The following is a 61,284-nucleotide window of genomic DNA, read 5'->3' on the forward strand; positions in this document are numbered from 1 at the left end:
GCCATGAGGAAAATGGCGAAGGAGCTCCGTACCGATCAAATTGGAACCTGGGTGTAGAAGGAGAAGGTGGATCTGAGGGTATAGGCCAAACACTGGACAGTGTTGGTGGGTAACCTCACATTAACACATTAACACTTGTTCCATCATGATGTGAGGGATTTCTATTTCAGTTAAGTTCTTCATTACCAGTTAGGGGTTCTTTTTCATCCCATCACATCACAAGTGAAACTTTACTTTACACTATAACATTTTCTGCCATTACTGCCTTTTGCACTGAACTTGATGTACATGATGTGGCGAGCTGCACACAAACAATCATGTCATGCATGTTTGAATTTAGTTTTTTTTCTTTTTCAATGTACTTTAAATTTCTTTAAAAGGCAACACTAAACATGCCAAAATGTATGATCAATGACGTCAGTGCGCACTGAAGAGATCTTGGGTTTTGTGACTCTTGTAATAATTGCTCAAACAATTTGGTACTTGATCTTTAATTCGATGTTTAAGAGGTTTGGATGTTTATCTTTCCTGTTGAAATAGTCTGCCTAATTCACTATTCTATTCAAAAGGGCATCATAAAGGTATTATGTTTATGATGGATGTGGCAATATTGCATTTTATGTCTACTTCAACCTGTGATTTTCCAGTCCCTATTAAAATATAAAAACAATCTAAGCTCTTGGATCCATCCTATTTTAATGTTTCATTGTGATCGGTGTATGAAATAAAGTTGATATGCTTCAGTAGGCCTACACCCATGAAACTGGCTGGGGATTTACATTGTGTAAGCAGGTTCCCTGGCTTTATGCTTTAACTAAATTGTGATTTGTGAAGACCTTGTAGTTCCCAGGATACAATTCCCTTGGTGTCATAGAGTTGACTATTTATTTACCCATACATATCCGTATATTACCCAAAGACCGATCTGTCTTTCTCTGTCCATCTGTACATCCATGCAACCGGTGTGTCGTGTGTCCCAAGCATAACTTACGGTGTGTCCTATAATGTGTGCACATTATTGATTGTTGATTTGTTTTTCCAGTGGTAATAGCGAGGTGTTTCAGCTGTTTGTGCTCGGACACAGGGAAGTATAGGGACACATGGCTGCGTATAGGGCTTCGTACACACATAAAGAACAACTGTGCTTTGCTCTGCCTGTGTTTCATGGCCGCCCCAATGCTTTTCCAATGGAAGTCACATGGTTTGACCAAACACTTGTGTTTGATTGCCCCCCCCCTCCCCCCCATCACACACAACTGTTTGGTCAAACCACGTGACTTCCATTGGAAAAGCATTGAGGCGGCCATGAAACACGGACAGCACAGAGCATGTTCGTCTGATATGTCTGTACGAAGCCTAGGAGTGGCTAGCACCATTCAAAAACTCATCTGTTTGCGGAGGACGCATCAAATGTGGGAGAGTGTATGCCAGGCACGTGCAGAAAGGGGGGGGGGGGGGGGGCTCGGGGGACTTCAGCCCCTGCCCTTTTGCATCAAAGTGCCCTTTCCCTCAAAGAAAACAAGATTTATTTTTCAGTCGACATAAGGGTATGTGGGGGGGGGACGTGTGGCCAACAAGGGCTTATATGGGGGGCCAATAAGGGCTTGTGTGGGGGGCCAATGAGAGCTTATGTGGGGGGCCAATAAGGGCTTATGTGGGGGGCCAATAAGGGCTTGTGTGGGGGGCCAATATATAAGAGCTTATGTGGGGGACCAATAAGGGCTTATGTGGGGGGGCAATATATAAGAGCTTATGTGGGGGACCAATAAGGGCTTATGTGGGGGGCCAAGAGCGTATGTGGGGGGCCAATAAGGGCCATTGGTCCTTCAAGTAATGATAATCTTATTCCACTATCATAATTATACTTTTAATGTGCTGGCTGCCATCAGTCAGTTTTAGTTTCAGACTAATGAGATTAGTACGTATTGCTTATTTTACTGTCCAAGGACATGAAATGGAAGTTATGGCACAAGGGACGGACCCCACAAAAAGACCACCCGCAAAACCGGCGCGCGCCCACACATCTGGGGTTGCACTGGACAGATGATAGTGTTTATGAAATTAAAAATTATATACTGTATATTCTTCCTCGCAGATGGCCTACAGTGGTGGGGTCTCTAAGTCCCTTATTTTTTTCTTTTTTTTTACCCAGGGAAGTAGCTGAGCACAGGTGCTCATTTTCAGCAACGCCCTGCACATAGAAACACACAAATTAAAACCTGGGAGCTGACCAGTACAACCACAGTCTTATACTGTTGGCCACTAAGCAGCTCCAGGAGGAGCAGTTGGGGGTTCAGTGCCTTGCTCAAGGGCACTTCAGCGGTGTTGGGTGAGTGATGACAATCACTTCCCCACCCAGATTTTTCCTGCCCGTCCGGGGAATCGAACCGGCAACCTTCCGGCAACAAGGGCGCTCCTCTAACCCTTAGGCCACCGCTGCCCTTCTCTCAACACAGTTTCATTGTCCTGGAATACTTGCAGCCAGCTGGACTCAATGATTGTCCTAATGAATGATAACTGTATAAAATAGCCTATAGCAAGACAGCTTAAGCTATGATTTTATTAAATTAATTAATGAAATACATTTCTTAGATAATAATAATCTTACATATTCATGGTAGCCTGCTGCCTTGATCCCGCCTCTAGCTGCTGCTGATTGGCCAGGCGTTTTGTGGCCGGGCATCAAGTCTGCCTGAGAGTTCCCAGATGGGAGCAGGAGGGGGGAACCCAGTGTACTCTCTGCTGCCCCATCTGGCGGAGTCAGGTTAGGTAATCTGGTAATGGACCCTGCAGTGAAGAAATGAACACATTTGTATGGGGAGGAGTTTGTTAATTGACTTAATTTGCTGCTGCAGCCATGATCCTTTTAAGTCCTTTTTGCACTTTGCCACATTCCATCCCCCTCCCAGAATCTTGTGTAATATTAAATTGTAAGGCTATTATTCCATAATTGACTACAATTTAGGACTTCTACAGATGACAATGAATCGATGTGACCATTTACTTCCAAAATGTTCCTGAAATGCACATGATCCCCCCCCCCCCCCAGTAAGCCACGCCCCTTTACCTAAAAAGTTGGAGGCAGAAAGTGAACTGTAATCCGATGTGATTGTGAGCAAATTGCAGGTCGTGGTCTGTATGGTGTTGGTGGTGCATGGTAGCCGTGCAAGGTTAGTTACATTTCTTGATCACAGTTGCATTCATTCATGGGCATTTCTGTAACACGTACTGTATCATTAAAGTTGATAAAGGTTATTATACGCAAGCCTTCACTGCATGGCGGCGGGGCTTAGGGGCTACACTGCAAGGACTCGGGTAACATAATTGTTTACCTTTTCTTCAGATGGCTACCAGGTCCATAATGTACAACGTACTAGAAAGTCACAGACTGGAGTCTTACTACAACCAATTCATTCAGTTCGGTGTGAAAGATGAACGAGATTTCATTGATGGTGTATCTGATGAAGATTTAGACAACATGGGTAAGATTATTGGATAATTATGTACAAAATGCATGTGAATTTGTAGCCTTGGATCAACAAGACTGATTGAAAACTTGAACAGTTTGTAGAATAAGCACAGTAGATTACACTTCAATACAAGCTCTGATATTAAAGGAGGATTAAAGAAAGAAAGCACTAGCGTGTTTCCATTGTGTCCTCCATTTTCAATTTTTAAAATAAATCTAGAAAACTTTCTTGATCCAAGGCTAGTGAATTTGTACAGTACATAGGCCTACACTAAATTATTTTTTAAAATAAATCTAGAAAACATTCTTGATCCAAGGCTAGTGAATTTGTACAGTACATAGGCCTACACTAAATTCATTTTTAAAATAAATCTAGAAAACATTCTTGATCCAAGGCTAGTGAATTTGTACAGTACATAGGCCTACACTAAATTAAAAATGTCAATATGACTTTTGTGACAAAATAACCAACATCTCTTATTATGATTTTCAGAAATTACAGCTTGTGTACTTTACTGCAGTAAACAGAAATCTAAGTTGTAAATGTGGTAGCTTTTGATTGATTGATTGATTTATTAACAGTTTGCAGAATTACAGTACATTTCAAGTACAACTCAATACAAAAACTGTTAACAGTGAGTGGACGACACCATAAAGCATTACACTTGTTTACAATAGGGCCCACCATTTTCAATTCATCAAAACATTTAGAGACGTACGAATATACACAACTATATAGTCAAAAGGAAATCATCATAGGAGGTAAAAAGGGAAAAGAAACATATACAGTGAGGGGGAACAGGTGTGGGTGGGGGATTCAGATTTTACGGGGGCCGGTTTCGAATTGCAGCCGTCCGTAGGTGCCCTTTGAGAGCAGTTTTGAAGGAGTCAAGGGATTTGCATGTCTTAATGACTGTTGCAGGCCCGGTTCTTCCTACAGGCTGACGAAGCAGCGCCATGGGGGGGGGGCGGGGTGCTCTGTCCCAACTCTGTCTGCCCAGTGTCCCCCCAGTGCCCCCCCAGTGCCTCCCCAGTGTCTCCCCAGTGCCAGTGTCCCGCCAGTGCCTCAGAGCCTCCCCAGTGTCCCCACAGTGCCTCCCCAATGGACCCCCAGTGCCTCCACAGTGTCCCCACTGTCCCCCCCAGTGCCTCCACAGTGTCTCCTAAATTTTTGGGACAGAGTAAAAAAAAAAAAAAAGATTGCTCAGGACCGGCCCTGGACTGTTGGTAGGGCGTTCCACATTTTGTTGGCATAGGAGCGAAATCTGGGTTGCACATGGCTTGTTGAACTCCCTCTGGTGTTGTGGGTGTGGACTTTGTTGACATTAAGGAAGTATTTAGACAGGTACATGGGTATCTTGGTGGTGTAGCGAATCTTGTGGACCAGACCCATTGCAAGGTGCTGTACTCTGTCGTCAACCCTAAGCCATTCCAGCCTGTCAAAGTGGGCAGGGGTGAGGTGGGTTCGGGGAGTGAGGCCAAGTAGTAGCCTGACCAGTTTGTTTTGGGAAGTCTGGAGCCTTGTTTTAAGGGCCTTAGAGGTGCTGTCACTGCTGTGGTACCAGGAGGTGCAAGCGTAGTCGAAGAAACCTTGTACGATGGCTCCTGTTAGGGTCTTCAAGGTGTTTTTGTTAACCAGTGAGTCTTGGAATCTTGTTCTTTGGTTGACCTTTTTGATTACGTTGCAGATGTGCAATACTGAACATTTTGGCCAACACATGAAGGCTTTCTACATTGTCTCATTAACAGTGTTAGCCATGTGTAAGAGTTGCATTTACCTTGGATTCTCTGGACAACAAATGCTCTTTCAAAGACATCTGCTACTCCAGGTACTCTGACGGGGTCAATGAAACGTACGCCTTCATGTGATCTCAGACGTATTGGTGCATAGTTCTCACGTTCCGAGGTTTCTTTCTGCCGGAACAAGAGAGTAAAGATTTGACTTGGATTAAATTCACTGCTATAGGAGTGTGTTCAAAATAAATCATCTATATTCCCAGACATACCCGTTATTGTATACAGTATATAAAACAAGAAAGGGGTTCTAAAGTGGAAGAATGCGGCTGCTTAAGAAGCATGTCCCAATAATACTATTTACTGTGCATGCAGTAAATAGTATTACATGCGTTTGCATCATAGGGAGTGTGTATTCTGTGATAGATGACTTGTCGCATATCCTTTGAGACGAACCATAACGGAATCAACTGTGTGCTGTGTGCATGCATAAGGGTGGTCATAGTGCATGTTGTCATGTTTTTGGTATCAGTATCAGTAGTTTGAGATCAGCTGTGCGCAGAGGGGTGCATACTTAGTTTAGACTAGTCATTGGTTAGACATAAGGGTTGGGAGAGGGTTAAGGTTAGGTTCAGGTGTGCTGCCCCGTGGGAGGTTAGGGTTAGGATGAGGGTTTTAGATGGCTTGTAGTTGTAAGACTAATGACTGGTCTAACCAATGACTAGTCTAAACTAAGTACTGTCTAAACTAAGTACTGCACCCCCGGGCAAACAGAAAAGACTCAAAAACATAACTCTGTCATGGTAAAGTAAATGAACCAAACAGGATCAAATCTGACTTTCCAGTCAAAGCAATACATTTAAATAAACAAAACAGCACTTCCACTAGTTACCGTTAAGTGCAAGAGATTGGTTAAACAAATATTACTCAGGGCTGTGATGAAACAAATACATTGTGATTCACGAGGCGGACTACTTTATTTTGTGGTTTTAATAATGCATGGAAGAATATATATTATATTTATCTATTTATCAGACTCAGCAGCACTCTCAGATATGTCAACCACGACAGCAGCTTAACACAAGTGAAATCTCTGCTTTGCAGTTGCCCTGTAACAGCTCCAACGTGCTACATTGTAAATGTTTCAATATTCAACATGCAGCTGTCTGATTTACACAATAGAAATACTGCTAAACATCAACATACCTGTGCTTCAGAGATAAGATAGGCCCAGCAGAGCGTTGAATTCTCAAAGACGTCAAGGTCCTCAATGGTCTTTGCACCTCTATTTTCCCCCAGTCTTGGCAAAAGTTCTCTAAAGAGTGTGTACAAGGCTTCAACGATGGCTATCTGAAAAGGGGGAAAAATAAATATCATAAGACTTCTACCAACAAAATAATGAATCATTTAACATTGCAAGATTATACCATCTCTTACGGTTTACCTCCTGAGTCCTGGAGACACCCTCATTCCTGCAGAGCAACTGGTACAGACTTTGAGCCAGAGGGTTGCATCCTGTGAGTCTTCGTATGTATGCAACCACTTTCTCGAATCGTTCTCCCGAGTCTCTGCTTTTCTAAAATTAAAAACACAGGCTTTATTTTGTATAGTATACAAACTTAAAACAGACTGTGACAACATATAGAATGTGCGCCTATATATCCCTCTGACAAACATCTGATCAACTATCTAAATTAGTGATGCACCGAATATTTGGCCGCAGAAAATATTCGGCAGAAAATGGCTCGAAGAATAGGCAGAAAATATATCACCGAATAGTGTATGCCAGGGGTGCCCACACATTTATGACGTGAGATCTACTTTCAAAATGACCAGCTCAACAAGATCTACCCACTGAAAAAATAAGTGTACCATTGCTGAAAATAGTTTAAATATATAATGTACCTGGGGGGGCTTTGGAATAGGGAGGGGGGAGACATAATTGTGATTATTATTTAAGTTAAGTTTTGCCATAACCTTTTATTTTGCTTTAAGGTACGGCCATGAAAGCAATGGTAGGAAAAAAGATATATAATATTAATCATATTCGGATATTCGTTTTCGGCCAACTGTTTCCTATATTCAGCATTCGGTTTCGGCCAAGAATTTCCCTTTCGGGGCATCCCTAATCTAAATATCTAATATTAAACTGAAAGGACCTTGCCGAGCCATGAGGCCCATAGGGCAGGAGCCTATCTCCTGTTTCTGTAGCGTGAGGCAGCTTGATGTACAAGTACACCCCCTGGACATGACGCTAGTATGTCGCAGGGACTCACCCCCAATCTAACCCTTGATGCTGAGTGTCAAGCAGGGAGGCACTGGGTCCCATTTTTTTTTAGAGTCTTTGGTATGACCCGGCCGGGGATCGAACCCCGACCTCCCAGTCTCAGGGCGGACACTCTAACCACAAGGCCACTGAGCTGGTAAACTAAAAGGACAGTACAAGTCTTTACTTCCAACTAGGGTTGTCCCGATCCGATCACGTGATTGGAAATCGGGGCCGATGATGTAATTTTCAAATGATCGAAATCGGATCGGGAGCAAAGAAACGTGATCGGGACATCCCTAGTATCAATATTATATCCATATCATGACATTCTACTGGATATTGTCTGTGATTTTGGATATTGTACTATTGTGATATGGTTCTATAAATATATAAATATCGGATCGGGAAGAATCGGTATCGGCAGATACTCAAAATCAAATGATCGGAATCGGATGAGGAGCAATAAAACGTGATCGGGACATCCCTACTTCCAACCCAATGTTAACAAACGATACAGTATATGACGCAAAATATAATAAGAAAGGTGTCCTTACAATCGCATAAAGTGAGGAGAAGAACACACTCAGCCCTTTCTGCGTTTGCTGGACTGATGGTACAACACCATTCGTGAAGACTTCGTTGGCGCCTGGAGTCGCTTTACAAAATGTGGACAAAGAAAAGTACACCGTCGACTCCTCAGAGACACCACAGCTTTGCAGGGTCTCTCCACCAGCATGATCACCACTGAAAAGAAATAAGGGAAAAAAGGTATATAGTAATGAGATGTATAAATCATTACAATCCCCTTTCTGTACAGTATGTATATATAAATATCTAATTTAATTTGTCTATAAAAAACATTTACACAAAAAAAAAATACTTTTAATGAGTCATAGGATTTGGTTAGTGTTATTTTAATAAGCTGAATTTCCAATAGGTAATGTGCCTATGTATTTAACTGACAGTGTGTGTGATCATTTCCATGCTTTACACAGTAATGATTTTAAATTACCTGTAATGGAGAACATGAGCTGGAATTCCACTTTCATTTGCAAGCTTGAGTTTCAAGTAGCTGATTGTGTCAGTTGCCAAGTCCACTTTGATCTCAAACTTTCCCTAAGAAGAAATGGTGGATTAAGAGCTGTTCACACCAAACACGATAACTATAGCAATGTTTTGTGGGCGTCCACACAGACGAATAAATGGCATCACCCATGCACACATATACAGAGGCAGGGTGGGAGAGAGAGAGAGATCTCCGCCTGACGCTGGTGCTGAAAAACACATCCAATAGGGTTCATCATCATCATCTAAATCACCAAACAGTGAGCGAAATAAGAACAAATATTTAAGAAGTAGTGAAAATAGCCGATCTGCTATTTTCACTAGTTTTGGTACCGGGCGAATATCAAATTGGGTCACAGGCTGAGTGAAAAGTTTGGGAACCACCACCGGTCTAAATCATTCAGCTCACCCTCAGCATCACGTGGCATCGAACAGTATCTTCTCCTCCCAAGACTTCAGGAGTTTCTTGCCTTTGCATTGCAGGGGATTGCTTTAGGTTATGCTTTGGTGTAAATATCGCATACAACTCTGCTCCATTTTCAATGTGTCTGTCTTTTAAGGTCCCTGTAAATTAGAAACGTTGATTGACAGAAATTAGCACATGATGTTTGCTGTGAATACAAATACTCATCACATCACTACATAATCATTTGTCTGCTGTATTCCAGCCACATATCATAACATGGACCAGTTTTCACTTTGCTTTTGATAAAATGTTGTCCAAAGTTGTAATGTTGGTCAAACAAGATGTTGAATTGCGTTCGTAAATCAAGCTTTGATCATAAAAAAAGCAATCAAAGTTGAGGCAAGGAAGCAACCAGGTGCTCGAAGGAGACGTGCAGGTATACGAAATATAATAGTAAAAAGGCGCTCCTGGGATCAATCGGGATAAAACATCTATAGAAAAAAGCGGAGATCCAGGCACACTTAAAGGACCACTTCACCACTTTTCAACATCTCTTCATACAATTGGTCCTCACTAATGTTCATGATAAAACACCACCATTCTTTCCTACTCATTCTGTGTCTCATAGGAGGGCTTTGGGCAGTTCGGATACCCGTCCACCAGTGACATCATCATTAGGCAGATCTTTTTTTAAACAAGATTTGTTTTAAAATATATTTAGATTTTTATTATCGTGAGAACGATGGCTTCAACTTTTGCATTGCAACTTTTCAGGAAAAGAAAGCCTGCCGTTTCTATTAGCTTGGATTCACCATCGATGATGTCACTGGTGGACGGGTTTCTGAACTGCCCACAGCCTTCCTATGAGACACAGACTGAGTAGAAAAAAATTGTGGTATTTTATCATGAACATTAGTTAGGACCAATTATAGGAAGAGAAGTTGAAAAGTGGTGAAGTGGTCCTTTAATAGTTCAAAAGGAGGAAAACTTTATTAAACCAAACATGTTTCGACCTATACCGGTCTTCATCAGGGCTAACAAAACACAGCAAACCACTTAGAAACAGATCACGTGGTTCAGCTGCAATATCAAAGTTATTCAATGGCAGGTCATGCATGTCTTACATGTGTTGAAGAAAGGGTCATCAGTCAATGGCATTCCATCAACTGTGTATAGGCAGACATCTTTTGAATTCCCAACGTGTTCATGGTGGCAGATCCTTAACATCAGATCTTCAACTGTGTTTTGTGCAGGGTCCATATCTGAGTAGAAATTAACCTCAGTATAACCACAACTGACTTGAGGGCATTTTCCACAGCAAATGTACTAGTAACTCAACTGTAACATCAATCACTCACAAACATACAGTAATGATATTCTATAAAGACTCTAAGCCAAAACACAAGAGAAAATACAGACTAGGTGGTGAAAAATATGAACATTACGGTGACTGCACTGCCGTCATAGGATTAGGAACACACACACACACACACACACACACACACACACACACACACACACACACACACACACACACACACACACACACAATGCAGCAGGCATTAGACAACCTGACAGCCACCAACCTGGCAACCCTGAATGAGCCAATCAGCTGCCAGTCTCTGGTGTGTGTGTGTGTGTGTGAGTGTCACAAGTACTGTGTGGTATCAAATCCCTTTGATGTGTGTGTGTCGTCTCGGACGAGGAGCAGGAGAAAAGAACAAACTCTACCCTAACGTCACTAAAAAGTACATTAAAACCCTTTTTCCTTTCCAAAACAAACACAACGTACATTATGACAATATTTCACCCTTTGCATTGGTAAAATAGACTTTATTTTTTTTTGTCTTCCCTTCCAAAAAAACAAAAAGATAAAATGACCCAAAATCCATGGTTAAGAGTATTCCACGATGGCTCAGTGGTTCTGGCAGTTGCTGATGGTGTGAGAGGACTCTGGTTCGCGACAAGTCAAGATTCGTGACCTCGGACCAAGGACTAAGGATCCAGAATAAATAAATCAAAATAAATCACTCTTTACCTTTTAGTCAACAAGTCAAAAGTCAAGACAAGGAATAAGGACCAAGGATAAATCAATCCCGGCCCCTCCATAGGGCCGGGGGTCCGCCGGGGGTCCGCGGAGGGGGTCCGCGGGGGTCCGCGGAGGGGGTCCGCGGGGGTCCCCGGCCCTATCTCGGCCGTCCCTTGTCCGTTTCGGACGGGGGGAATCTCGTTCGAACCGGAGGATTGAGGATAAATCAAAAATAAATCACACTTTACCTTTTGAATAAAGCACTCTTTACTTTTAGTCAACAAGTCAAAAGTCAAGACAAGACAATTTATAATTTACAATTTAGGCATTTAGCAGACGCTCTTAATCCAGAGCGACTTACATTAGGCAGGAACAAAAGTATGGGAATACATCACATATATAAAATGCATTTATCAAGAAACATGCGTAAGCTAAGAACGTAACTAGAACATATCTATATAATGACACTATACATATTAACTATACATATATACTATACTATGCTATACATATGTAGGCTACTATGATGTGCTATGACTATATACAATGCAATTATTGTGCTGTCTACAATACAAGGACTAATACAAGGACTAAAGACTAAGGACTAAGGACTAAGGATGAATCAAAATAAATCACACTTTACCTTTTTGTCAACTAAATGTACAATTGAAATGTATTTAAGACGCGCCGTCCGAGTTACGTTCCGATAGGCAGAGAATAGTATATATTACTAGCCCTTAGTTTTCCATGCGCTGACAATAGTTGGAAATGACACGTCCACCAGGGGGAAACCTTGACCAGGCTATGGTGAGTATGCCAGTATGGCCACTATATGCGTGTACTATGTTGGCAGCAGTGCTCCGTTCACGTTTGTTTATTATATTAGTGCTGTCTGCCCCCCCCCCCACACCTCTTGCTATAGACAGACATGACTTGACATGACATGACATGATGTGTGTCAAACAATTGTCACACATGGATGGATGATTATCCTTGTTTAATTATTTATTTCCGGGGGGAATGAATGAATGAATGAATGAATGAATGAATGAATGAATGAATGAATGAATGAATAAATGAATGAATAAATAAATAAATAAATAAATAAATAAATAAATAAATAAATAAATGGATGGATGGATGGATGGATGGATGGATGGATGGATGGATCATACTTCCGGGGGCATTTCTCTCCAGGTGAGGACAACGCCATCCAGTCAACCAACTATGGATGTCAGAAGATCAGGCATCATCTCGTATGTTGTACTACTACTACTACTACTACTACTACTACTACTACTACTACTACTACTACTACACACACACACACACACACACACACACACACACCTCACATTTTGCTTATGCAAATTAGTGGGCTGCGTCCCACCTGCTTTGTGGGTGTGGTTTCGACTACTTTGCGGGAGTGGCTTATGCAAATGAAGGGCGTGTTTCGGCTACTTTGTGGGATTGGCTTATGCAAATGAAGGGCGTGGTATGCAAATGAAGGGCGTGGTATGTAAATGAAGGGGAGTGGTATGCAAATGAAGGGCATGTTTCGACTACTTTGTGGGATTGGCGTATGCAAATGAAGGGCGTGTTTCGGCTACTTTGTGTGATAGGCTTATGCAAATGAAGGGCGTGGTATGCAAATGAAAGGCGTGGTATGTAAATGAAGGGGAGTGGTATGCAAATGAAGGGCATGTTTCGGCTACTTTGTTGGATTGGCGTATGCAAATGAAGGGCGTGTTTCGGCTACTTTGTGTGATAGGTTTATGCAAATGAAGGGCGTGGTATGCAAATGAAGGGCGTGGTATGTAAATGAAGGGGAGTGGTATGCAAATGAAGGGGAGTGGTATGCAAATGAAGGGGAGTGGTATGCAAATGAAGGGCATGTTTCTGCTACTTTGTGGGATTGGCTTATGCAAATGAAGGTGCGTGGCATGCAAATGAAGGGCATGGTATGCAAATGAAGGGGAGTGGTATGCAAATGAAGGGGCATGGTATGCAAATGAAGGAGCATGGTATGCAAATGAAGGGGAGTGGTATGCAAATGAAGGGGAGTGGTATGCAAATGAAGGGCATGTTTCTGCTACTTTGTGGGACTGGCTTATGCAAATGAAGGTGCGTGGCATGCAAATGAAGGTACGTGGTATGCAAATGAAGGTGCGTGGTATGCAAATGAAGGTGCGTGGTATGCAAATGAAGGGGCGTGGTATGCAAATGAAGGTGCGTGGTATGCAAATGAAGGGGAGTGGTATGCAAATAAAGGGGCATGGTTCCGGCTACTTTGTGGGATTAGTTTATGCAAATGAAGGTGCGTGGCATGCAAATGAAGGGGAGTGGTATGCAAATTAAGGTGCGTGGTATGCAAATGAAGGGGAGTGGTATGCAAATGGGGTGCGTGGTATGCAAATGAGGGGGCGTGGTATGCAAATGAAGGGGAGTGGTATGCAAATAAAGGGGCATGGTTCCGGCTACTTTGTGGGATTAGTTTATGCAAATGAAGGTGCGTGGCATGCAAATGAAGGTACGTGGTATGCAAATGAAGGTGCGTGGCATGCAAATGAAGGTATGTGGTATGCAAATGAAGGTGCGTGATATGCAAATGAAGGGGCATGGTATGCAAATGAAGGAGCATGGTATGCAAATGAAGGGGAGTGGTATGCAAATGAAGGTGCGTGGTATGCAAATGAAGGTGCGTGGTATGCAAATGAAGGGGCATGGTATGCAAATGAAGGGGAGTGGTATGCAAATGAAGGGGCATGGTTCCGGCTACTTTGTGGGATTAGTTTATGCAAATTAAGGGGAGTGGTATGCAAATGAAGGGCATGTTTGTGCTACTTTGTGGGATTGGCTTATGCAAATGAAGGTGCGTGGTATGCAAATGAAGGGGAGTGGTATGCAAATGAAGGGGCATGGTATGCAAATGAAGGGGCATGGTATGCAAATGAAGGGGAGTGGTATGCAAATGAAGGGGAGTGGTTCCGGCTACTTTGTGGGATTAGTTTATGCAAATGAAGGTGCGTGGCATGCAAATGAAGGTACGTGGTATGCAAATGAAGGTGCGTGGCATGCAAATGAAGGTATGTGGTATGCAAATGAAGGTGCGTGATATGCAAATGAAGGGGCATGGTATGCAAATGAAGGAGCATGGTATGCAAATGAAGGGGAGTGGTATGCAAATGAAGGGGCATGGTTCCGGCTACTTTGTGGGATTAGTTTATGCAAATTAAGGTGCGTGGTATGCAAATGAAGGGGAGTGGTATGCAAATGAAGGGGCATAATATGCAAATGAAGGGGCGTGGTATGCAAATGAAGGGGAGTGGTATGCAAATGAAGGTGCGTGGTATGCAAATGAAGGGGCATGGTTCCGGCTACTTTGTGGGATTAGTTTATGCAAATGAAGGTGCGTGGTATGCAAATGAAGGGGAGTGGTATGCAAATTAAGGTGCGTGGTATGCAAATGAAGGGGCGTGGTATGCAAATGAAGGGGAGTGGTATGCAAATGAAGGGCATGTTTCTGCTACTTTGTGGGATTGGCTTATGCAAATGAAGGTGCGTGGCATGCAAATGAAGGTGCGTGATATGCAAATGAAGGGGCATGGTATGCAAATGAAGGGGCATGGTATGCAAATGAAGGGGCATGGTATGCAAATGAAGGGGAGTGGTATGCAAATTAAGGTGCGTGGTATGCAAATGAAGGGGCGTGGTATGCAAATGAAGGGGAGTGGTATGCAAATGAAGGGCATGTTTCTGCTACTTTGTGGGATTTGCTTATGCAAATGAAGGTGCGTGGCATGCAAATGAAGGTGCGTGATATGCAAATGAAGGGGCATGGTATGCAAATGAAGGGGCATGGTATGCAAATGAAGGGGCATGGTATGCAAATGAAGGGGCATGGTATGCAAATGAAGGGGAGTGGTATGCAAATGAAGGGGCATGGTATGCAAATGAAGGGGAGTGGTATGCAAATGAAGGGGAGTGGTATGCAAATGAAGGGGCATGGTTCCGGCTACTTTGTGGGATTAGTTTATGCAAATGAAGGTGCGTGGTATGCAAATGAAGGGGAGTGGTATGCAAATGAAGGGGCATGGTATGCAAATGAAGGAGCATGGTATGCAAATGAAGGGGAGTGGTATGCAAATGAAGGGGCATGGTATGCAAATGAAGGAGCATGGTATGCAAATGAAGGGGAGTGGTATGCAAATGAAGGGGCATGGTATGCAAATGAAGGAGCATGGTATGCAAATGAAGGGGAGTGGTATGCAAATGAAGGGGCATAATATGCAAATGAAGGGGCGTGGTATGCAAATGAAGGGGAGTGGTATGCAAATGAAGGGGAGTGGTATGCACATGAAGGGGCATGTTATGCAAATGAAGGTGCGTGGTATGCAAATGAAGGGGAGTGGTATGCAAACGAAGGCCGTGGCGACACCCACTAATTTGCATAAGCGACACCCACTAATTTGCATAGCCCTCACCCACAAAGTAGCCGAAACAACGCCCTTCACATTTTCATAACCCACTCCCACCAAGTAGCGGGAACATACGTACATGTCCCCCACATGATGACGTACATGTTCCATTCGCGACGACGTACATGGTCCCTCCACGATGACGTACATGTTCCCTCCACGATGACGTACATGTTCCCGCCACGATGGCGTACATGTCCCCTTCACGATGACGTACATGTTCCCTACATGATGATGTGCATGTTGCCTTCACGATGACGTACATGTTTCCTCCACGATGACGTACATGCTCCCGCCACGATGACGTACATGCTCCCTCCACGATGACGTACATGTTCCCTCCACGATGACGTACATGTTCCCTCCACGATGACGTACATGTTCCCTCCACGATGACGTACATGTTCCCTCCACGATGACGTACATGTTCCCGCCACGATGACGTACATGTTCCCTACATGATGATGTACATGTTCCATTCACGATGACGTACATGTTTCCTCCACGATGACGTACATGTTTCCTCCACGATGACGTACATGTTCCCTCCACGATGACGTGCATGTTCCCTACACGATGACGTACATGCTCCCTACACGATGGCGTTCATGTTTCCTCCACGATGGCGTTCATGTTTCCTCCACGATGACGTACATGCTCCCTCCACGATGACGTACATGTCCCCTCCACGGTGACGTACATGTTCCCGCCACGATGGCGTACATGTCCCCTTCACGATAACGTACATGTCCCCTTCACGATAACGTACATGTTCCCTACATGATGATGTACATGTTCCATTCACGATGACGTACATGTTTCCTCCACGATGACGTACATGTTTCCTCCACGATGACGTACATGTTCCCTCCACGATGACGTGCATGTTCCCTACACGATGACGTACATGCTCCCTACACGATGGCGTTCATGTTTCCTCCACGATGGCGTTCATGTTTCCTCCACGATGACGTACATGCTCCCTCCACGATGACGTACATGTCCCCTCCACGGTGACGTACATGTTCCCGCCACGATGGCGTACATGTCCCCTTCACGATAACGTACATGTCCCCTTCACGATAACGTACATGTTCCCTACATGATGATGTACATGTTCCATTCACGATGACGTACATGTTTCCTCCACGATGACGTACATGCTCCCTCCACGATGACGTACATGTTTCCTCCACGATGACGTACATGTTACCTACACAATGGCGTACATGTTCAATTCACGACGACGCGCATGTTCCCTCCACGATGACGTACATGTTCCCTCCACGATGACGTACATGTCCCCTCCACGATGACGTGCATGTTCCCTTCACGACGACGTGCATGTTCCCTCCACGATGACGTACATGTTCCCGTCACGATGACGTACATGTTCCCTACATGATGACGTAAATGCTCCATCTACGACGACGTGCATGTTCCCTCCACGATGACGTGCATGTTCCCTCCACGATGACGTACACGTTCCCTCCACGATGACGTACATGTTCCCTCCACGATGACATACATGTTTCCTCCACGATGACGTACATGTCCCCTTCACGATGACGTACATGTCCACGTCACGATGACGTACATGTTCCCTACATGATGGCGTACATGTTCAATTTACGACGACGCGCATGTTCCCTACACGATGGCGTTCATGTTTCCTCCACGATGGCGTTCATGTTTCCTCCACGATGACGTACATGCTCCCTCCACGATGACGTACATGTCCCCTCCACGGTGACGTACATGTTCCCGCCACGATGACGTACATGTCCCCTTCACGATAACGTACATGTCCCCTTCACGATAACGTACATGTTCCCTACATGATGATGTACATGTTCCATTCACGATGACGTACATGTTTCCTCCACGATGACGTACATGTTTCCTCCACGATGACGTACATGTTCCCTCCACGATGACGTGCATGTTCCCTACACGATGACGTACATGCTCCCTACACGATGGCGTTCATGTTTCCTCCACGATGGCGTTCATGTTTCCTCCACGATGACGTACATGCTCCCTCCACGATGACGTACATGTCCCCTCCACGGTGACGTACATGTTCCCGCCACGATGGCGTACATGTCCCCTTCACGATAACGTACATGTCCCCTTCACGATAACGTACATGTTCCCTACATGATGATGTACATGTTCCATTCACGATGACGTACATGTTTCCTCCACGATGACGTACATGCTCCCTCCACGATGACGTACATGTTTCCTCCACGATGACGTACATGTTACCTACACAATGGCGTACATGTTCAATTCACGACGACGCGCATGTTCCCTCCACGATGACGTACATGTTCCCTCCACGATGACGTACATGTCCCCTCCACGATGACGTGCATGTTCCCTTCACGACGACGTGCATGTTCCCTCCACGATGACGTACATGTTCCCGTCACGATGACGTACATGTTCCCTACATGATGACGTAAATGCTCCATCTACGACGACGTGCATGTTCCCTCCACGATGACGTGCATGTTCCCTCCACGATGACGTACACGTTCCCTCCACGATGACGTACATGTTCCCTCCACGATGACATACATGTTTCCTCCACGATGACGTACATGTCCCCTTCACGATGACGTACATGTCCACGTCACGATGACGTACATGTTCCCTACATGATGGCGTACATGTTCAATTTACGACGACGCGCATGTTCCCTCCACGATGACGTACATGTTCCCTCCACGATGACGTACATGTTCCCTTCACGATGACGTGCATGTTCCCTCCACGATGACGTGCATGTTCCCTTCACGACGACGTACATGTTCCCTACACGATGGCGTACATGTTCCCTACACGATGACGTACATGTTCCCTCCACGATGACATACATGTTCCCTCCACAATGACGTACATGTTCCCTACACGATGGCGTACATGTTCCCTCCACGATGACGTACATGTTTCCTCCACGATGACGTACATGCTCCCTCCACGATGGCGTACATGTTTCCTCCACGATGACGTACATGTTCCCTCCACGATGACGTGCATGTTCCCTACACGATGACGTACATGCTCCCTTCACGATGACGTACATGCTCCCTTCACGATGACGTACATGTTCCCTCCACGATGACGTACATGTCCCCTTCACGATGACGTACATGTCCACGTCATGATGACGTACATGTGCCCTACATGATGGCGTACATGTTCAATTTACGACGACGTGCATGTTCCCTCCACGATGACATACATGTTTCCTCCACGATGACGTACATGTTCCCTACACGATGGCGTACATGTTCCCTCCACGATGACGTACATGTTTCCGCCACGATGACGTACATGATCCCTCCACGATGACGTACATGTTTCCTCCACGATGACGTACATGTCCCCTCCACGATAACGTGCATGTTTCCCACACGATGACGTACATGCTCCCTTCACGATGACGTACATGTTCCCTCCACGATGACGTGCATGTCCCCTTCACGATGACGTACATGTCCACGTCACGATGACGTACATGTTCCCTACATGATGGCGTACATGTTCAATTTACGACGACGTGCATGTTCCCTCCACGATGACGTACATGTTCCCTCCGCGATGACGTACATGTTCCCTCCACGATGACGTACATGTTGCCTCCATGATAACGTACATGTCCCCTTCACGATGACGTACATGTTCCCTTCACGATGACATAAATGTTCCATCTACGATGACGTGCATGTTCCCTTCACGACGACGTGCATGTTCCCTCCACGATGACGTACATGTTCCCGTCACGATGACGTACATGTTCCCTCCACGATGACGTACATGTTTCCTCCACGATGACGTACATGTCCCCTTAACGATGACGTGCATGTTCCCTTCACGATGACGTGCATGTTCCCTTCACGATGACGTACATGTTCCCTACACGATGACGTGCATGTTCCCTACACGACGACGTACATGTTCCCTACACGACGACGTACATGTTCCCTACACGACGACGTACATGTTCCCTACACGACGACGTACATACCACTCCCCTTCATTTGCATACCACGCCCCTTCATTTGCATACCAATCCCCTTCATTTGCATGTCACGCCCCTTCATTTGCATAAACCAATCCCGCAAAGTAGCCGAAACATGCCCTTCATTTGCATACCACTCCCCTTCATTTGCATACCACGCACCTTAATTTGCATACCACTCCCCTTCATTTGCATGCCACGCCCCTTCATTTGCATAAACCAATCCCACAAAGTAGCCGAAACATGCCCTTCATGTGCGTGGTATGCAAATGAAGGGGAGTGGCCCCTTCATTTGCATACCACGCACCTTCATTTGCATGCCACGCCCCTTCATTTGCATAAACCAATCCCCTTAATTTGCATGCCACGCCCCTTCATTTGCATATCACGCACCTTCATTTGCATGCCACGCACCTTCATTTGCATAAGCCAATCCCACAAAGTAGCAGAAACATGCCCTTCATTTGCATACCACTCCCCTTCATTTGCATACCACTCCCCTTCATTTGCATGCCACGCCCCTTCATTTGCATAAACCAATCCCACAAAGTAGCCGAAACATGCCCTTCATGTGCGTGGTATGCAAATGAAGGGGAGTGGCCCCTTCATTTGCATACCACGCACCTTCATTTGCATGCCACGCCCCTTCATTTGCATAAACAAATCCCCTTCATTTGCATACCATGCCCCTTCATTTGCATATCACGCACCTTCATTTGCATGCCACGCACCTTCATTTGCATAAGCCAATCCCACAAAGTAGCAGAAACATGCCCTTCATTTGCATACCACTCCCCTTCATTTGCATACCACGCCCCTTCATTTGCATACCACGCACCTTATTTGCATACCACTCCCCTTCATTTGCATACCACGCACCTTAATTTGCATACCACTCCCCTTCATTTGCATGCCACGCCCCTTCATTTGCATAAACCATTCCCACAAAGTAGCCGAAACATGCCCTTCATGTGCGTGGTATGCAAATGAAGGGGAGTGGCCCCTTCATTTGCATACCACGTACCTTCATTTGCATGCCACGCCCCTTCATTTGCATGCCACGCCCCTTCATTTGCATACCACGCACCCCATTTGCATACCACTCCCCTTCATTTGCATACCACGCACCTTCATTTGCATACCACTCCCCTTCATTTGCATACCACGCACCTTCATTTGCATAAACTAATCCCACAAAGTAGCCGGAGCCATGCCCCTTCATTTGCATACCACTCCCCTTCATTTGCATACCACGCCCCTTCATTTGCATACCACGCACCTCATTTGCATACCACTCCCCTTCATTTGCATACCACGCCCCTTCAGTTGCATAAACCAATCCCGCAAAGTAGCGGAAACATGCCCTTCATTTGCATACCACGCCCCCTCATTTGCATACCACGCACCCCATTTGCATACCACTCCCCTTCATTTGCATACCACGCACCTTAATTTGCATACCACTCCCCTTCATTTGCATGCCACGCCCCTTCATTTGCATAAACCAATCCCACAAAGTAGCCGGAGCCATGCCCCTTCATTTGCATACCACTCCCCTTCATTTGCATACCACGCCCCTTCATTTGCATACCACGCACCTCATTTGCATACCACTCCCCTTCATTTGCATACCACGCCCCTTCAGTTGCATAAACCAATCCCGCAAAGTAGCGGAAACATGCCCTTCATTTGCATACCACGCCCCCTCATTTGCATACCACGCACCCCATTTGCATACCACTCCCCTTCATTTGCATACCACGCACCTTAATTTGCATACCACTCCCCTTCATTTGCATGCCACGCCCCTTCATTTGCATAAACCAATCCCACAAAGTAGCCGAAACATGCCCTTCATGTGCGTGGTATGCAAATGAAGGGGAGTGGCCCCTTCATTTGCATACCACGTACCTTCATTTGCATGCCACGCCCCTTCATTTGCATAAACCAATCCCCTTCATTTGCATGCCAGCCCCTTCATTTGCATACCACGCACCCCATTTGCATACCACTCCCCTTCATTTGCATACCACGCACCTTCATTTGCATACCACGCACCTTAATTTGCATGCCACGCCCCTTCATTTGCATAAACCAACCCAACAAAGTAGCCGGAACCATGCCCCTTCATTTGCATACCACTCCCCTTCATTTTCATACCACGCACCTTCATTTGCATACCACTCCCATTCATTTGCATGCCACGCCCCTTCATTTGCATAAACCAATCCCACAAAGTAGCCGAAACATGCCCTTCATTTGCATACCACTCCCCTTCATTTGCATACCACGCACCTTTATGTGCATGCCACGCCCCTTCATTTGCATAAACAAATCCCCTTCATTTGCATGCCACGCCCCTTCATTTGCATACCACGCACCTCATTTGCATACCACTCCCCTTCATTTGCATGCCACGCCCCTTCATTTGCATAACCCAATCCCGCAAAGTAGCGGAAACATGCCCTTCATTTGCATACCACCCCCTTCATTTGCATACCACTCCCCTTCATTTGCATACCACGCACCTTAATTTGCATGCCACGCCCCTTCATTTGCATAAACCAATCCCCTTCATTTGCATGCCACGCCCCTTCATTTGCATACCATGCACCTCATTTGCATACCACTCCCCTTCATTTGCATGCCACGCCCCTTCATTTGCATAAACCAATCCCGCAAAGTAGCGGAAACATGCCCTTCATTTGCATACCACTCCCCTTCATTTGCATACCACTCCCCTTCATTTGCATACCACGCACCTTCATTTGCATGCCACGTCCCTTCATTTGCATAAACCAATCCCCTTCATTTGCATGTCACGCCCCTTCATTTGCATAAACCAATCCCGCAAAGTAGCCGAAACATGCCCTTCATTTGCATACCACTCCCCTTCATTTGCATACCACACACCTTAATTTGCATAAGCAAATCCCACAAAGTAGCCGAAACATGCCCTTAATTTGCATACCACGCACCTTCATTTGCATGCCACGCCCCTTCATTTGCATAAACCACTCCCACAAAGTAGGCGGGGTGACACCCACTAATTTACATAAGCGACACCCACTAATTTGCATATACCACACCCACAAAGTAGCCGAAACCACGCCCATCAAATTTGCATAACCCACACCCACAAAGTAGCCGGAACCACGCCCTTCATTAGCATAAACTGCTAACACAAAGTAAGTTAGCGAGAAAAGTCGCGAAATTCGACAGAACAAATCCGAGACCATTACCGCAACCGGGTCGCGGCCCCGATCGCAGCCGTATAGGGTTTGGGCCAAACGGACATACGGTCGCGACAGTAGCCCTGCACGAAAGCCTCGAAATTTGCGACTTTGACGCGAAAGTCGCAGAACAAATCCGAGACCATCACCGCGGCCGGGTCGCGGCCCCGATCGCAGCCGTATAGGTTCCGGGCCAAACGGACATACGGCCGCGGCGGTAGCCTTGAACGAACGCCTACAAATTGCCGACTTTGACGCGCGACAACGCGCCAACGATAAAACATCACGGTCCGACGTTCGGATATGTCGGAGAGCCAGCCGAGACGAACGGTTAGGTGTCTCGGACGTACGCCTCCGACAGTCGTACAAAACGTCCTTCACTTTGGCTCTGTGCATGCAGACACGTCATAGACCCATAGACTCTAACAGCGTCCTGGCTGAAAAAGTGAAACGAGACCGTGCCTCTTAGAAAGGTCGCCCGAGGACGTTCTATAGATCCATGCGTGCGTCTCCGGGAGCTCTATAACATATCCGAAAATCATCCCGGAAGGCCTCACCGTCGTGGCGTTCCAGTGAAGCAAAGTTTGACGTTCACGCGCGCCTACGCCGACGATCGTAAGTCTGTTCGGGATGGGCCAAACACCTCTGCGATCGCGGCGACGAGCCGATCTTCGTGATGGTCTGAGTTTTTTTCTGCGACCTCGGGAACCTCAAATCTGACCCGAGGCCTAGCATTGCAGTGTAGTTCCCTTTATCGGACGCTTGTAAGAGTCCCACAAAATCGAGACCAACGCCATTTTATTCGCCATGGCCTGAATATGGATATTCGGGGGTGTTACATATTTAAAAAAATATCTATCAATTAATTGTTAAGGCATTTGGCCCAAAGGTCACGTGGCAGTCTTTCGGCTGACCTTTGACCTTTGCAAACGTCGTGGAAATTCGAGACCGGTTCCATTGGATTCGACATGTCCTGAATATGGATATTGGAGGTTCTTACATATTTTTAAAAATATATATCACCCCGTTTTTTTAAGAATTTGGCCCAAAGGGTCACCGTTGCAGTCTTTTTGCTGACCATTGACCTTTGCAAACGGTGTGGAGAGCCCAGACCGACGCCATTGGATTCTGCATTTTCTAAATATGAATAAAATGTCTAGTTTGTGAAGAATAACATTAATGAACATGTTGTGTTTTGTGTTTTGTCTGTTCATTCAAAAAGAGAGGAGAGGAGAGGAGGGGAGAGGCATATGCCTTCATACATGTGGATGGGCTGTGGCGCTGTTCTGAATTCCACTGGCAGATGACGGTCTTTTCTTTGATTCGTTTCTCTGACTTCCTATGTAAGTGCTGCTATTAAAATGCTTACTTTAAAAAGACTAAAATAGCTAAAATACAACAATTCATGGTCATAAGTTCATAAAGCATAATTCATAATAATGTCATGATACAATAATACATATGTGGTTCATAATTGATTTCATATGAGGTTAAAAATGTAAACATGATGTGATGATAACTTTCTGAGGCAGAACCAAGTTCCCTGTCTGTCAGTAGCAACACTGGACCATGATTGATTGACTGATTGATGCATGATTGCCTGGCATTGCACACAGGTGGTACAAACATTTCTCTCACTCATTCAGACTCTGGTCTGCACAAGGAAGCACACTCGCAGCAGAGTAGTGTGTTTGAACTGTTTAAAGTTATTAAACACGGTCAAAAGGACATTCAAATGACTGTATGAAACTCAAGAAGCATCAAGAACCTCTTTACACAACAAGCGGCCAACGAGGTATTATTATTTGAGAGTTATCTTTGTTGTGTTGTATTGTGGTGTTTTGACGTTCACGTTCACCTGCGCATCGCGCATTTCTACATGTTTTGTATTTCTTTGTTTGATCAATATTATGTATTGCGACGTAATTTGTTGATTGTTTATGTGTTTATTATTTTGTGTGAACATAGTTCTCACGGCATGGAACAGCAGAGGGATGAGAAGAATGCCCAATAAATGCCCGTTTATAAAGAACCGACCTGTGTCGTCAATGTTGTGAGAAGAGCTACATCCTACGTGTGTGTGTTTCGTGTCGTGTCATTCATCATCACTTTGTTTACTTTATCACAGCTAACAGTCACATCAAGGTCTGTGAAATAGTTAGTAATGAATGAATAGCTGACTCTGTCGCGATTTTGGCTTTTATGGTGAATGAACATGTATTATTCAACTTTGGCCAGTAGTTGTACAAAGCCATGGGTCTGAATGTAAACAAAGTATATGACAACGTTTTATTTTTATATTGAGTGGTGGTGTGATTTGCATGTTATGTAATGAGTCCGAGTTTGTATTGTGCTAAACCAGTCACCAGAATACAGTAATGTTTATTATTGATCTAAAAACGGACTAAATGAGTGATATGGTATAAGTACTGTAGCATGGATAAGAAGCTAACTATGTGTGACGGGTGGGACATTAGGACCTGGAGCTGCCTGCCCAGAGCAGAGCGGTAGCTTGAGACCCGTGAGATCAATGAAGCTCACGTTTGTTCTCGTTCTGTCGTGTGCATGTAGCGTCAGTGCCCAGCAGCACCCGTCGCGTCCGTGTAAATCAATTTACCAAGGTATGTTACAACAAAGGCTTACACATTGTAGTCTGTTGCATTTAGTATGATTTAGAGTTGTAGAAACTGTTGGTGCTGTTCTAGAAACTGTTGGTGCTGTTGTGGGGCTAGGCTGTACAGGGCAGACTACACTTGGACCCAGTGTCCACACATACTATTTAACAGAACACGGGTATGAGTCTCACACTTCAATGTGGATTATGGTGGCATGCAACCACCTTATGTCATACTTTTAATTCACATATTTATTATGATGGGGAATTAATATTGTTTCTGTTTTGATTGATTGATTGAAGAATTTATTAACAGTTTGCAGAATTACAGTACATTTCAAGCACAAACTCAATACAAAGGCTGTTAACTGTGAGTGGACGACCCAATTAAGCATTACACTTGTTTCCAATAGGGTCCACCATGTTCAAATCATCAAAACATTTAGAGACGTACAAATAGACACTTCTATAGACAGAACAGGAATTCATCATAGAAGGAGGTATTTCATGGTAGAACAATGTCAGAACGGATCCAGACCTGGCTAGCCTGAATCCTGCCTGCTGGGTATAAGTGCCTTGGGCCTAGGAGGTAGGAAGATAGGCTTGCCAGTATATGTTTATATTATAATGAGTACTTATGATGGGTGCTCGGTGTCTAATTGCTCTGTTGTATATTGCAGGCTGAACTGGTGACACAGAGTGGTCAGCAGACAGCCATTGCTCTTTTCCTCAGTTTTACTTTGTTTTTAATTGTTTCCATGCTCTTCAGTGCCTCCAGTATTTTATATAACCTTATTGAAAGAAACCCCCTGTACTGTATATTTTACTGAATGACCGTTGTTACCCCCCTTCCCCACTTCTAGTGTGCTTTTACCTTTTGACTAACAGTCAGCAAGTGTTTTGTGTGCGCAACATAAGCCGCAGTGCCATGATGGTTGCAGTGATGTATATCTTATTCTCGTAACAGTTTGCAGTGATTTATATCTTATTATCTTAACAGTTTGCTGTGTTTATGAGAAGTGCTATATTGTCCCTCCGGTCAAGTAATTTAAATACAACATTTATGAAGGTTTTGCTATCTGTATTATGTGAAATTGTGAATAAAGTTGATCTAGTGATTGTACACAGAAAAGCCTCTGTCCGTCTATAAAGTACTTTGCACGGGGATTTTGGTTACAAGAGTAAATACTGAATACGGGTCTCTCACCCATTGAGAGTGGCGTAGTCTTAGTCTATGAACTTGGTTCTTATTCCAAAAGTATCATCAGTGTCCATCTGGTCACATTTGCTAATCGGAATTAGCATTAAGCTAACTGCATCCACTATAATGTTACACATTATATTAATGTGCTCTGTGTGTTCAGCCATGGCCAGGACGTCGAGGCACGACCGAGAGATGGCGCTGGACGCCAAGAGACGTCTGTGTGTGAGTTCAGATCCCGTGGAGAGGCTGAGGCTGCAGTGCCTGGCCCGAGGGTCGTCTGGCATCAATGGCCTGGGCAGGTGAGTGTGTGCGCGTGCGTGTGTGTGCGCGTGCGTGTGTGTGTGCGCGCGTGCCTCCCTCAGGCACAGCAGAGGCGTACATACAGACAGTTGGACTGTGAGGTGACGTGGCAGCCCTCCTCCTCGCCATCACCCAGGAAGCCTTGGAGGTGTCGGCCGGTGTTGCTGGGCTCTATAACATATGAAAATCAGACCGGAAGGCCTTACCGTTGTGGCGTTCTACAGAAGCAAAGGTTTTAAATAGCACATCTACAAGCTCGTAGCGCGCCACTCTGTGTAGTGGAACGTTCGCGCGCGCCATGTCGACTAGAAAGGTCGCCCGAGGACGTACTACAGTTCCACGCGTGCGTCTCGTGGAGCTCTATAACATATCCGTAAATCAGACCGGAAGGCCTTACCGTTGTGGCGTTCTACAGAAGCAAAGGTTTTAAATAGCAGATCTACAAGCTCGTAGCGCGCCACTCGGTGTAGTGGAACGTTCGCGCGCGCCATGTCGACTAGAAAGGTCGCCCGAGGACGTACTACAGTTCCACGCGTGCGTCTCGTGGAGCTCTATAACATATCCGTAAATCAGACCGGAAGGCCTTACCGTTGTGGCGTTCTACAGAAGCAAAGGTTTTAAATAGCAGATCTACAAGCTCGTAGCGCGCCACTCGGTGTAGTGGAACGTTCGCGCACGCCATGTCGACTAGAAAGGTCGCCCGAGGACGTACTACAGTTCCACGCGTGCGTCTCGTGGAGCTCTATAACATATCCGTAAATCAGACCGGAAGGCCTTACCGTTGTGGCGTTCTACAGAAGCAAAGGTTTTAAATAGCAGATCTACAAGCTCGTAGCGCGCCACTCGGTGTAGTGGAACGTTCGCGCGCGCCATGTCGACTAGAAAGGTCGCCCGAGGACGTACTACAGTTCCACGCGTGCGTCTCGTGGAGCTCTATAACATATCCGTAAATCAGACCGGAAGGCCTTACCGTTGTGGCGTTCTACAGAAGCAAAGGTTTTAAATAGCAGATCTACAAGCTCGTAGCGCGCCACTCGGTGTAGTGGAACGTTCGCGCACGCCATGTCGACTAGAAAGGTCGCCCGAGGACGTACTACAGTTCCACGCGTGCGTCTCGTGGAGCTCTATAACATATCCGTAAATCAGACCGGAAGGCCTTACCGTTGTGGCGTTCTACAGAAGCAAAGGTTTTAAATAGCACATCTACAAGCTCGTAGCGCGCCACTCGGTGTAGTGGAACGTTCGCACGCGCCATGTCGACTAGAAAGGTCGCCCGAGGACGTACTACAGTTCCACGCGTGCGTCTCGTGGAGCTCTATAACATATCCGTAAATCAGACCGGAAGGCCTTACCGTTGTGGCGTTCTACAGAAGCAAAGGTTTTAAATAGCAGATCTACAAGCTCGTAGCGCGCCACTCGGTGTAGTGGAACGTTCGCGCGCGCCATGCCGACTAGAAAGGTCGCCCGAGGACGTACTACAGTCCCACGCGTGCGTCTCGTGGAGCTCTATAACATATCCGTAAATCAGACCGGAAGGCCTTACCGTTGTGGCGTTCTACAGAAGCAAAGGTTTTAAATAGCAGATCTACAAGCTCGTAGCGCGCCACTCGGTGTAGTGGAACGTTCGCGCGCGCCATGTCGACTAGAAAGGTCGCCCGAGGACGTACTACAGTTCCACGCGTGCGTCTCGTGGAGCTCTATAACATATCCGTAAATCAGACCGGAAGGCCTTACCGTTGTGGCGTTCTACAGAAGCAAAGGTTTTAAATAGCACATCTACAAGCTCGTAGCGCGCCACTCGGTGTAGTGGAACGTTCGCACGCGCCATGTCGACTAGAAAGGTCGCCCGAGGACGTACTACAGTTCCACGCGTGCGTCTCGTGGAGCTCTATAACATATCCGTAAATCAGACCGGAAGGCCTTACCGTTGTGGCGTTCTACAGAAGCAAAGGTTTTAAATAGCAGATCTACAAGCTCGTAGCGCGCCACTCGGTGTAGTGGAACGTTCGCGCGCGCCATGCCGACTAGAAAGGTCGCCCGAGGACGTACTACAGTCCCACGCGTGCGTCTCGTGGAGCTCTATAACATATCCGTAAATCAGACCGGAAGGCCTTACCGTTGTGGCGTTCTACAGAAGCAAAGGTTTTAAATAGCAGATCTACAAGCTCGTAGCGCGCCACTCGGTGTAGTGGAACGTTCGCGCGCGCCATGTCGACTAGAAAGGTCGCCCGAGGACGTACTACAGTTCCACGCGTGCGTCTCGTGGAGCTCTATAACATATCCGTAAATCAGACCGGAAGGCCTTACCGTTGTGGCGTTCTACAGAAGCAAAGGTTTTAAATAGCAGATCTACAAGCTCGTAGCGCGCCACTCGGTGTAGTGGAACGTTCGCGCGCGCCATGCCGACTAGAAAGGTCGCCCGAGGACGTACTACAGTCCCACGCGTGCGTCTCGTGGAGCTCTATAACATATCCGTAAATCAGACCGGAAGGCCTTACCGTTGTGGCGTTCTACAGAAGCAAAGGTTTTAAATAGCAGATCTACAAGCTCGTAGCGCGCCACTCGGTGTAGTGGAACGTTCGCGCGCGCCATGTCGACTAGAAAGGTCGCCCGAGGACGTACTACAGTTCCACGCGTGCGTCTCGTGGAGCTCTATAACATATCCGTAAATCAGACCGGAAGGCCTTACCGTTGTGGCGTTCTACAGAAGCAAAGGTTTTAAATAGCACATCTACAAGCTCGTAGCGCGCCACTCGGTGTAGTGGAACGTTCGCACGCGCCATGTCGACTAGAAAGGTCGCCCGAGGACGTACTACAGTTCCACGCGTGCGTCTCGTGGAGCTCTATAACATATCCGTAAATCAGACCGGAAGGCCTTACCGTTGTGGCGTTCTACAGAAGCAAAGGTTTTAAATAGCAGATCTACAAGCTCGTAGCGCGCCACTCGGTGTAGTGGAACGTTCGCGCGCGCCATGCCGACTAGAAAGGTCGCCCGAGGACGTACTACAGTCCCACGCGTGCGTCTCGTGGAGCTCTATAACATATCCGTAAATCAGACCGGAAGGCCTTACCGTTGTGGCGTTCTACAGAAGCAAAGGTTTTAAATAGCAGATCTACAAGCTCGTAGCGCGCCACTCGGTGTAGTGGAACGTTCGCGCGCGCCATGTCGACTAGAAAGGTCGCCCGAGGACGTACTACAGTTCCACGCGTGCGTCTCGTGGAGCTCTATAACATATCCGTAAATCAGACCGGAAGGCCTTACCGTTGTGGCGTTCTACAGAAGCAAAGGTTTTAAATAGCACATCTACAAGCTCGTAGCGCGCCACTCGGTGTAGTGGAGAAATCATGCTCAGCATATAGTGTATCTGCCATGTATAAGTGTTGGTATAAGTAATGGTAAAAAACACATTTAAATCTGCTACAAAAAAAACTAAACAGTTTAGCACTTTTACTTTGGTTAAAGGTATATTCAGTGATTTCACTTCATTCAAAAACAAAAACATGTTAATGTGCTTTAACATGTATCATATTGTTTTCTTTTCTGTGTGTGTGTGTGTGTGTGTGTGTGTGTGTGTGTGTGTGTGTGTGTGTGTGTGTGTGTGTGTGTGTGTGTGTGTGTGTGTGTGTGTGTGTGTGTGTGTGTGTGTGTGTGTGTGTGTGTGTGTGTGTGTGTGTGTGCACGCGTGCATACGGAGCTAGTCTTGCAAGATGTAAGGAACTAAGCTTTCCGACCTACACCTGTGATTTTGAGGTCAAGGTATTTTCTTTTTTTTAAGATATCTTTTTTTGCCTTTTATTTGATAATTTGGCAAGGGCTGGCGTGAAGAGCCAGGGTTTTTATCAGCTGGGCTTGATGAGGAGATGACCCCAAGGTGTGCAGTTCCACAGGAAGTAGATAGCACGTCACAGCCCAGGAAGCCAGTCACACGCCCATGCCAGACCATATAGGGAAAAGGAAAAAAAACAGAAACGCAGCCAGCCCATAACAGTATTGACCAAAAGTATATCATTGCCAATACGAGTGGCAGTGGTCAAGCTCACCCTCTGTCAAAGGATGAGGAACTTGGTTATCCAGGAGGAGGATAGAGTTATTAATATGCCCCTCCTCCTCCATTATTACAGAGAAATCTGCTTGGTTTGAACACCTGGTAAGGATTCCCCCAAGTCCCAAGTGGCATGTAGGTGCAGTCAAGTTGGAAGGATCCCAGCACAAACGATGCATGCCTACGGTATCCGGAGAACTCGCCAGTTTACCAACTCGCCACGATTTAGTGCATTTTAGTTTTACTTCACCTTCATTTAAATTGCATTGAATTGAGAGAGAGAGAGAGGATAGTTGTTTAGAGAGAAAGTAGGAATGCTAAAAGTTTAAACACCAAAGTACCGAAACAATGTAATTCATTAGTAAACAATTCCTGAAATGGTAGGCCTACTTATCATTGGTATTCACATACTCACCTTTTTATCATCATCTAGCTGACCATTTAATTGCACAAAATAATTTGATCACTTTCGAAATGAACTATAACATCTGTGAATTTGACATACTACACTGATGAAGACAGCATGTTAGCATAACGATGAAGACATTGATGAAGAATTTTCGCCGTGGCGACTTGGTAAACTGGCGAGTTCTCCGGTATCCATGCCTACTACTTGTAGTCTGCTCTGAAGAAGGCTCTGCCGAAACACGTCAGCGTTCGCAAATAAATATGAGAAATTGCATCTGAGCCAGTCTTGCATTTTCCATCTTTTATTTTGGAGTGTCGCATTTTCCATTTAGTTGGTTTATGAGTTGACACATGCCTACTTATTTGACTAACCCTTGAATAATCTATGCAGGACTTTATCAGTTTTCCAATCAATATTGGTAGTTGTTTGTGCTCTAGTCAATAGTCTATATAGTCCTAGCACTCCATAGGGATATTCAAAAGTGATTTGAAACTAAAATTAAGTATTCAGCATGCAATCCTGCTCCTTTTAAACCTTTCAGCCTTCTGGAAGCTGGCCATGGAAGGTCCTCCTGACACGCCGTATGAGAAAGGAGTCTTTGAGCTCTACTGCCAGTTTGGTCCTGACTATCCTGTGAAACCTCCTCTGGTCCGCTTCGTCACACGTGTATCCTCATTATTACACACCACTTACAGACATGAATGACCATTAATATTGATATACTGTGATGCATACATTTGTTTGATCCTAAGTTTATACTATTGAAAACAATGTATCAGAACTCATAGCAATTCAAAAAATGTTTTCTTAACATAAGCAAAGATACATCACTGCAACATCAACAGCGTGGGCCGAATCTGCCACAATATATTTGACCGTAACTACAACGCCCAAATCACCATGAGAGAAATCCTGGATGCCATGTATGGACTGCTCATCATCCCTGAGCCTGAAGACCCCCTGGACAGGTTGTTTTTAAGACTTTGATTTCCAAATGTAATCATGGCCAATGTATGTTTATTTAGCACCTTTCATACACAAAGTCAATTGACAGACAGTGCTTTTCATAAGGCATAAATAGGCAATTTAAATGTGTCAAGGAAATGCATGCTTTTTTTTAAAGATATTTTTTCGGTTTTTGCCTTTATTGAGAGATTTTACAGTATTTTGACTTAAAGGGGGAGAGAGATGGGGGAAGACATGTGGCAACGGTCGTCGGGATCGGGACTCGAACCCGCGACATGCCGTCAATCCAGCCTAGGTGCCTGGACTGCTCGACCGACGACCGCGGCCCAGGCCAATGCATGCTTTTTATACGTTATGTTGGTAACTGTATATTGATTTAATCATGTGTTTAAAATGAATACCGTATGTATCTTTCCCTTTGGAAGCATTTTGGCGGAGGACTTCTTGACCAGCCCTGATAGATACAATCAAGCAGCCAAGGAGAATACAGAAAAAAATGCCGGGACCTCAATTGATGATGTGGAGAAGGTGATGAGTTATTCCTTTTAGTGAAAAGAAGAGAGTCCGCACACATGACCGCAGGCGGCCTTCATCAGGTCATCACCTGATGAAGGCCGCCTGCGGTCGAAACGTTGTGTCTTAACTATGGTGTTTCAATAAAAGAACACAATTGGAGCAATCCTGTGTGCGGACTCTCTTCTTTTCATTGTACTTGCCTTGGTCCGGCACCAGCCAGGAACTGGATGTGTGCAAGCCACCTGCCTTTTAAACTTATTCCTTTTAGTGAAATTATGATATGGACTTGTTGTAGATCATTGGACAACTTACCTACTAAACTTAACTAAATTATTTTCATTCTGTCCTATAGAAACTGGTGGGTCCAACTCTGGATGCTCCACCCCAACATCTGATCTGTCCACTGACCAAGAAGATGTTTAGGGACCCTGTGAAAACAAAATTTGGAGATGTATACGAACGAAAGGCCATTGAGGAATACCTCAAAACGTAAGGTCTCCCCCCCCACCCCCAAGAAATGTCTCGCTGGCGGAATTGTCTTGTATTCTAATTTATTGAACATTGTTTTTCCAGGCATGTAAATCAGGATCCCAAAGGCCGTCCTCTCACAAAATCTGACCTTAAAACAAACCACGCCATGAGGAAAATGGCGAAGGAGCTCCGTACCGATCAAATTGGAACCTGGGTGTAGAAGGAGAAGGTGGATCTGAGGGTATAGGCCAAACACTGGACAGTGTTGGTGGGTAACCTCACATTAACACATTAACACTTGTTCCATCATGATGTGAGGGATTTCTATTTCAGTTAAGTTCTTCATTACCAGTTAGGGGTTCTTTTTCATCCCATCACATCACAAGTGAAACTTTACTTTACACTATAACATTTTCTGCCATTACTGCCTTTTGCACTGAACTTGATGTACATGATGTGGCGAGCTGCACACAAACAATCATGTCATGCATGTTTGAATTTAGTTTTTTTTCTTTTTCAATGTACTTTAAATTTCTTTAAAAGGCAACACTAAACATGCCAAAATGTATGATCAATGACGTCAGTGCGCACTGAAGAGATCTTGGGTTTTGTGACTCTTGTAATAATTGCTCAAACAATTTGGTACTTGATCTTTAATTCGATGTTTAAGAGGTTTGGATGTTTATCTTTCCTGTTGAAATAGTCTGCCTAATTCACTATTCTATTCAAAAGGGCATCATAAAGGTATTATGTTTATGATGGATGTGGCAATATTGCATTTTATGTCTACTTCAACCTGTGATTTTCCAGTCCCTATTAAAATATAAAAACAATCTAAGCTCTTGGATCCATCCTATTTTAATGTTTCATTGTGATCGGTGTATGAAATAAAGTTGATATGCTTCAGTAGGCCTACACCCATGAAACTGGCTGGGGATTTACATTGTGTAAGCAGGTTCCCTGGCTTTATGCTTTAACTAAATTGTGATTTGTGAAGACCTTGTAGTTCCCAGGATACAATTCCCTTGGTGTCATAGAGTTGACTATTTATTTACCCATACATATCCGTATATTACCCAAAGACCGATCTGTCTTTCTCTGTCCATCTGTACATCCATGCAACCGGTGTGTCGTGTGTCCCAAGCATAACTTACGGTGTGTCCTATAATGTGTGCACATTATTGATTGTTGATTTGTTTTTCCAGTGGTAATAGCGAGGTGTTTCAGCTGTTTGTGCTCGGACACAGGGAAGTATAGGGACACATGGCTCAAAACACATGGCATCCAGTTCAAAACCCTGGTGTTAGCCTATAGGGCAGTGAAAGGAACAGCTCCTTCCTATCTCCGGGCTATGGTCGATGCCTACACCCCTGCCCGACCACTTCGGTCTGCCACCTCGGGGCGACTGATTGCCTCGTCACTCAAGGGTCCTTCTGGCCGATCCACACGGTCACGACTCTTTTCTGTTCTGGCCCCACAGTGGTGGAATGAACTCCCCACTGATGTTAGGACAGCAGAGTCACTGCCCATATTTCGCCGCAGGTTGAAAACCCACCTCTTCAGGAAACACTACCCTTCCTCTCTGCCTGACCTACTTGTTGTTAACTAGTTGTACGAACGCTTGTTTTCTATTGTTGTATTGTTTATTGGATCTTGTTTAGTCGATACACTTAATTGTTTTAGCTCATGCTCATTTGATTTAGCTATTTTGTCTCATCTGGTTAAGGAAATAGGTAGCTGATATATTGCACTTTTACCTTAGCGCTAGGTATACTCTTGGTTGCTTGTTTTTGCAGAAAATGCACTAAAAACTTCTGGTGATTAGTAGTTTTTGTTCCCTACCTATGTTGAATACACTTATTGTAAGTCGCTTTGGATAAAAGCGTCTGCTAAATGACTGTAATGTAATGTAATGGCTGCGTATAGGGCTTCGTACACACATAAAGAACAACTGTGCTTTGCTCTGCCTGTGTTTCATGGCCGCCCCAATGCTTTTCCAATGGAAGTCACATGGTTTGACCAAACACTTGTGTTTGATTGCCCCCCCCCTCCCCCCCATCACACACAACTGTTTGGTCAAACCACGTGACTTCCATTGGAAAAGCATTGAGGCGGCCATGAAACACGGACAGCACAGAGCATGTTCGTCTGATATGTCTGTACGAAGCCTAGGAGTGGCTAGCACCATTCAAAAACTCATCTGTTTGCGGAGGACGCATCAAATGTGGGAGAGTGTATGCCAGGCACGTGCAGAAAGGGGGGGGGGGGGGGGGCTCGGGGGACTTCAGCCCCTGCCCTTTTGCATCAAAGTGCCCTTTCCCTCAAAGAAAACAAGATTTATTTTTCAGTCGACATAAGGGTATGTGGGGGGGGGACGTGTGGCCAACAAGGGCTTATATGGGGGGCCAATAAGGGCTTGTGTGGGGGGCCAATGAGAGCTTATGTGGGGGGCCAATAAGGGCTTATGTGGGGGGCCAATAAGGGCTTGTGTGGGGGGCCAATATATAAGAGCTTATGTGGGGGACCAATAAGGGCTTATGTGGGGGGGCAATATATAAGAGCTTATGTGGGGGACCAATAAGGGCTTATGTGGGGGGCCAAGAGCGTATGTGGGGGGCCAATAAGGGCCATTGGTCCTTCAAGTAATGATAATCTTATTCCACTATCATAATTATACTTTTAATGTGCTGGCTGCCATCAGTCAGTTTTAGTTTCAGACTAATGAGATTAGTACGTATTGCTTATTTTACTGTCCAAGGACATGAAATGGAAGTTATGGCACAAGGGACGGACCCCACAAAAAGACCACCCGCAAAACCGGCGCGCGCCCACACATCTGGGGTTGCACTGGACAGATGATAGTGTTTATGAAATTAAAAATTATATACTGTATATTCTTCCTCGCAGATGGCCTACAGTGGTGGGGTCTCTAAGTCCCTTATTTTTTTCTTTTTTTTTACCCAGGGAAGTAGCTGAGCACAGGTGCTCATTTTCAGCAACGCCCTGCACATAGAAACACACAAATTAAAACCTGGGAGCTGACCAGTACAACCACAGTCTTATACTGTTGGCCACTAAGCAGCTCCAGGAGGAGCAGTTGGGGGTTCAGTGCCTTGCTCAAGGGCACTTCAGCGGTGTTGGGTGAGTGATGACAATCACTTCCCCACCCAGATTTTTCCTGCCCGTCCGGGGAATCGAACCGGCAACCTTCCGGCAACAAGGGCGCTCCTCTAACCCTTAGGCCACCGCTGCCCTTCTCTCAACACAGTTTCATTGTCCTGGAATACTTGCAGCCAGCTGGACTCAATGATTGTCCTAATGAATGATAACTGTATAAAATAGCCTATAGCAAGACAGCTTAAGCTATGATTTTATTAAATTAATTAATGAAATACATTTCTTAGATAATAATAATCTTACATATTCATGGTAGCCTGCTGCCTTGATCCCGCCTCTAGCTGCTGCTGATTGGCCAGGCGTTTTGTGGCCGGGCATCAAGTCTGCCTGAGAGTTCCCAGATGGGAGCAGGAGGGGGGAACCCAGTGTACTCTCTGCTGCCCCATCTGGCGGAGTCAGGTTAGGTAATCTGGTAATGGACCCTGCAGTGAAGAAATGAACACATTTGTATGGGGAGGAGTTTGTTAATTGACTTAATTTGCTGCTGCAGCCATGATCCTTTTAAGTCCTTTTTGCACTTTGCCACATTCCATCCCCCTCCCAGAATCTTGTGTAATATTAAATTGTAAGGCTATTATTCCATAATTGACTACAATTTAGGACTTCTACAGATGACAATGAATCGATGTGACCATTTACTTCCAAAATGTTCCTGAAATGCACATGATCCCCCCCCCCCCCCCAGTAAGCCACGCCCCTTTACCTAAAAAGTTGGAGGCAGAAAGTGAACTGTAATCCGATGTGATTGTGAGCAAATTGCAGGTCGTGGTCTGTATGGTGTTGGTGGTGCATGGTAGCCGTGCAAGGTTAGTTACATTTCTTGATCACAGTTGCATTCATTCATGGGCATTTCTGTAACACGTACTGTATCATTAAAGTTGATAAAGGTTATTATACGCAAGCCTTCACTGCATGGCGGCGGGGCTTAGGGGCTACACTGCAAGGACTCGGGTAACATAATTGTTTACCTTTTCTTCAGATGGCTACCAGGTCCAGGTCCATAATGTACAACGTACTAGAAAGTCACAGACTGGAGTCTTACTACAACCAATTCATTCAGTTCGGTGTGAAAGATGAACGAGATTTCATTGATGGTGTATCTGATGAAGATTTAGACAACATGGGTAAGATTATTGGATAATTATGTACAAAATGCATGTGAATTTGTAGCCTTGGATCAACAAGACTGATTGAAAACTTGAACAGTTTGTAGAATAAGCACAGTAGATTACACTTCAATACAAGCTCTGATATTAAAGGAGGATTAAAGAAAGAAAGCACTAGCGTGTTTCCATTGTGTCCTCCATTTTCAATTTTTAAAATAAATTTAGAAAACATTCTTGATCCAAGGCTAGTGAATTTGTACAGTACATAGGCCTACACTAAATTAATTTTTAAAATAAATCTAGAAAACATTCTTGATCCAAGGCTAGTGAATTTGTACAGTACATAGGCCTACACTAAATTCATTTTTAAAATAAATCTAGAAAACATTCTTGATCCAAGGCTAGTGAATTTGTACAGTACATAGGCCTACACTAAATTAAAAATGTCAATATGACTTTTGTGACAAAATAACCAACATCTCTTATTATGATTTTCAGAAATTACAGCTTGTGTACTTTACTGCAGTAAACAGAAATCTAAGTTGTAAATGTGGTAGCTTTTGATTGATTGATTGATTTATTAACAGTTTGCAGAATTACAGTACATTTCAAGTACAACTCAATACAAAAACTGTTAACAGTGAGTGGACGACACCATAAAGCATTACACTTGTTTACAATAGGGCCCACCATTTTCAATTCATCAAAACATTTAGAGACGTACGAATATACACAACTATAGTCAAAAGGAAATCATCATAGGAGGTAAAAAGGGAAAAGAAACATATACAGTGAGGGGGAACAGGTGTGGGTGGGGGATTCAGATTTTACGGGGGCCGGTTTCGAATTGCAGCCGTCCGTAGGTGCCCTTTGAGAGCAGTTTTGAAGGAGTCAAGGGATTTGCATGTCTTAATGACTGTTGCAGGCCCGGTTCTTCCTACAGGCTGACGAAGCAGCGCCATGGGGGGGGGGGGGCGGGGTGCTCTGTCCCAACTCTGTCTGCCCAGTGTCCCCCCAGTGCCCCCCCAGTGCCTCCCCAGTGTCTCCCCAGTGCCAGTGTCCCGCCAGTGCCTCAGAGCCTCCCCAGTGTCCCCATAGTGCCTCCCCAATGGACCCCCAGTGCCTCCACAGTGTCCCCACTGTCCCCCCCAGTGCCTCCACAAAAAAAAAAGATTGCTCAGGACCGGCCCTGGACTGTTGGTAGGGCGTTCCACATTTTGTTGGCATAGGAGCGAAATCTGGGTTGCACATGGCTTGTTGAACTCCCTCTGGTGTTGTGGGTGTGGACTTTGTTGACATTAAGGAAGTATTTAGACAGGTACATGGGTATCTTGGTGGTGTAGCGAATCTTGTGGACCAGACCCATTGCAAGGTGCTGTACTCTGTCGTCAACCCTAAGCCATTCCAGTCTGTCAAAGTGGGCAGGGGTGAGGTGGGTTCGGGGAGTGAGGCCAAGTAGTAGCCTGACCAGTTTGTTTTGGGAAGTCTGGAGCCTTGTTTTAAGGGCCTTAGAGGTGCTGTCACTGCTGTGGTACCAGGAGGTGCAAGCGTAGTCGAAGAAACCTTGTACGATGGCTCCTGTTAGGGTCTTCAAGGTGTTTTTGTTAACCAGTGAGTCTTGGAATCTTGTTCTTTGGTTGACCTTTTTGATTACGTTGCAGATGTGCAATACTGAACATTTTGGCCAACACATGAAGGCTTTCTACATTGTCTCATTAACAGTGTTAGCCATGTGTAAGAGTTGCATTTACCTTGGATTCTCTGGACAACAAATGCTCTTTCAAAGACATCTGCTACTCCAGGTACTCTGACGGGGTCAATGAAACGTACGCCTTCATGTGATCTCAGACGTATTGGTGCATAGTTCTCACGTTCCGAGGTTTCTTTCTGCCGGAACAAGAGAGTAAAGATTTGACTTGGATTAAATTCACTGCTATAGGAGTGTGTTCAAAATAAATCATCTATATTCCCAGACATACCCGTTATTGTATACAGTATATAAAACAAGAAAGGGGTTCTAAAGTGGAAGAATGCGGCTGCTTAAGAAGCATGTCCCAATAATACTATTTACTGTGCATGCAGTAAATAGTATTACATGCGTTTGCATCATAGGGAGTGTGTATTCTGTGATAGATGACTTGTCGCATATCCTTTGAGACGAACCATAACGGAATCAACTGTGTGCTGTGTGCATGCATAAGGGTGGTCATAGTGTATGTTGTCATGTTTTTGGTATCAGTATCAGTAGTTTGAGATCAGCTGTGCGCAGAGGGGTGCATACTTAGTTTAGACTAGTCATTGGTTAGACATAAGGGTTGGGAGAGGGTTAAGGTTAGGTTCAGGTGTGCTGCCCCGTGGGAGGTTAGGGTTAGGATGAGGGTTTTAGATGGCTTGTAGTTGTAAGACTAATGACTGGTCTAACCAATGACTAGTCTAAACTAAGTACTGTCTAAACTAAGTACTGCACCCCCGGGCAAACAGAAAAGACTCAAAAACATAACTCTGTCATGGTAAAGTAAATGAACCAAACAGGATCAAATCTGACTTTCCAGTCAAAGCAATACATTTAAATAAACAAAACAGCACTTCCACTAGTTACCGTTAAGTGCAAGAGATTGGTTAAACAAATATTACTCAGGGCTGTGATGAAACAAATACATTGTGATTCACGAGGCGGACTACTTTATTTTGTGGTTTTAATAATGCATGGAAGAATATATATTATATTTATCTATTTATCAGACTCAGCAGCACTCTCAGATATGTCAACCACGACAGCAGCTTAACACAAGTGAAATCTCTGCTTTGCAGTTGCCCTGTAACAGCTCCAACGTGCTACATTGTAAATGTTTCAATATTCAACATGCAGCTGTCTGATTTACACAATAGAAATACTGCTAAACATCAACATACCTGTGCTTCAGAGATAAGATAGGCCCAGCAGAGCGTTGAATTCTCAAAGACGTCAAGGTCCTCAATGGTCTTTGCACCTCTATTTTCCCCCAGTCTTGGCAAAAGTTCTCTAAAGAGTGTGTACAAGGCTTCAACGATGGCTATCTGAAAAGGGGGAAAAATAAATATCATAAGACTTCTACCAACAAAATAATGAATCATTTAACATTGCAAGATTATACCATCTCTTACGGTTTACCTCCTGAGTCCTGGAGACACCCTCATTCCTGCAGAGCAACTGGTACAGACTTTGAGCCAGAGGGTTGCATCCTGTGAGTCTTCGTATGTATGCAACCACTTTCTCGAATCGTTCTCCCGAGTCTCTGCTTTTCTAAAATTAAAAACACAGGCTTTATTTTGTATAGTATACAAACTTAAAACAGACTGTGACAACATATAGAATGTGCGCCTATATATCCCTCTGACAAACATCTGATCAACTATCTAAATTAGTGATGCACCGAATATTTGGCCGCAGAAAATATTCGGCAGAAAATGGCTCGAAGAATAGGCAGAAAATATATCACCGAATAGTGTATGCCAGGGGTGCCCACACATTTATGACGTGAGATCTACTTTCAAAATGACCAGCTCAACAAGATCTACCCACTGAAAAAATAAGTGTACCATTGCTGAAAATAGTTTAAATATATAATGTACCTGGGGGGGCTTTGGAATAGGGAGGGGGGAGACATAATTGTGATTATTATTTAAGTTAAGTTTTGCCATAACCTTTTATTTTGCTTTAAGGTACGGCCATGAAAGCAATGGTAGGAAAAAAGATATATAATATTAATCATATTCGGATATTCGTTTTCGGCCAACTGTTTCCTATATTCAGCATTCGGTTTCGGCCAAGAATTTCCCTTTCGGGGCATCCCTAATCTAAATATCTAATATTAAACTGAAAGGACCTTGCCGAGCCATGAGGCCCATAGGGCAGGAGCCTATCTCCTGTTTCTGTAGCGTGAGGCAGCTTGATGTACAAGTACACCCCCTGGACATGACGCTAGTATGTCGCAGGGACTCACCCCCAATCTAACCCTTGATGCTGAGTGTCAAGCAGGGAGGCACTGGGTCCCATTTTTTTTTAGAGTCTTTGGTATGACCCGGCCGGGGATCGAACCCCGACCTCCCAGTCTCAGGGCGGACACTCTAACCACAAGGCCACTGAGCTGGTAAACTAAAAGGACAGTACAAGTCTTTACTTCCAACTAGGGTTGTCCCGATCCGATCACGTGATTGGAAATCGGGGCCGATGATGTAATTTTCAAATGATCGAAATCGGATCGGGAGCAAAGAAACGTGATCGGGACATCCCTAGTATCAATATTATATCCATATCATGACATTCTACTGGATATTGTCTGTGATTTTGGATATTGTACTATTGTGATATGGTTCTATAAATATATAAATATCGGATCGGGAAGAATCGGTATCGGCAGATACTCAAAATCAAATGATCGGAATCGGATGAGGAGCAATAAAACGTGATCGGGACATCCCTACTTCCAACCCAATGTTAACAAACGATACAGTATATGACGCAAAATATAATAAGAAAGGTGTCCTTACAATCGCATAAAGTGAGGAGAAGAACACACTCAGCCCTTTCTGCGTTTGCTGGACTGATGGTACAACACCATTCGTGAAGACTTCGTTGGCGCCTGGAGTCGCTTTACAAAATGTGGACAAAGAAAAGTACACCGTCGACTCCTCAGAGACACCACAGCTTTGCAGGGTCTCTCCACCAGCATGATCACCACTGAAAAGAAATAAGGGAAAAAAGGTATATAGTAATGAGATGTATAAATCATTACAATCCCCTTTCTGTACAGTATGTATATATAAATATCTAATTTAATTTGTCTATAAAAAAAATTTACACAAAAAAAAAATACTTTTAATGAGTCATAGGATTTGGTTAGTGTTATTTTAATAAGCTGAATTTCCAATAGGTAATGTGCCTATGTATTTAACTGACAGTGTGTGTGATCATTTCCATGCTTTACACAGTAATGATTTTAAATTACCTGTAATGGAGAACATGAGCTGGAATTCCACTTTCATTTGCAAGCTTGAGTTTCAAGTAGCTGATTGTGTCAGTTGCCAAGTCCACTTTGATCTCAAACTTTCCCTAAGAAGAAATGGTGGATTAAGAGCTGTTCACACCAAACACGATAACTATAGCAATGTTTTGTGGGCGTCCACACAGATGAATAAATGGCATCACCCATGCACACATATACAGAGGCAGGGTGGGAGAGAGAGAGAGATCTCCGCCTGACGCTGGTGCTGAAAAACACATCCAATAGGGTTCATCATCATCATCTAAATCACCAAACAGTGAGCGAAATAAGAACAAATATTTAAGAAGTAGTGAAAATAGCCGATCTGCTATTTTCACTAGTTTTGGTACCGGGCGAATATCAAATTGGGTCACAGGCTGAGTGAAAAGTTTGGGAACCACCACCGGTCTAAATCATTCAGCTCACCCTCAGCATCACGTGGCATCGAACAGTATCTTCTCCTCCCAAGACTTCAGGAGTTTCTTGCCTTTGCATTGCAGGGGATTGCTTTAGGTTATGCTTTGGTGTAAATATCGCATACAACTCTGCTCCATTTTCAATGTGTCTGTCTTTTAAGGTCCCTGTAAATTAGAAACGTTGATTGACAGAAATTAGCACATGATGTTTGCTGTGAATACAAATACTCATCACATCACTACATAATCATTTGTCTGCTGTATTCCAGCCACATATCATAACATGGACCAGTTTTCACTTTGCTTTTGATAAAATGTTGTCCAAAGTTGTAATGTTGGTCAAACAAGATGTTGAATTGCGTTCGTAAATCAAGCTTTGATCATAAAAAAAGCAATCAAAGTTGAGGCAAGGAAGCAACCAGGTGCTCGAAGGAGACGTGCAGGTATACGAAATATAATAGTAAAAAGGCGCTCCTGGGATCAATCGGGATAAAACATCTATAGAAAAAAGCGGAGATCCAGGCACACTTAAAGGACCACTTCACCACTTTTCAACATCTCTTCATACAATTGGTCCTCACTAATGTTCATGATAAAACACCACCATTCTTTCCTACTCATTCTGTGTCTCATAGGAGGGCTTTGGGCAGTTCGGATACCCGTCCACCAGTGACATCATCATTAGGCAGATCTTTTTTTAAACAAGATTTGTTTTAAAATATATTTAGATTTTTATTATCGTGAGAACGATGGCTTCAACTTTTGCATTGCAACTTTTCAGGAAAAGAAAGCCTGCCGTTTCTATTAGCTTGGATTCACCATCGATGATGTCACTGGTGGACGGGTTTCTGAACTGCCCACAGCCTTCCTATGAGACACAGACTGAGTAGAAAAAAATTGTGGTATTTTATCATGAACATTAGTTAGGACCAATTATAGGAAGAGAAGTTGAAAAGTGGTGAAGTGGTCCTTTAATAGTTCAAAAGGAGGAAAACTTTATTAAACCAAACATGTTTCGACCTATACCGGTCTTCATCAGGGCTAACAAAACACAGCAAACCACTTAGAAACAGATCACGTGGTTCAGCTGCAATATCAAAGTTATTCAATGGCAGGTCATGCATGTCTTACATGTGTTGAAGAAAGGGTCATCAGTCAATGGCATTCCATCAACTGTGTATAGGCAGACATCTTTTGAATTCCCAACGTGTTCATGGTGGCAGATCCTTAACATCAGATCTTCAACTGTGTTTTGTGCAGGGTCCATATCTGAGTAGAAATTAACCTCAGTATAACCACAACTGACTTGAGGGCATTTTCCACAGCAAATGTACTAGTAACTCAACTGTAACATCAATCACTCACAAACATACAGTAATGATATTCTATAAAGACTCTAAGCCAAAACACAAGAGAAAATACAGACTAGGTGGTGAAAAATATGAACATTACGGTGACTGCACTGCCGTCATAGGATTAGGAACACACACACACACACACACACACACACACACACACACACACACACACACACACACACACGAAAATATTAATAATAGGCTTAATTTACTCACCCCGGATACATTTTGTTTCATGACAAAGGGGGTATCTGTAATGGATGCAAAATGACTCCCAGGATGTTTTTACCGGGGCTCGGATTCTTCCAATTTCGTCTCTCATTTTAAAGAAACGATTCTTCTCCACTTGGGTAAAGCCTGGAAATATCCATTTAAGTCACAATTATGCAAAAGCAGTTGCTGTTCCACTTTCTATTTGATATGCATTGTTTAACTAAAACCTTTGTGTGGTGCGGTTGTACTTTGGAGAAGGCATAGCCTATTCCTGTATAAATGTACTGGGTGGCAATAACAATGAACTTGTTTTGGAAGTTACCATCATAGTTGGACTTAATAGATAATGTATGCTATTTCGTTTTTGGTCTTTATGTCGCAAACGCTGCAGAATACTCCAAGCTACTCCAAAACTAAAGTCCGGCTGTCACAAAACAGTCATATCTAGGGACCTCAAAACCTACTCTAGCGAGGCCTTTAACATTGAACTGGAGAGTCTGGATTATTGGTCCGATGAGCTTAGGAGCTCACTAGTCGAAGAAGCATGGCTTTGCTTCAAAACTAAATTTACAACAGTACTAAACACCATGGCTCCTTTGCGAACCATCAGGGTCAAAACCCGCTCGGAGCCATGGATGAGTTCGTACATACTGACTGCAATGAAAGCCAGAGACAAAGAATGCTCTGAACTTCTAAAATGCAAGTCCAAGCTAGCCAAACGCTTCGACAGTGATCTCCAAACCCAACTGGGCATCCTAAAAACCCAACGAAACAAGCTAAGAAATGTCGTAACTGCCATGACCAAATCCGCAAAAAAGAACTTTATCAGTGATAAAGCTGAGGAAAACAAAAACAATCCTCGGGAGCTCTGGAAATTACTAAACAACCAGCTAGGCTGCGGTCAGAAACTAAAAACCAGGTTTACAAACATAAACATCAAATCGAACGACACCCTCATCACTGACAAACTTGATGTAGCCAACTACTTAAACATCTTCTTTACAAACATTGCAACAACACTGGTTAACAAACTGCCCTCCCACTCTGGGCGCTTTGGTGTAGACTGTAGAGCACATCCAAGCCTTCTACAAAAACCTAGGTGTTTGTAAATATGATTTTATGCTGACAATGGTAACAACTGAGGAGGTACTTAAAAAACTGAATGCCCTTCAACCCCACAAGGCCACTGGCCACGATAATATTCCCTCCAAATTTCTCAGATACTCGGCCATCTCTATAGCTCCAATCATCACCCACATAATAAACCTCTCCATCAAACAGGGACAGGTCCCCCAAGATTTCAAACTGGCCAAAGTAACCCCCCTGCACAAGAAAGGGAGCTAATTAGACCCGGCAACTACCGCCCTATTTCTATTCTTAGCTCCATCTCGAAAATGATGGAAAAAATAGTTTATGAACAGGTTGAAAAGTATCTTGCCACAAACAAATGTATGTATGAATTCCAATCTGGCTTCAGAACATCCCACTCCACTGACACATGCCTCCTCTATTTGAACGACCACATCAAACACGAGGTGGATGCTGGCAAATACTGCAGCATGGTCATGCTGGACCTCCAAAAGACTTTTGACACCGTGAACCACTCCATACTGGTTAACAAGCTAAAAGCAATTGGTTTTGATAGCACATCAGTGAGCTGGATGCAATCCTACCTGGAGGGGAGAGAACAGATGGTGGAGGTGAACGGAACACTGCCCCCCCCCCCCCCCCCCCCCCCTCCCAGTGAGCTATGGCATTCCACAAGGAAGCATACTAGGACCTTTACTGTTCCTAATATATGTAAACGACATGACATCAGCTTGTGACTGCAATTTGTTCCTGTTCGCAGATGACTCAGCACTGCTGGTCTCGGACAGGAACAAACTGCAGGTTGAAAAGGCCCTCAGCTCTGAACTTGCTAGAATCTGATAAACTATCTTTACACCTGGGAAAAACTGAATCCATTCTATTTGGATCAAATAGTAATCTCAGCAAGGCAGATGGCTTCTTGGTTAGAGTGGGTGACAATATTATCACACGAAAAGATGAAATTACCTACCTAAGTTCCATCCTGGAGGCAAATCTTTCCGGTGATAAAATGGCCACCAACGTAATCAAAAAGGTCAACCAAAGAACAAGATTCCAAGACTCACTGGTTAACAAAAACACCTCCAGACTTCCCAAAACAAACTGGTCAGGCTACTACTTGGCCTCACTCCCCGAACCCACCTCACCCCTGCCCACTTTGACAGGCTGGAATGGCTTAGGGTTGACGACAGAGTACAGCACCTTGCAATGGGTCTGGTCCACAAGATTCGCTACACCACCAAGATACCCATGTACCTGTCTAAATACTTCCTTAATGTCAACAAAGTCCACACCCACAACACCAGAGGGAGTTCAACAAGCCATGTGCAACCCAGATTTCGCTCCTATGCCAACAAAATGTGGAACGCCCTACCAACAGTCCAGGGCCGGTCCTGAGCAATCTTTTTTTTTTTTTTTTACTCTGTCCCAAAAATTTAGGAGACACTGTGGAGGCACTGGGGGGGACAGTGGGGACACTGTGGAGGCACTGGGGGTCCATTGGGGAGGCACTGTGGGGACACTGGGGAGGCTCTGAGGCACTGGCGGGACACTGGCACTGGGGAGACACTGGGGAGGCACTGGGGGGGCACTGGGGGGACACTGGGCAGACAGAGTTGGGACAGAGCACCCCGCCCCCCCCCCATGGCGCTGCTTCGTCAGCCTGTAGGAAGAACCGGGCCTGCAACAGTCATTAAGACATGCAAATCCCTTGACTCCTTCAAAACTGCTCTCAAAGGGCACCTACGGACGGCTGCAATTCGAAACCGGCCCCCGTAAAATCTGAATCCCCCACCCACACCTGTTCCCCCTCACTGTATATGTTTCTTTTCCCTTTTTACCTCCTATGATGATTTCCTTTTGACTATATAGTTGTGTATATTCGTACGTCTCTAAATGTTTTGATGAATTGAAAATGGTGGGCCCTATTGTAAACAAGTGTAATGCTTTATGGTGTCGTCCACTCACTGTTAACAGTTTTTGTATTGAGTTGTACTTGAAATGTACTGTAATTCTGCAAACTGTTAATAAATCAATCAATCAATCAAAAGCTACCACATTTACAACTTAGATTTCTGTTTACTGCAGTAAAGTACACAAGCTGTAATTTCTGAAAATCATAATAAGAGATGTTGGTTATTTTGTCACAAGTCATATTGACATTTTTAATTTAGTGTAGGCCTATGTACTGTACAAATTCACTAGCCTTGGATCAAGAATGTTTTCTAGATTTATTTTAAAAATGAATTTAGTGTAGGCCTATGTACTGTACAAATTCACTAGCCTTGGATCAAGAATGTTTTCTAGATTTATTTTAAAAATTAATTTAGTGTAGGCCTATGTACTGTACAAATTCACTAGCCTTGGATCAAGAATGTTTTCTAGGTTTATTTTAAAAATTGAAAATGGAGGACACAATGGAAACACGCTAGTGCTTTCTTTCTTTAATCCTCCTTTAATATCAGAGCTTGTATTGAAGTGTAATCTACTGTGCTTATTCTACAAACTGTTCAAGTTTTCAATCAGTCTTGTTGATCCAAGGCTACAAATTCACATGCATTTTGTACATAATTATCCAATAATCTTACCCATGTTGTCTAAATCTTCATCAGATACACCATCAATGAAATCTCGTTCATCTTTCACACCGAACTGAATGAATTGGTTGTAGTAAGACTCCAGTCTGTGACTTTCTAGTAGTACGTTGTACATTATGGACCTGGACCTGGTAGCCATCTGAAGAAAAGGTAAACAATTATGTTACCCGAGTCCTTGCAGTGTAGCCCCTAAGCCCCGCCGCCATGCAGTGAAGGCTTGCGTATAATAACCTTTATCAACTTTAATGATACAGTACGTGTTACAGAAATGCCCATGAATGAATGCAACTGTGATCAAGAAATGTAACTAACCTTGCACGGCTACCATGCACCACCAACACCATACAGACCACGACCTGCAATTTGCTCACAATCACATCGGATTACAGTTCACTTTCTGCCTCCAACTTTTTAGGTAAAGTTTGCAGAATTACAGTACATTTCAAGCACAAACTCAATACAAAGACTGTTAACTGTGAGTGGACGACCCAATTAAGCATTACACTTGTTTACAAGAGGTTCCACCATGTTCAATTCATCAAAACATTTAAAGACGTACAAATAGACACTTATATATTATATATAGTCAAAGAATCAGAACAGGAATTCATCATAAAGGAGGTAAAAAGGGAAAAGAAACATACAGTGAGGGGAAAATGGGGGGGGGGGGGGTGCCTGCAGATTTATATAAAGGACTTTCATTTAGGGCCCACAGCGTTTTTATGAGCACGAACACTAGCTGAAATATATTTAACTGTTTTTTTAATTGATCTCAATGGTGGGCAAATCAGGCTGAAACCTTGTCCCAAGTCTGGAGTCGTATGTTACAGGTACATGTCATAGATGACATATAAGAGTCGTATGTTACATGCCCTTGTGGAGAACTGAGCGCATGCACCTCTCTAGTTTAGCATGTTTTCTTCTTTTATTTTTTTCCCTTTCATACATAGAACTGGAGATAGCAGAGGAGATCATGCATTTGTCACAAACAGGACTCCAAAAGAGGCGATTCTGGTAATGTTTATATCTTCTCAAAATAATACGTGGGTCGGGTGATGTTAAAAAGTGTTTGAGTCACTGATACGGTTAAGTACCATATCAAAACAATGTATTGTAGTATAATGACAGTATTGTCAGTGTTGACTGAAATTGCCACGTTCTTATTTTTACCGGGATGTGAGAATCACATCATGGCCATATGACTACCTTTACCATACCTGAAAGTGAGGAAGGCACGTGACTTGCATGGAGGGCCCTGAACGGCATGGCCAGTGCATGGAACTCCTAACCTGACTCCGCCAGATGGGGCAGCAGAGAGTACACTGGGTTCCTTGGGATCAAGGCATACACAGTGCTGCCTTGATCCCGCCTCTAGCTGCTGCTGATTGGCCAGGCCGTTTTGTGGCCGGGCATCAAGTCTGCCTGAGAGTTCCCAGATGGGAGCAGGAGGGGGGAACCCAGTGTACTCTCTGCTGCCCAATCTGGCGGAGTCAGGTTATGGAACTCCAACCTCCCCCGTCAAACCAAACTCGGCTTCTTCTACGCAACGGTAGAGTCTGTTCTCCTATTACGGCAGTGAGTGCTGGACCCTGAAGCCAATCCTGCACAAAAATACACAGTACACATGTTACCAACACAACTCTGTATGATGGAATGCCAAGGGTGAGCCAGAAAATAGCAGCCAGGAGAATGAGACTAGCAGGACACTGCCAAAGACACCAAGAGCTGCCAGCCAGCAAAGTAGTGCTGTGGGAACCAACACATGGGCACCGGTCACGAGGACGTCCCACGCTAACATACGTGGATGTACTCAAGAACGACGCAGGAGCGCAAAGCACCAACGAGCTGGCCAGATGTACAGTATGGAGAACCGGGATGACTGGAAGCAACGATGGAGGGCTCGTCTGAGGACGACCTAGAGCAGGGGTGCCCACACATTTATGACGTGAGATCTACTTTCAAAATGACCAGCTCAACAAGATATACCCACTGAAAAAATAAGTGTACCATTGCTGAAAATAGTTTAAATATATAATGTACCTGGGGGGGCTTTGGAATAGGGAGGGGGGAGAAATTATGACATCTTACAGTGGACATGTTTGCCTGAAAAGAAATGTTTCATAGTTTTAGAAATATATAGTGCAAGGACACTTCGACACCAACTCTGGGGGAGCCCGGGTTTGAACTGGCAACCTTGCAGTTACCATCCAGCCACTCTACCCCCTGAGCCACCGCCGCCCTGTTTTGGTTTGGTTTTACTATAGTTTATGACAGAATGGAGAGAGAAAGCTATAAATTCATTGACAAAGTACATTTGGAATTTGTCACCCATCCTACACACCCTAGAGAGTTTACAAAACACGTTTTAAATTTGAATTATTATTTTTAATGGCATACTTTGTTTATTATTCATTGCATAATGTCCATGTTCTTTTCATCTCATTTATATTAGGTACTAGTGGATGCAAGCAGCTCTATGACTTGGAACTGTTATGGAAGTGTGGATATCAGGAAGATCGATGCAGTAAAAGTGCTCTTTGATAACTTTGCCACACGGACCATGGCTTATGATTTCCATCATGTGATAGGCCTTGTGAAGTTTGACTGGCGCGTGAAAACCCTCCACACATTCACAGAAACGCTGGAGAAATTCAAGGTAATTATCATATATGATACTTCTTCATGAACGTGCAATATCGGCTTTATTGTGGCACATACTGAGATGTATTCTTCACTGTAAATCAGTGGTTTTCAACGCTTTTCATATCAAAGTCCATTATTTATTCAGCATTTGAGCCACGGACCACCATTTGATCAGATCTAGCCTCTCAGACCCCAAAACGTAGAATATTTTGTTGTCGTTGGATGAGATTTTGTAAAACATTTGTGGTACTATTAGGAGATATAACAGGCAAACGTTGATCAAAATATCAATTCTTCTACGTCCTCTAATTGTGTAGACTTGCCAAAATGGGTTAACAATAATTTAACTCTTGAGAGCGTAAATGGGTCCATTTGGTTTAATTTTACACTTTACCACTTTCAAGAAGTGGGTCTATTTGGTTACAAACTCTACATCATTTAGCTGGGGACCACCTGGAACCAAGCCCCCAGTGCACCTCTCCAACGTTGAAGCACTGGGCCCTAGTGGTAAGAGGTGGGACTGCAGGCGGACCCGTGGAGTTATGACCCCGTGCAGCTGGGTTTCCTAATTGCGGAAGTAGACGGTCCTTCCGGGTGCTTCAAAACGCCACTGAGCAACCTACACTGACATGAATAGCGGGTGGGGGGGGCTATCGCGCCGGTTCAGTCTCTTATGCCTGGAACCCCCTCAAGGGCCGGACCACTGGTTGAAAACCACTGCTGTAAATGAAAGACATACAGTCACGTATGGTGTAATTATGTAATAGGCTGCCAGTACTAGTATTGTATTTGACCTTGAATTACCGTACTACAGGCAGTGACCAGGGACTGCAGTACGCTGCCAGAGGGAATCTACAGCGATTCAGTTGGCGGGAATTTAAAAGTTTCTATAACATTTGTGGTATACATTTATAGGATCACATCCACAGTCTTCAAACAACGGCAGGCACCAACCTCTACGATGCTCTGCAACATGGAGTGTTTGAGTTGGAAAAAGTCAAGATGAAGTTCAAAGATTGCAGACTTCGCATCATGTGTCTTACAGATGGAATGGATCAGGGGTAAATTGAATGTAACAGCATGTTAGTACTTATAGTATTGTTAGTATTGAGAACAAATTGCAATGTTATGTTTTTACTGGGATGTGCATGGGAATTATATGACCTGATCATCTGCCCATAGATCACAGACCAAGCCAGTTGATGTTGTTGAAAGGCTGATAAACGCCAACATCATTGTGGATGCAATCCTTCTTGGAGACGTGGAGAATAACATGTTGCATGGAATTAGCAATGCAACAGGTACCGAGCATTCAGCATTCAGCATGCTACTTTAACACTTGTATCTATATCTATGTGTAGAACTACTGGAGCCTATCTCACAACTGAATGCATGTGGTTTCAGGTGGTTGCTGTTTCAAACCAGAGACGAGCATCGACGGCCTGAAGCTGTTTGAGATTGAGACGGTTCTTTCTCTGGAGATGAGGAAACCCAAAGTCAAACTCGATCCAGCTACCCTCACTGAAGTTTGTTGCACTACTACACAGGGTTGGGGTGTGGTGGTGGGCTATCAATCTCAAAATACAGAGGATTGGGTATCAGGTTTAAACGGCGTGGATGCATTGTATATTACATTTTGAAAAAAGATCATGTATTTCACACTACCTGGCACTGACTACCGGTATCTATGATTCACTAATGACTTGTTCCAATTCTATGAATTGACTATTGAATTTCAGCTCAGTAGCAATCGGATTGGATTTGGAACATTGTTTGACAACACAAGTGAAAATGTTCCAGTAATTTGTCAGTTCAAGTGATTGAACATGGTGGCTGATCACATTATAATAATGATGCTATTGATTATCATTTACAGTGGGTTTTAACGAGCCTCTTTGCCAGTCGTGGATATGATGAATTCCCAGAAACTTCACTGCCAAAGGCGTTGGACAACAAAGTGACAATGACAGAGAAGTAAATAATGGAATAAAATAAAATGCATTGATCTACATATAAATTACTTTTTGGCAGATATTTAAAAAATGATATACATTCGGACATTGCCTCAAACAAGTCTCCTCCACCTCTGTCAACAATTATATTTTTAACAAAGTTTTACATTTTCTTTTTCATGTAGTGCTCTGAAAAAAAAGATTTGTGTTAAGAGTGGGCGTTTCATGGAGAAGTACAAACGCATCATGGAGGAGTTGAAGAGTCTGCATTGTGATCCCCATCCATTTCTCTCCATTTTTCCATCAGAGTCAGACTTAAGTAGGTGGCCACAAGTGTGTGTGTGTGTGTGTGTGTGTGTGTGTGTGTGTGTGTGTGTGTGTGTGTGTGTGTGTGTGTGTGTGTGTGTGTGTGTGTGTGTGTGTGTGTGTGTGTGTGTGTGTGTGTGTGTGTGTGTGTGTGTGTGTGTGTGTGTGTGTGTGTGTGTGTGTGTGTGTCTGTGTGTCTGTGTGTCTGTGTGTCTGTGCCACGCGACACAGGATGAGAAGGACCTGTGGTTGATATGCCACTCACACTTCATTGAGAGAAACCAGCTTGTTTTTAACACTGACCCCAGCTGGCATACAGCACCCAGGTGCACAATCACAGACAAGTTGGAAGTACCACAACACATACAAGGCTTTGCATATTTATTTAATTAACCCCCGGGGCAGCAGTGGCTCAGGGGTAGAGTGGCCGGTAGAGCGTCTGTAATGTATGGCAACCGTGAGGTTCCGAGTTCGAACCCGGGCTCCCCCAGAGTTAGTGTCGAAGTGTCCTTGAGCAAGACTTTGAACCCCTAATTGCTCCTGATGTGCAGGTTGGTGCCTTGCACGGTTTCCTCTGCCATCTGTGTATGAATGTGTGTGTGTGAATGGGTGAATGTAAAGAACAATCTATGTAAAGCACTTTGGATAAAAATTAAAAAGCGCTATATATTTATAAATGCACCAATTACCATTTACCCTAGCTCTTAGTCAATGCAAGACTTCCTCAATTTCCCAATATAATTAATATATTGGTAAATTGGGGAAGTCCTGCATTGACCATCTATCAATATACGATATTGATAACTTTTCAGCCTTCTGGAAGCTGGCCATGGAAGGTCCTCCTGACACGCCGTACGAGAATGGAGTCTTTGAGCTCTACTGCCAGTTTGGTCCTGACTATCCTGTGAAACCTCCTCTGGTCCGCTTCGTCACACGTGTATCCTCATTATTACATCAGTCATGAACGCACACTGATATTATATTGAAAGTACAGTAATACTCTTGTTAAAGTTGATAGCATTATGACAAAGGCTTACCATATTGAAAACAATGTAACAGAACTTGTTACAAATCAATCTTTCTTAACCTAAGCATAGATACATCACTGCAACATCAACAGCGTGGGTCGAATCTGCCACAATATATTTGACCGTGGCTACAACGCTCAAATAACCATGAGAGAAATCCTGGATGCCATATATGGACTGCTCATCGCCCCCGAGCCTGAAGACCCCCTGGACAGGTTGTTTTTTAAGACTTTGATTTAAAACAAAATGTAATCCGAACCAATGGATGTTCCTTTAATCCACATTTATTTTAGCCAATTGTTTTGACAAGTAACGTACAATTTGGCAAGGCAAGTTTATTTGTATACCACATGCCATACACGTAAATTGACGGTGCTTTTGCAACTGCATATGGCATAAAAAGACGATTTAAAAGTGGCCTTATTTAAAATGAATGCATCTTTCTTTCCCTTTGGAAGCATTTTGGCGGAGGACTTCTTGACCAGCCGTGATAGATACGATCAAGCAGCCAAGGAGAATACAGAAAAGAATGCAGGGACTTCAATCGATGACGTGGAGAAGGTGAACAAGTCATTCCTTTTTAGTGAAATCATGATGGTTTATAACTTGTATGTTGTTGGTCATTGAACAACTCATTCATTCATTCTGCTCTCTTATTCATTGAAAGAAACTGGTGGGTCAAAGTCGTCGTGCTCCACTTATACCCCGACATCTGATCTGTCCACTGACCAAGAAGATGTTTGTGGATCCTGTGAAAACAAGAGGTGGAGAGATATACGAACGAAAGGCCATCGAGAAACACCTCAAACAGTAAGCCCCCCCCCCCCCCCCCCCCCCCACACACACACACACACACTCATTTATCTTTGCCAGGATTGTCTTACATTCCTTATATTCCGTTATTGAACATTCTTTTTCAGGGAAGGAAGTTGGGATCCCATTGCTGGCAAAGGCCGTCTCCTCAGTAGAACTGACCTTAAATCAGACCATGCCATGAAGAGAATGGCGAAGGAGCACCGATCCTACCAAATTGGAACATAAATGTGCAGAAAAAGGGTGGTGGACTTCATTCTTCATTTTCAGTTGTGGTTTGTTTTCATCATATCACATAAGTGAAACTAACTAACTAAAAACAAAACTGGCTGGCTGGCTTTTGCATTGAAATTGTAAATGTTGTCGTGAGCTGCACACAAATTATCATGGCAGGGTTAATAAGTCGTGCATGTTTGAATTGCTCAAATGCTCTTTTATGCTCTGCTCTTAAAATTGCATTCAAATTAAACACTCATGTAACTTAACCATGCCATGACATAAGTGTGTTGGGATATTTATCTCGAGCAGGTTTGAAGTATCTTGATCTGCTTTGGAAAATACACCGTTTACAGAATTGTTCTGATCAAAGATGGAATCTTGGAATTAATGCTGTTTCTTAATTTCTTGTCCTGATCAAAGATTTCCTGGAATTAATGCTGTTGTAAGATGTTTGTTAAAGATTATTTCTTTGATCATCAGTTCATTCTTTGTTATATGGTTATGTTAAAGTTATGTCAAGATAATGGCTTTGCATCTACAGTACATATTATTGGCATGCAAAACTGGTATTACCCAAGATTATTTGATTGTTATTTATTATTTAATAATTGATACATGTTACTGTATAGTGTATACATTACATTTACTTTTTTTTTGTTTCTTTTTAATGTTATGACTATAACATTTTGTTCAATATGTGTAAAACCATGACAAGAAATAATTGTTTTCATGTTCTGTAAGGCTGGAGCATCAAAGGTTCCTCCATATTTGGAGCAAAATAAAACTGATTAGAATCTCAGTTCTGTCCATTATTCTACATTCTGAAACAAATTTATTTCATGTGAAATGGGTTTCAACTTTCAATTGAATGGGAAATTATTACTAGCCTATTAAAAATCTAATTACTATAGGGGGGGCTACTCCAGACACATTTGGTGTATGGCAGTTTATGAAGACCAGACCCCTTTATGGGATAACCCTAACATTCCTATCCAACAGCTGACGGAACTAGGTCCAGGATATGATCCACCCATACACTAATTCCAACATGGTTAATATGGTTCCATTTACTCTGATCATGAGCAACTTTCTGTCATAACTAGCCATGATTCTAAGTATTGTTTTTGGGAGTATATGCTCCCCAAAACCAACACTTAGCCTGATGCTGCTACACGCAGTTACTGGAAGAAAGTTGCTCATAAACATTAACAGTGGATTAAAAACAAAGTCTTGACAGACAAAGGATAACATAAGATGTCTAGATGTGCAGTATTGGGGAGTTTATGATTGTCTAATACAATCAGATGGGACATTTCCTTTTCAGGAGTGGGACTCTCAATGGAGTGAATTGCAATTTAGGTTGGAAATCCTACATTTCTTGTGGCTAAAGGATGGAGATTGTTTGGTTTATTATGGGTGTGCGAGATGTATTCTCAGATATTGGGGAAGAAAATATATATAGACTATGGTGTCTAGGTGTGTTCCCTAAGAAGAGAGAATTACAGCAATTGGTGAGTTAAGGAGAGCCTAAGATGTCGTAAATGCCAGGCTACTTCCTTGCTGGGGGGTTGGCTGTTGGCCCGCATTCCAGCTGTGAAGGGTCTAATAGTTTATGGGACCTCTCAGGGCAGTGGCAACTCACACAAATAGAACATGGAAAATGGGGGATGGAGTAACCAATCTTTAATTCCTCTTCAATTGTTTAAATGTGTTCTAATAACCTACCAATATATTGGGTTGGTAAAAAGGCTAAATGATAAATACCTGTAATAGTCTAAACAGTTTAGTTGGGCATTACAGGGACTGTAACAGGAGCTGGCCACAGCAGCCAGAGGTGCTGGCTGCTGGTCTGTGGGATCTGATTGGCTGAAAGTGTTAGTATGGAGGTGGGATCAGTCAGAGGGCTGCATTGACTATTCTGTATGGCACAAAGGGTAAATTAGATTCACCAAATACCATCGAACGTGATACATGTCTAGGCAGAGACCAGCGGTAATTATTTGCTATATATTATATGCTATAATGTATTATGCGATTATATAATTGTACATTATTAACAATTGATGTAATATGATGTTTAGATGGTAACCAAATGTCATCTGTGTTCTTGTCTCCCCGGTCATTGATCAATTAACATCTGATTAACGATAAGGTAGAATTAAAACCACATGATTAACTAAGTCTGAGAAACAACCATGACAAGCTAAACTGTACTATAATCTGGGAGATTAGAGTGCTCAAATGATAGTAAACCCTACCGACAGAGTTAGGATAGAACTACAGACCAATAGGACCTGTAATCCAGATTCCGGGGTTACTGTGTTCATCTTGAGTTGGGGGGAAGTGTGAACAGATCGTGTGAATGTATGATTGTAAGTGTTTAATTAATATGAATTAATAAAAACCCTATAAAATGCACGTTTGAGTTCATCACATATAAGCTATCATTGGGAGCATTTGGTTCAACTGTGCGTGTTAGTCCTTAAACTCTGCCTACGGCAAGGGCTGGTCGGAGCCTCGGCACAACAAGCCAAATAACCGAACAGTTTTAATTCGCTGCGAGCAGCGAAGTGTAATATAGCCTATAATCTAGGCATATTACCAGTTTTAATATAGTCTATAATCTAGACATATTAAAGTTTTAATTCGTTGTGCACTAAAGTGCACAGGTTTAAATCATAGATTTAAGAGTTTTGTACCGTGCGCTGGGATCAGCGCACAGTTTTAATTCGTTGCGGGGGGTTTAAAGCGTAATATAGCCTATAATCTAGGCATATTACAGTTTTAAATCGTTGCTGGGGGTTTGAAGCGTAGTATAGCCTATAATCTAGGCATATTACTAGTTTCAAATCGCTGCGTGCAGCGACTAGCTTTAAACAGTTCACCATATACCAGTTTAAAGCGCTGTGCTACTAGAGTGCACAGTTTGGAACCGTACGGCCACTAAAGGGCCTAATGTACGGAGGTTAAATCGCGGAGCGAATAGTTTAATTCGTTGCGTAGCCGTGCGCACAGTTTAATTCATAGCGTGTCACTGACGTGACTTGACTTGAAACAAGATCTGTACCGTGCGCATCAGCGCACGGCTCACATCACGGCCGGGCGGTTGGAGATATAATATAGCCTAAACTGAGACCGTTTGGACATAGTATGGTTTCAATCGCTACCGCGTTTAAAGAACTTTAAATTAGTGGTCACTAAAGTGACCGCAATTTAAAGGCAGTTGTGCTGTGCATTGGGAGCAGTGCACAGTAATTCGCCGCCGAGCGAAAGTTAATTCGCCGCCGTGCGAACTGTTTAAACCATAGAGCCCCTAAAGTGCCTGGTTTGAACAGAAATAAAGTGCCGCTGGGGTCAGCGTGCAGCTGTACACGCGCCCGGGCATATTTGAGATATAATATAGTCTGAACCGAAACCGTTTGACATATTACAGTTTAAATTGCTACCGCGTTGTAAAGGGCTTTAAATAGCAGTCCCTAAAGGGAGCTGCAATTTAAAGTTGTTTAATTCAGAATATAGTTCAACTGCAACGGTTTGAATTTATTCAGTTGCCGTGCTGTTAAATTAAACAGCGTAGATCGGTGTATAGTCACTAAAGCGACCACAATTGTAACAAAAGCCGAAAGACGGCACCCCGTTTGATTGTGGTTGTCTGGTGTGACGTGGATTCAACTGAAATTTAAGCCGTGCGTTGATGAGCAGCGCACGTTGATGTGAATGCGATGCCGCAGCGTTAGTATCGACAGGATTAAATCAAACTATAAATGCTGCCGTGACGGCATGCCGTTTTGATTTGTGCTACTAACTACGCGGCACCGTTAAACTGTTTTCATGTGGGTATGGGTCCATGGGGAAAACAACAGTTAAAACCGTAAGCCACAAAAAAAGTGACTGCGGGTTTAACTAATGGTTTGGGAGTCATTGTTCGATAGGGCAAAGTTCTAATCGACGGTCAGTTTAGGAAACTGATTATTAAAGACTATTTGTAACCAAACATAAGGTTTAATTGAGACCGGATAAGACACCGGTTGTTTAAACCAAGAGAGGTGCTTTTTATAGTAACCACAATAAAAGTGTTTTCTTTCTGGGTGCTTAGACCGCACCAAGAAGAACAGCATTTAGTGCATGTGAGGAGGGGGGAAATTCCTCTTTCTGTCATGCAATGTCCAGGGGGACTGGTAATTACTGTCATGCGGTATAACCTACCAAAGTAGTAATTAATAGCGGTGATAAATGTTTAGAACAAAATAGGGTTCTAAACTCAGCATTAAAGGCGATGTAATAATCTTACCAGTCAATAATGTTTAACGCTGAAAGCGCGCTTTGAAGTGCGCATAAAGGAAGGGCGTGTCTATAATAACTGTTGCGTGACGCATCTAGCAAAACCTGTAATCCAGGTTTAACGGAAGGCTAAGAGTTTGACCGCCCACGGCCAATATAAATCTATATACTTATATTATATATAATCTATATAATATAAAAAGGTTATAGTATAAAAAGGTTTATTTGGTAGGGAAGTATGGGCTTCTCTGAGTAGAAATAATGTCAGAGTCCGCTAATTAAAGCTGGGCCAAAAAACTAACCATTTACTTGAGTGAATGAATGATTTGTGAAAGTCGACTAAACCACTAACCCAGTCCAATTAGTTCCTGTACTGTTTGTTAAAGGGAGGGACAGAGGGGGTGGAAAAATGGCTTCTTTAAAGATACAGAGCTCACAGGCTCAAGCTATGTTTGATAGCACAACCTATAGGGTGGATCTTTGTATGGACAGGGGTTCATCCAGCGAGATAACTGAAAGTTTTGCTGAGCTGGACAGGGCGATGGACGCTGTGATAGACGCGTCAGTAGATTACGAGATGATCCTTCAGGAACAAAACGAAGATAGACTCGCACACATAGAAAATGAATTACTGAATTTATATGTTAAACAGTACAACAGTGAAAGATACCGTTTAATCAGGGCTGCTATCTGTCAGGAGAATGACAGGGTAGCCAGAGGTGTCGTCACAGCAGGGTGCCACCAAATAGGCCTCTGTGAGTTTCCTGCAGAGAGCAGGAACATAGGAGCCCCAGAGAAGAGGGGCATCCAGCCCGCAGACGCAGCACCAGACGTCACGAGAGGTGACATCACGGGCCCCTTCGCCAGCGCAGAGACGGGCGGAGCGGAGACGGTGCCAGCGGGGACCGGGACCGCCCCAGAGGGGCGAAGAGACAGGGCTACCAGTCATCCGGGCTGGGAGCAGATGGAGCCTGTCACAACGGAAGAGCCTGGTGCCTGCAGTATCCATGCAGGGAAGCCAGAGCCCTCTACCGTGGGCAACGAACCCACGACAGGACAAGCCCTCAGTCAGCACCGTAGCAGGCCAAGAGCAGCTACGGGCAGAGCTGAGGGAAACCAACGGGCGGCAGACGTCGCACCTGTGAACCACGCGGTTCCGCAGCCTTCGACAGAGGAGGAATGGCCGAACATCGAAGTGGGACCGACAGCAGCAGCAGAGCTGTCAACGGGAGCGGAACAGGCGAGCGGCCTTCCGGAGCTGGAGGCTGCCTACGCCTCACCGTTCATCAGCAGAGCCATGCCCACAAACGGCGTGGGCAAGGCCGACGAGTCGTCGATCCTTCTCACCACAGAAACGCCGAGCGTGATTTGTGGCATTACTGGTGCCAGTCCACGTGTTCAAGAGGCGGTGGGGGAGGTGCATGACACACACGCCAAGCACCCTGGGGTGACTTTCGTGAGGGGTCACCCGAAGATTGCCCCCGTGAAGGGTGGCAAACCGGGAATGGCAAAGTCCAGTCTGGTACAGAAAACCGCAGTGTCGACACATTTGTTGTGTCGAGTGTGTAAAGCGGCGGAAAAGAAGACCACAATGGCTCCTGTCCTTTTAGATCCTAGCAAAGGAAAAAGATGGGGGTGGGTGGGCGCTTTCATGCCAGCGAGATCAGAACTGGGTCAGAAAGAGTAGCATGTGAAATGCTTCTATACCCATTTGTTTTTCCTACAGCAGGGAACACTTGGGGTCAGTGACAACAAGATGTCACAAACAGCACACACACACACACACATGCACGCGCACGCACACACACACTCACACAAGAGATGTG

The 61,284-nt window shown here is 44.1% G+C and overlaps 2 protein-coding genes across 4 annotated transcripts in view; both read left to right on the forward strand.

The window, feature by feature from the left end:
* LOC306922737 (ubiquitin-conjugating enzyme E2 2-like) overlaps nucleotides 1-646 on the forward strand; it is a 9,683-nt gene extending 9,037 nt beyond the window's left edge. For both annotated transcript variants that reach the window (XM_079500551.1, XM_079500550.1), the window contains one exon: nucleotides 1-646. This exon is cut by the window's left edge and continues 61 nt beyond it. In XM_079500551.1, the coding sequence (XP_079356677.1) occupies nucleotides 1-57 (57 nt within the window). In that variant the 3' untranslated portion in view covers nucleotides 58-646.
* A 23,719-nt stretch (nucleotides 647-24,365) lies between these two features.
* Nucleotides 24,366-55,200, forward strand: LOC306924540 (ubiquitin-conjugating enzyme E2 2-like). 2 transcript variants are annotated; one of them, XM_079503092.1, is made up of 8 exons: nucleotides 24,366-24,511; nucleotides 24,685-25,337; nucleotides 26,695-26,833; nucleotides 31,828-31,952; nucleotides 32,109-32,254; nucleotides 32,678-32,780; nucleotides 54,813-54,955; nucleotides 55,066-55,200. In XM_079503092.1, the coding sequence occupies exons 3-8, from the start codon at nucleotides 26,821-26,823 to the stop codon at nucleotides 55,184-55,186; spliced, it is 651 nt and encodes a 216-aa protein (XP_079359218.1). In that variant the 5' UTR covers nucleotides 24,366-24,511; nucleotides 24,685-25,337; nucleotides 26,695-26,820; the 3' UTR covers nucleotides 55,187-55,200. The 2 variants fall into 2 exon arrangements, with proteins under 2 accessions (XP_079359218.1, XP_079359219.1); XM_079503093.1 differs by lacking the exons at nucleotides 24,685-25,337; nucleotides 54,813-54,955; nucleotides 55,066-55,200 and adding exons at nucleotides 33,121-33,257; nucleotides 33,342-34,048.
* The last annotated feature ends 6,084 nt before the right edge of the window (nucleotides 55,201-61,284 follow it).

This window comes from Electrona antarctica, assembly GCF_951216825.1.
Source record: "Electrona antarctica genome assembly, chromosome: 1".
NCBI lineage: Eukaryota > Metazoa > Chordata > Actinopteri > Myctophiformes > Myctophidae > Electrona > Electrona antarctica.

What these genes read in the sequence shown, in the direction of transcription:
- LOC306924540 (XM_079503092.1), top strand. An exon ending in TGGTCCGCTTCGTCACACGT is followed by an intron (nt 31,953 to 32,108) that starts GTATCCTCATTA and finishes ACATAAGCAAAG; the next exon opens with ATACATCACTGCAACATCAA. An exon ending in CCTGAAGACCCCCTGGACAG is followed by an intron (nt 32,255 to 32,677) that starts GTTGTTTTTAAG and finishes TCCCTTTGGAAG; the next exon opens with CATTTTGGCGGAGGACTTCT.